We start from the raw sequence: 72,089 nt of genomic DNA on the forward strand, positions 1-72,089 counted from the left end.
TTATTTTAAATCATGTGATACCATTAAAAATATGTAGGATATTTTTATGATAAAATTGTATACTACGGTTTGACATATTATCAAACACAAACACTAATGCACAGCCCTATTTCGTATTTAAAAGTAGTAACATTTTCACCAGTTCCTATACAAATTGGTGAAAGGCCATATCTTCTTACATCACCTGACCCGTAAATGAAGCTATGCATTTGGGCAAAGCTTTTTGTGTATATTAACCAGGTGGTAGGGGGTGCAGAGCGCCCAGAAATTAATTGTGCTATTGCACAAAACATGAACAATAGAAAATGGACCTCATAGTATCAGGTATTCAATGAATACTTACCCTTTTTTTAAAGTGAGGAGCATTGTAAGTGTTGGTATCATTAGATCAAATGTAACATATGCCATAATTATCAATTAAATTAAACCGTTACTTTTAGAGGCACTTCGTTGAACCATTTGGAATAAGCCCATTTTGTTTCAAAAGCTTATTTTCAGTTCTTTCTGGCTTGCATTAGTTAAGAGTTTCTTTTCCTCACCCTGAGGTCGAGAACATGAATAAAGACAAATAGATTTAATATAATCGTGTGGTAAAGAAGGCATTCGTGGTGAGAAAGGACTCCAAGCAGAGTGACACTGACATATCATACTTTTTAACACAGTACCACTTGCTAAGAAGGAACTATCTTCATGTAATTCCTCTGAAATTCTTTAGGCAATGTGCAAAAGTGGTATGACCACGACATCTTCTTTTCAATGAGCACATTTTAAAAGGAATTCATATTATAAGAAAATACTAAAAATTTTAAAAAACACTTTTTCTTTATTATTAATAAGCTTAAGAGTCCTGCAAAGTTTTAGTTAATGATCTTAAATAGTTACCATAGCTTTGTGCATAGATGAATACATAGCTGAAGCATTTCAATTTATCTTTTGCCCAAATATGCCGTCTTCAGTTACTTTCAGTAAAGATTTTACTCTCAAATATTTTACGCATATCTGTCTAAGCAGAATCAGATTGAAATAGCTAATATCTCACCTTTGCTGAAACTGCTGTCATTCAAATTTTGGATTTTGAGTGCAAGTACCTAGGCCTAGCTAATGTAAACATAATTCTAGTAAAATATCTCTCTTGTTTAGATAATCCCAACAGGATATTGTAACATTAAATATATTAAAATACCACTTTGTAAATAAGAAAGAATCATTAAAAACAGTGTGTGTCTCCACAAGTTGGATCTTATTACCAAATCTCAAGAATAGATGTTAAAACTCCTCTTATCGGTTTCTAAGGTTTGAAAACATTCCTGCTGTTGGCATCCATAGTTGTATCATCTTATTCCTATCACAACAGATAGGGGTCTATAACTGTTGATTTACAATGGATGTTGGCTCCGTTGCTGTGCTGAGTAGATAGTTTACAGTGGGAATTTCAAAATTTGTCCAGGTGTTTTAATTCCTTAACGTTTTCCCAAAATTGTCAAACAGAATGAATGAGGCAGATTTCAAAAACTCCCTTTGCTCTCCGTATCCTGTGCCTTAGCCACAGGTAATCTCACCCTTTTCTTCTTCAAGGAAGCGTTGTGGTGGGGCACCAAGGGCGATCGGAAGGTCACAAGGTGCGGCCCAGCCAGGCATGACAGGCCCTGCCAGCCCTGCTGAGCGCCACCGTAGCGGGCTGTGAGCTGCGTCCCCGCCTTTCCACACAGCCCGGGCCGCAGGCTCGCAGCCGGTCCGTGCTGGGCATGAGGGCACGGCGTCGCATAAGCTCTTCATTACACCTCTGGGAGAGCAGTGAGGGCCCAGACATGCCTTTAGAAAGCATGTAGATATCGTTCCACATCAGTATGTAGAAATACACAGTGCATGGATTGAACAGTCTCCATTTTGCAGGGAGAAATATGCAGGTAGAATCGGGGTTTCTGCAAAAGTCTTACCTCGTGGACAGAATTTCTTAACCTCAGAGACGGACGTCCTGAATGTAATTGTCAATGAATTTGAAGCAGGATTCTTCCCAGCTTTCCAAGCAAATGGCTGGTTTCTTGACACTCTCCCTCCCCTACTTCCCACTACGTAGAATTTCTGAATCACAGAGAATCTCTGGGGATGACCCATTTTACCTTATTTTTCCAAAGAAGTTATAAAAATATCTAGGGAGTCAGGAGTTATTTCTAAAACCAGTTATGGAAATCAGTCCTTTGAAACCTCTGTCACTCAAATACTGGTCACTCTGTAATGCCATCTGCACAGTGCAGATTGTGAGAAAGAGAGTGGTGTGGGCAGACTCACAAGGGGATGTCTCCCTGCTCCCCTTTTCCTTTTTAAAGCACTGCCGATGACTTGTCAAAACGTTCAGACAATCTGTGAGTTTGTCTCTAACATACTGAAAATACCCCTGTATGCTATATGATTAAACATTTTTGTTGTTGTTTAGAAATAAAATGAAAACTTCTTTCTAGTAACTTGGAGATGTCTAAGGTATCAGGCAAGTATATATATTGTCCTGTGGGAGGTCAGAGTCGGGGGAGGGGAGCGGTGAGTGGTGGATATATTTCAGACGACAGCCAGGAGGGGACAGAGAACCCACCGTCAATTCCTACGCCCTGGCCAACTCCAGCTGGTCTCAATAGACACTGATGTAGAGACAGAAGGAAAATAGCTCACTCTCTAGCGATTCTTTTTTCCTTCCATTTTTACTTTGCAAAGGAAGGTATTGAAACAATTAGTTGGCAGTGTGGTGTTAACTTTCTCGTGGTAAATTTGGAAAATGGAGCAAATATAGCCTCGGTCAGCAGAATTTGGGCTTGTGTAACTCAACGTCTCCCAAGACGTGTTGGTAACATTTTCATATTGTTCCCTTTCGTAACATGCAGCCAGCCTCAAAGTCCTCTTAGAGTCTCTGTTTATTCAAAGACTTCAAGTTTACTGGAGTTTATGTTTCTAGTGTCGTATTCAGAGGTGTAGCACCTCCGCGTGCTGGCTATGACGTCACGGAGCTTGGCAGAGAGAGTGAGCCCCATTGTAACTGTCTTAATTCTTTGTATTAATTTTCCTAAACTGACTCGAATGGTAGGGTATATTTTTACATAATTATGGCACAAGTGAAAGTCTTGGGGGGAAAGTCCAACCACTACGGTATCAAAGCAGAATAAATATTTGCAGAAAAATTCTGCCATAACTTAATATTTTGCATATGAGCCCCTGTACAAAATCAGAGTTATTCTCGGGGCTCAGTCCAAAACAATGTATCTGTGGCCCGGCCCGGGAAGGCCAGAGATGATGATGGATCAGAAAAAGGTCAGCGTGGGTTGCAGTGCCAAGAATAATGACAGAAGGGACCCAAAAGGCACAAGGACAGGGCGACCTGAGTTCTGAAAGCGAGTGTCCCGCATGGCTGCGAGGTCCTGCCCCATGTGGCTTCCTTCTGACTCCCAACTGCAGAGCTGGGGTTCTATTCACCAGCTGCACGTGTTGGCCATTTTCCCCAGCCATCCACTTGAGCATTTTCTAACCCAGCCCCGTGAGCACTTAGGTCTGTGAGCGGAGGGGCTGACGTCACTGAAGCTTGCCGATTTTCTTTCTTTTGCTCCTCTGTGAAGCACAGGCCATGGGACGTAAGAGTGGCCAGGTGAGGGGAACTCAGGCTGTTTGGTGTGTGGTGTTTATGGGAAAGGTGGTGTGGGAGCCTGTCGTGTAGGGCGGAGGTGTGCAGGGAACACTGGGAGCTGCACCCCTGCACGTCACCAGCTGTCCTCACTCATCTCCTCTGCCGGGACTGTGGGCATGCCCTTTGTTCCTGAGCCTCTGACCTCCTACTCGGGACACACTGTGTCCAGATCAGGTTCTCACCTGCGCTCCCACCAGGTACAGTTACGCTCTGCACCCTCCAGCCCTGGCAAAGACCTAGTTACCTCAATGGCTCTCCGTCCAGAGGGTTTGCCTGTGAATTGCCAATCATGTAAAGTCCTGGTGGTGAGGTGAAGGGCTGGGGCCTGTACTGGAGGATGGGGGGGCTCAGGTCCAGGCTGGGAGGGGGCTGGGATCACCCACACTGGGCATGAGGGGGGGGGGAGGACAGAAAAGGGGAGGGCACGTGTCGGAGCCAGAGTCCTCTAAGCTGAAAACAACTGAAAAGCCACAGAGGACCTCGGTCACAGCCACCACATGGGGCTGGCCGTTGTCTACATCGTGGGAATTTAGGGGAGTCTGGGAAGAAATAGTGAGCTGGGCTCAGAGACCCAGTGTCTTAGCGCTTAACTTTCATTCTTTAACTTTGCTGAATCTTCGTTTTTCATCCATAAAATGGGTTATAACATTAAATACCATTTTGTTTTCATAACAAATAAGTAACATGATTTAACTCAACAAAAAATAGGCATCTGTCTGAGTGGGAGACCCCGTGTTCCTGCCTCTGCGGGGACTCCACGGACGTGTGAGAAAGGACTCTTGCTGACATCATTTGCCATCTCTTAGGGGAAGGCGGGGACACAGTGTCAGCAGAGGACAGTTTAGTGACGGAGTGCCAATGTGCGGTGTGTATCTAGTGCTTTCAGACACCCAGACGGGGAGGGCCCAACGTCAGGGTGGGAACAGTGGGCCAAATGCCGTATCTAAGTTAGTAATTAATTGTACATTTGTCCAAGTGAGGGGTCATCACAGCATATTGCTGGCCACTGGCCCCAACTCCTCCTCAGGTCTCCGTTTGGAAGGCTGGTAATAAAAGAGAACTCTTTTTCCTGCCTCTGGTCCCTGTCCAGCACCCAGACCAGCTCTCGCATCTGTAATTTCAAGAGCCTTCTCTCTCATCTCTCTGGGACCTGCTCACTAATTCCAGGGTTGCCTTGACTCTCCAAGTCTGGGCTATTTCCTAGCGAGAAGGACGGCTTGCCCCAAAAAGTGCCACCTTCCCCCACCCACAGCCATCAAAAGTAGAGGTCTGGCATTGACAGTCTGGGATGAAAACGCTCCATTTTGTTTCTGTTACCATGGCTTCAGCGATTGTGAACCATCTCCAACAGTCCACAATTTCTCTCTCTATTGCTTTCATCACAGAAGCAACAAGGCTAAATGGTGGGCCGTGCTGTCCCTCCCTGATGTAGCAAATATAATTTCAGGCTTTCAGACCCCCGCCACCCTCTTGGACTAAACAGAACTCAGCCATTCGGCAGGAGGGTGCTCCTTTGAGTTCCTGGGCGGTTCTGCAGCACTTGCCACAACTGTAATTTATCATCTATGCATTTAGTTAATTAACTTCCATCTTTCCTACTAAGCTGTAAATGCCTTCAGGGAAGGGACTCATAACGTGATGTGACTTTCAGAGCCAGCTCCTTGCTGTCACCTGCTCCCCCAATAACGCTTCCCCTTCTGACTCTCCCCCTGGCTCTGCCTTCCTGCCTCACCCTCCAGCACGGGAGGCTTTCCTGCCTCAGGGCCTTTGCACTTGCTCTTGCCTTGGCCTGCAAGGCTCTTTCCCCAGACGCCCACATGACAGTGCCTATTTCCCTTCCCTTTAGCACTTATCGCTATCTGATGTACTGTATTTTTTGCATATTTTCTTGTTTGGGTGTCTGCCCCACTAAAATGTTAGTTCAAAAATGGGAAGGATTTTTGTCTGTTAAACAGTATGTCCTTAGCATCTTGAAAAGCATGTAGAACATAGTAGAACATCCCTTCCTAAATAATCGGATACACGAATGAGTCAATGACCGCCTTTCTAAGCTAAGACACCCATTAGCCAGCTCGGATGGGTGCTGAGTGCAGAATCTACCAGCCACTCCAGGGAACCACTACTTCTGCCCCAACTGGGGCCCCAGGCCAGACACCCAGACACATTAGGGGTCCCTTGGGCATCTCTAGCCTCAAGAGGACAGATTAATGCATAAAATATGCTTCAGTGACTAAGCTGGCAGTGGCAACCCCGAGACATGTGAAGGCTACCCTAAGATTTGGAATCAGTAATGACTCGAACTCTTAAAACCCTATCATGAAACTTGGGGAAGTTTATTTCAAAAGGACATTTTCTGTACATTCAGTCTTTTTGGAAGAGAAACACATTTTCCCATGGAATTCTGTATGTTCCGCACTCCGTGTCTTAAGCACCAAAGTACGGTTTTTAGGACTGTCTTTGGCTCCTAGAAATAGGGGAAGCTTCCATCCTTTTGTGTCTGTGGATTCTTCATGTGGGGCTTTAAACTTCCTTGTTGTTCCAATGGGTCAAGCCCCTTCGACTCCTGTCCCTCATGTATCTAATTGGCTAGGTTTAAAACCAATGTGGCAACTAAAAAACACCAGAAAACAGAAATGGAAACCTAAAATTAGGCTCTCAAGACAAACAGCAAGATGCCTTCTGCAAAGTGGGAGGAGGAGAGTTATCCCCGTGGAGTAGAGACGATGCCCAGCTATCAGAACGCAGGGACCTGCAGTTTGTAATTTGAGAGTAAATACACCTCCTCAGCTCTGCTGAGAGAGATTTCGGTATCTTCATATTCTCCATTTTTGAGGAATTAAAATTTTCAGAAGGTAAACATCAGTTTTCTCATTAAGATTTTTTTAAAACACAGCTTATTTCCCAAAACATTTATACCATTATTCGTGAACTCATACGAAGACTTATAGGTAATGACTCTTCAGCATGTGTGTCATCGATTCAAAATGTGTGCAATGTGGTAGTTTTTTATTAAGTGAAATGGGCAACAATTCCCAGAACACATTTTACACTGACATTTCAATGGCTTTTTAAAATTCCTGAGGTGCTAATTAGACCCTTCCAAAATGCTCTTGATTTTGGCATCTATCATCATTGAAATCATTCTAACAAAACTTCTCCTGATAAAGATGGAGGATCTCCTTGTTGCTACCACACCACACTGGACGTTAATCAAATCTCTGGGAGGTGAGTTCTGTATCTGCAGGTAAAACCTTGAAGCCTTTGACAGTTAGAGCTGACCAAGCTACTGAACAATTCTCCAAGTGAGGGCCTCAGCCCCGGGGCCAGAAAGCCTCAAACCAGGCTCTCAGGAGAAAGCAAACACAAGCCATGGGAAACCAGCCACATGGACTCGCTAACCATCCCTGTTAGATAACTGGCTTCTGTTAGTAATGGTGCTTTACAACTGCACCCCCTTCTCCCCGCTCATGGAGTCAGCCCAGTAACTTTAGGTCAATTTGGAGTCCTTGGATTAAATTCTTTTTAACATACCTTTTCCCCTTCTAATTCTTCAGCTTCTTCCTCCTCTCTGTTCTTTCTCCCAAGAGAGAAAATCGCTATGGCTTTTTGGTTTTGTTTGTTTGTTTGTTTGGGGGAGCTTTTCTGAGATTCACTTAAAAAAAAAAAAAAAAACTAACCAGGCACGCTACAGGAGTCATTTACGAACAACATAAAAAAATGTGTTTCTGACTTGATAAATGGCAGCAATTCTTACTCATAGTTTAGTAACTTTGTAAACCCAGAATAAGTACATTGTCAAAACAACACAACTAGCGTTTGTCTTCTGAACCACGACCAGATGAAAAACGCTGAGAAGTTCCCAAACATGTTTTCCAGGAATGACCTGTTCTTAAAATGTGAAATTCACCGTCCACACATGAGGCCTCCTGGACTTGCTTTGCCTTTTTTCTTATCTGAGGTTACGGACCTCAGCAGAGCAGGGGTGGGTTACAAGGTCAAAGTCTTTTCCTCCTTGGAACTTGCTGCTTGCTGGGAGAGGGCTGCCTGGAAAATAGATGCTTTAGAGAAGAGGTTGGGGGTCAGGGTTTTAATTCTGTTAGGCAACAGCTGGTTTGAGTTTCTTTCCACTTCTATCTCCTGCTCCCTTCCTCACAAATCCATGGAGAGAAAAGAATTTGTTCAGAAGGAACCAGCAACATAAAAAATACACCTTCTGTTACGGCGGTGCTTTACGTATGTCATCTTTGTTCCAAATTGACGTTCAGCGCTATCAGCATAGGTTAGATTTTATAAAACGAACTATGTAGGACATATGACCAGAGCTTTAGCCAGAAGGACCTTTGTAAAATATAGGATGCATGCCTGGAAATTTAGTTTACTAATGTTTTTTTTAACTAGAACTTTTCATGGAAATACATATAATAGAGGCTTCTAGGGTACCTGGAGCCTGACTGTGAAGAGAAGCATCATGACTAAAATATCCAAGCACGCCACGTGTGTGTTACTTGTTTCTAGATTGGAGACTGTGGCCGTCTCCAAATGAATGTGCTTTCATTTGTGCAACAAATATTTGTTGAGTTCTTGCTTTATTGAGTTCTGTGAGATCTCTTCTCACAATGATGCTAGGGGCTGGGGACATAGAGGTAGGAAACAGGATGCTCAGGTGCTAACAGGTGCAAAAGCATGAACTTGGTCCAACCTAGCGTCAGCCCACAGTACGGCTTCCTCTTCTAAAGTTTACACATGGCTTGCGATTTCCAAATCAGGTCTGTTCAAATAACAGTGTTCTATAATCAACTCATAAACCCAGTACTTAAAACGAAAATGTAACAATAATGAAACGAACAGACAAACAGAGTAAAAAAAAAATTTAAAACATTGCATGGTTTGATTGTTTCTATTTAAATTTTGAGGTCTCCCATGCTTTTTTCCTCAGAGAGAGAGAGAGAGAGAGAGAGAGAGAGAGAGAGAGAGAGAGAGAGAGATTGAGAGAGAGAGAGAGAGAGAGAGAGAATGAGAGAGAATAAAACTCACATCTCTCAAATCAATGGCAAACCAGTAACAGATTTTTTGTCTGGGCTCGTCGGCACACTGGCCTCAGGCTGTGTTGGTGTGTGGCTCGACAGCAATCAGAGGTCATAATTTCATTGGCAGTTAGCATCAGGTTTAATTTTTCTAGCATGTTACATTTACTGAAATGTCTGGTTTCAGTTATGCGGAGGCCTTGACTGAATCAGCTTGGAGCAGCATGATGTCTTCAGGTACCTGAGGTTTATGGAACACATATGCTAATTGTTTTCAATCACTTTCCTTTCTAAACACAAAAATGTGTTTTCTGAAGCTGAATAACAGTAGTCCTTAATGACACCGCTTGTTTCTTATATTAAAAGAGGACCTGAAGTAGGTAAAAATGTCATTTTAACAAGACTGCCACCTACTGATTGACATAGTTGGAAACCAGTCCAATTAGGAAACCAGTCCAATTAAAGTTGGGGGTGGGGTGGGGATTTAAATAGCCATGTGTGGTTTTTCAAAAAGAAACAAACAAACAAAAAAACGGAAATGATTTTTGAAAATTGACATGTATCATTTTAATTGCATTTCAGGAATGTGACCAAGTTCATATAGATGATGTCTCCTCAGATGATAACGGCCAGGACCTGAGGTGAGTCCATAGGGACGTGGCGTGGTTGTCTCCATTTTATAGTTTAACAGCTCCGCTAATTAAGATGAACTTTGGTTAACTTTGGGCTTCTCTTGTATCTAAATAGCACATATAACTTTGGAACAGATGGCTTTCCTGCTGCGGCCACCAGTGCTAATTTATGCTTGGCAACCGGCGTGCGGGGCGGTGTAGACTGGATGAGGAAGTTGGCTTTCCGCTACAGACGCGTAAAAGAGATCTACAACACTTACAAGAATAATGTCGGAGGCGAGTGGCTGTCCCCAATATCTTGCTGGGGTAGTTAAGACCGTCTACGTGAAATTCTCAAAGTACCGCACACTCGTCTGTCTGTCTCACTTTTTTGGGCTATAATAGCTTTTTTTAGGACAGTGTCATTGAACCAGTAATTATTCTACTGTGATTTAGTGACAAAAATGTTAGCCTAGACGCAGCTGAGTCTAGTCTTGGCCCCGTTACGTACCAGTCGAGGTGTGACCTTGACTTCTCTGACATACACTGTTCTTCCAGGGCAGTGGGATAAATAACCCTCGCCCAAACGAATTGAGATGGCTTCCGCGAGAAAGGGAATATATTGGCTTAAGAATGAAAAGTTTGGGGGTGGTGTTGGTTTCCAGCATAGCTGCATCAGAGGCTCAAATCATGGCATCAGGAATCTCTTGCCTCACCTTTCCTTTGGATAGGAGTCATTCTAGGTCACTGCCTCCCAGAAGGTGGCGAAAAGGACCACTGGTAGGTTCAGGTTTATATTCTACCAGTTTAGTACCTCCGTTGGGTGGGAAAATATCTTTCCCAATAGATTCAGCAAAAGTTCCAAGATGGACTTGCACTGGCCAAGCCATGGTCCTATGCCTGCCCTGGGAGCCAGAGGGGAGGGTTAGCTTTGCCCACACTAGATGGTTCAAGGAATGGGTGCAAGGAGGCTCCCCAAGAAGAAGAGATGCCTTCTAACCAGAAAGAGGGATGCTAGGAATGCAAACTCAATAGGTGTTTCCTGCAGTACTAAATATTTATCAAATGAATGCGAATATGGAGAAAGTTACCTGGTGCACTATAAAGCTTGTGGGTGGTAGTAGAGTATCACTGAATGTTAATTATTTATAAAGTTGAACAGTCACATTGGTGAGGAAGTAGTTCATGCTTTTAAATCCACAGGTCTGCTAGGTCCGGCCAAGCGGGAAGCGTGGCTGCAGCTGAGGGCCGAGATCGAAGCCCTGACGGATTCCTGGTTGACACTGGCCTTGAAAGCACTCACGCTCATTCACTCCCGGTAAGCTCCCCCCAAGTCCCTCTTGGTGCCTTTGCTGGAAAATTAGCTGTGCTTGTGTTTCTTCATTTTGGAGATTTGTCAACGGTCTTTTTTTCTTCTTCTTCTTCTTTCTGTTGTCATAGGACGAATTGTGTGAATATTTTAGTAACAACTACTCAGCTTATCCCAGCATTGGCGAAAGTCCTGCTCTATGGATTAGGAATTGTATTTCCAATAGAAAATATTTACAGTGCAACTAAAATAGGTGAGCTGTTGTTTTGTTTTGGTTTGTTTTACAATCCACTCTTCTTTAGGCGGGTAAAAATGAAAGGCAGTAAAAAAGACAAACTTTTTTTCAGAATTCTGGATGTCAGAAACACTAGAATAATTTTATTGTATTGTCAAAATTGGCTCTAGACATGAAGAGAAATATAAAACATAATCCACATAGTTTTATTCAGAAAATTTCACTTTACTGGCTAACATTAAATCTGTGCATTTTTGTGACAGTCAATTTAGCATCAGTTCTGGATTAACTATTTTTTTGGTTTAATTCAAAATGCATACACAGTTGAGTTCCCATTTTTGTTATGGGGATACAAAAAAAATTAAGTTTTGCAAGAAGGAAACATAGGCATAGGTGGAGAAAGAACACTAATGTGAAATTTAGTTAGAATATGAACCAAGACAGAATAAAAGTGGATTAAATAAAAAAAGAAGGCATAGCTCTTCTTCTTAAGAGAATTCACTATCTAGCGGGGGAAGCAGGCATCTGAATAAATGTAATATGATAAAGATGTATATAAAGGAGTATTTAGCAAGTATTTATTAGATTCCCAGAACTATACAAAGCATTTTACATATTAAAATTGCTCTCACAACCTTTCCATATTACAAATGAGGAAAGTAAAGCTTAGAGGCTTAATTGTTCCAGTTAATAGCTAATAAGGATAAGGAACAAACTAGGTATCTCTGATTCCAAGGTCCTGGCATCTTTCCACACCCTTGGGGGCTCTACCACTAAGTGCCTGAATGGGCACACCAGTGAGAAGGTGGAAAGCATTCACTCCCACCCGGAAGGAGGCTGAGGTCAAGTGTAGGTGAAAGTCAAAGGGGAGAAATGACATCCTAGCTGGGTATGGAAGGTAAATACGAGTTTCCTTTTAACTAGGCTGATGGGCTGATGAGAACGAAGGGACAGAGAAATTAAAACATGCTCCTTTCTGAGGGACTTTTGAGTGGCGCTGGGTTACTGATGTGCAGTGCTCATGGGAAGCTGAAGAGGTAGACCTGGGTCTCCTCATGCATGGCTTGTATGTCATCCTAATGAGATGTCAGTGAGTCCTGAGGAAGCGGGAGGAGTATCCCGGTAGGTGGGGAAAAGGTGGTTTTTGGCTGCTCAACTCTAAAGAAAAGGGGGCAAAAATGGAATCCCTGTAGGTCTAAGTCTCCACTTTTATACGTTTCCTTCAAAGCACTCACTAAATCATCACCAGCAAATTGCTTATACAATGATTTGCTCATAGTCTGACTTCCTATCAGACTATAATATTCTCGATAGTCAAGTCTGTCTTCTCACTCATCACTGTAGCTATAGTGCCCAGTACATTGTAGGGGCTCGGTGATTATTGAATGAAATGTATGAATAAAATGGCTGCCACTGAGGTTTCTTTAGGCATCTGGTCAGTGGTGACACTGTTAACTGATGGGGTAATCAGGTTTGATTGGAAAGACAAAGGTTTGATCTTATCAATGTTGAGTTTAAAGAACTATTGGGATATTCCAATAGCCCTGTGAAGCTGGAAATAGTTGGCGTTTGAGAACAGAATGCGGGGAAATTCTTATTAAAATAAAGGAAGCTACCAAATAGAATAGAACTCCGGGTAGCCTGATAAAACCAGAATTTTCATATGTTCTCATGTTCCATAAAAATAGCAGTCAGTTTACATTAAGTCAGGTGTTTACCCTCTCTGTATCAGTAAAGAGGATTCATAGTGTGTTTTGTAAACAGGGACCCAAGGTAAAGGTTTATCAGCACAAATTCAGAAAGTCAGAACAAATTCCAAAGAAGCATATAAGACAGAAGGGGTAGTGCTTAACTTCCCAGAAAGAAAGAACAGTGTATTACATGTCATGCACAATGACCTTTAATCCCAAATCATTTGAAAATGTTAGGATGACAGGAAATTACAATGACAGTCACATGTTTTTAAATGGGATTTTGTTTGTAATTTTGGACTTTTGTTTTTGTCAGCACAGAATAAAAATTAGAATTAAAAATATGTGGTGGTATAGAAATAATCCCAAAACCAGCAGTAGGATACCGTTGTATGATATTTTTAATAAGAAAAATTAAGATTAAAACTCCTATAGTGCTAATTTTGCCATAAAATGAGATATAATTTGGGGGTCCATGCAGAAAACCCAGGAATTTTTCTTGTAGACAACATGGCAGAGTCACAGGAAAAGGTGACTGGTACCTCATGTAGCTCAGCTAGGATGTCCTTTCAACACAACGGGTTTATCAAAAAGAAAACTTCAGATAAGACCTTCAGTTAGCTTCTCAAACTCAGCTTCCATGTTTTTTAGTCTTTATTGTGCGAACTGTCTACATGACCCCAAATTCACATTGAAGCCTATGGGAGATGGTATACGGGTTGGAATTGTTTTGTTCACCACTGCTTCACCTTTACAAAACATTGAGTTTGCCTTCCCATTTTCCAAGAAAAGGAAACTTTGCAAAAAACACGTTAACATGTTCCTCTAAGGAGGGAAAATGTTTCATGACATCCAAGTTTTGGGTTGTATATTTTTGCAGTGCACACTATACTTCGTATTTGTTTCTTAAAATGATTTAATATTTCACAGTTTAGTGGGCACCTAAAGAAGCATTGAAATTACATCCTTTGAATACGGCTGGCCCTATTTCGTTCAGTCAGATGCAAAGTAGAGATTTTAGTGCAAAATACAAATATAAAGCAGACATTTGTTTAAGCAAACAAGCAATTTGTCCGCATGTATATCTGATCCTTATTTGAAAGAGATGCAGTCCTCGCTCAGCCATTCACATTTGAAAGCTATAAACTGCCCCATTGTCCATTAAAATGACCCTGTTGGCAGCCCAGGACCTGGAACACCAGTTTCTTCTCTAAGAAGCAACAATGGCTGCATTAACTGCAGGGATGTGCTGACAGTGTAGCCAAATCATGCACATGAGAAAGAATAGATAGATAAAGGTATTCTGTTACCTGTACCCGCTCTTCCTCTAGGAAGGAGCTTTATTGAACATCAGATGCCTGGGTACGGCAAGCATGACCTCCCTGTAGGGCCACCAATTACCTGACATTTATTTCAGAAACAGGTTTACGAGAATATTTCAGGTAAACATTAGGCTTCGAAGAGGTCTTTAATCCCAATATTGGGTTGTTGGGAAAGTCATGACAGATTTTTGCATTGAAAAACATAGAGAAATATGTCATGACTTTCCCGACGACCCAAAGACTCCCAACCTGAAAATGAAGGGGGAAACTCATTCCAGTGTGTGGTGCCCCATTGTTCTCCATCCTTCTCAATATTGCCTTTGAATCAGCATCATTTTCAGAGTTTGATAGAGCAGGGAACATTTTGAAACTATGTTGCCGAATTGCATGCCTGTTTAATCTCAGCTTGTAGGTACGACTGCAAAGCAGTCCTTTTTCCCTCCAACACTACTGTGAGTGACTAGAACCTGCTATTTAATAAGCGAATCCTTGGGCAAAGAGTACTAAAACGGTCAATTTCCAAGAAATGGGACACCTGAGTAACTAAGTTACAATTTTAATGTATTAAGCTCTTCCACATGTGACCCAGATGGCGTGCAAAAGCACCCTCCTAGTCACACAAGTAGGTGAGCGTTGAGTTACAAGTATGAGAAAAGCATTTCGTATAAGAAAAGTCAAGCTCTATAGCACTGGGGTTCCCAGGACTTGACATTTTTTATAATTTATTTTTGTTCCTTAGGAAAAGAAAGCTGTTTTGAGAGGATAATTCAAAGGTTTGGAAGAAAAGTGGTGTACGTCGTTATAGGCGATGGTGTGGAAGAGGAACAAGGAGCAAAAAAGGTGAGCACTCCAGGCGGCACGTCTGGTGCTGGTCAGGTCTTCCGAGGCCTCCACATTCTCAGAGCTGGGTCATTTCCACAAGTTCTGTGTCTCTGAAACACATTCTCGCGCATGTGTCCAGAACCGTAAGCACTGAAAAAGGGCAGTGCAGGCTTAACTACGAAGTGATCTTTTTGAAGAGGGGCATGCGTAAGCCCAGGGGGCATGGATGGCTGGATTCCATGGCGTGTAGACTTTGGTTTGCTGCTTGGCGACAGGAAGGCATGCTGCCATCCCCCAGAGCAGAGATAACACATGTGCTGTGCTCATGCCGCCGTCTGCACCCACAGCAGACATGTCCAGGTTAGTAAAACCGTGCTACCTGAGCCTGGACGCAACCTAAGAACCTTCCACACATCACTTCAGAAAGGCTCTGCGGGTTGGCCTGAGCTGGCCTGGGAACTCTTGGCTGCCCCAGAGCACAGAGCCTTGTTTTTATCAGGACTGGAGGTCGCCGCCTGGCCTCCCTTGAGACGCTCGGAAAGGAAGGAGGGAGCCACCCAACCAGAGGCCGCTTCACACATCCTTCCTCCTCTTATTCCTCTGCACCCCTTCAGGTGTAGCCCCGCCACTTCCCGTAGCAGACGCTTTCTCATTCATGTGCGTTATTGCATTGTTAAAAGGAGGAAAGATGAGGGGGCCACCTTCGTCGGCTGGCACTCGGGGTCTCCACAGCCTCGCCGTAACCTGCGTGTCCCGTCTTTCCCACTCGCACGCCTTACTCTGGGGTCATGTTAGCCTGCTGAACTTTCTCTGGCCACCCCCAGCACTTCATCCCTACTGTCATCTTACTGTTCAAACTCCAGTTCATGCACCACCTTTTCTATTTCCCCTGTTTGTAAGGGTTCAGTTACAGGAGCACTCACTGATACTTTAATTGGAGAAGTTGTTGTAAATAGCTTGGACTCTTGAGCCTGACCCGCCGCTTACCGGTTCTGTAGCTTTGAACAAGTTACTTACCTTTCTCTCGTTCCTTATCTGTAAGTGGGGATAATACTAGCACCTCGCTCATTGGGCTAGTTTAAGGATTAGATTTAGTTAGGATATGTAAAACCCATAAGACAGAGTGTGCAATACATTATTCATATATGTGTCTGTTTCAGCGGTAAAGTGTGAGCTGCAGACAGGTAGGGATCTTATTTTGCTTTGTGGTTTGACACTCTATCTTCAGAATATTTTACAACTCCCTAACTCTTGACATAGTCGTACTCTATAAATATTTCTTAAATTGAAGAGCATTAAATATTTTATGAGTTTAATTAATAGAACAATTTTCCCTTCCCTTCCCCACACTCTCATAGAAATTACTGTGTATTTCCATAAAAGATGCAACAACCTAGTTCTTCTGGACTGTTCTATAGGGTTGTCAGAAAAGTCATGATACATTTTTGCAATGAAAAACATAGAAAAAATACATCTTGACTTTTCCGACAACCCAATAGTATATACCAGAAGTGGCACAAGAAGTCACCAGGACATAAATGCAGCCTTAAGCATGACACATGGTCAGCCTTCTTAGAGTCTAAAGCTGATGTACTTCACTTTCACTGCCTCTGAATCCCCATAGAAACATAGAAGCTGACCCCAGTCCTTTAAAGAATAGATTATTTCCCTTATACCCATAGATCCACAGTGTGCCCAGGATTATATGCTCCCCACATGTGATTGGTACTGGTGGGCACCCACGCACACTTAGATCCAGGAGACCTTGATGCTCAGCAGTATTTGTCATTTAAGCAATAGTTGTGACATTCCAACTTCACCAATGGCCAGCCACCATTGTCATTAGGTAGATCTGCTAGCCCTCTGGGCTGTCTGCATAAAATGAAATCTTCCCCAGACGTCATTTAGAATACCCAAGGCTCAACCCTGGCGAGTTAAAGAGGATGCCTGATGGGAACCCAGACATCTGGGGAAGCCCCTGGAGTCCTCGTGCCATTCCTAGACAGACTCTCATAGTGGCTCGAGGGGCCTGCGATAGATTTGCACCTCGGAGCAACGCAGAACTCACTGAAGAGCAGCATTTCATGCCAGTGTGGCCCAGGTGGGGGTCTGCCTTCCAGGCTAGCCCTTCTCTCTCCAGTATTCACCAAAAAGTTTTAATTGCAGGAGAAGATTGCCAAAATGTGACCTTTAAGCTTGTGGTAGGCAGAAGGATGCTTAGCGAAGTGGTGACTTAAAATGCAGGGAACACATGGAATGCTTTGGGCCCCACCACGGTCTCTGCGGGTGAGTCCCTTTCAAGACCTTTCTGAGCGGTATGTTTCTTAGGTGCTTGGTTGGTGTGAGTGAACGCAACATGGTAAAAGTGAAGGAATTCTTGGTTTGAGGTGAGAACGAAAGTAGTAATAGAACTAAGAGTATTTGCGCTCTTTGAAGAACAGTTAAAATTATTTCCACTATTTATCTTTGTATGTTATTATTTTTATTTGGGACACACACACCCTAAACCAAAAAGAATTAGGCTGCTCCCTGCAAAGAACATCCTCTTTGAATTTTTGACTGTGCCTGAGTACTCCTAGCTGCAACTTTTTGTTTTGATTTCCTGTGATGTGTAAGTGATAAGAGTCCAACAGTATCTATTATGAACACACTCCTTGCCTCAACCGGTATGGGAATTCTGACAAAACTGTGACCAGTAATTAAATGACTGTGTATGTGTGAATGCAGAGTGTACAGATTTTTCCAAAGGTTCAGATTCCTGAACAGTCCCACAGAATATTCAAATGTCATCAATATATCATCCAGAGTGACAAGCTGGCCATTTCTTATGTTCTGTCTAGCCTTCTTTTTAGGTTAACAAGTATTTAAATAGCAGTACTTTGTGCATGAGTTTAGAGACAAAGTCCTAATAATTCACAATAGATAATAAATATCTTTAAAGTGCAGTTCTGCAAAAAGATGGAGAATATTTAGTATTTAACTTAGGGGAAATATTTAATTGGGGGGGAAGACTAAAATTCATCATCCCATTTTAAAAATTAATTATATATAAAAATTCAAGCTAAAGAAATAGAAATGGTTATGCGTGCTATAGTTGATTAGTATCAGAATGGTAAGGAACAAGAATTACTATCAATTAAAAAGCCCTGATTATGTCCCTGGCCCTCAGTCAGGTGCTTCCTACTATCTCATTTAATCCTCACAGTAAATTGATGAGAAAGCAGTCCTTAGACCCAATTTACAGATGAGAAAACAGAGACACAGGAAGGTAAATAATTTGGCCAAGTTCACACAGCTAGAAAGTGTGGTCAAACTAGTATTTAAGCCAATTGTGTCGGTAAGATTTAGCACAAAATTCCTTCCAATTATAAATGGTATTTACATATCTTAAATATAATCTGATTTACAAAAAGGTATTAAAGCGTGCAATATTCATGTCTTTCCTTTTAGGAAGTAGATATAACTATTTAGTATCCTCTTTCCCCTCATTTTATATTCATGATTAAAATTTTAAAAATAAATCATTCTGATACATAATTTATAGTTCAGGAGCATTTTAGATTATTAAATATAATTAATAGTGAACCAGTGAAGTTCTGCCAGCTTGAGCACTAAAACGTTTTGCAAAATCAAAACATTTTGCATTGTTTCTAAATTGACTTCAACCATTGAGCTTCTCTCTCTTAATTTCCTATGTTCTTGTAAAAAATCTAGTACAACACCCTCTTTTTCCTGTAAAGATGTCTTTCATCTCCCTAAATAACATTCTTTCGCTGGAAGTACGTAGTTACTGTTTTTAATCCCAGAAATGGAAACCAGTGAGTATTTTTCTGCCACTTGCCTGTTTTGTTCTGGACAATTGAAGTCTGGTCTGTCATCCAGGTTCTCTTTGCCAATATAGTTCCCAGGGCTTTCCTCAGCAATTTCATCCAATTCTATGATTTTTATCATGAAAAAGCACACCTTCAAAGAGAAAAGGTTAGAAACACCTTTGTTTATTTAAAAGAAGAACATTAGTCCATGATCTCTTGCAAGAGTCTTCTGTGAGCACCTCTGTTCCTAGAAAGACGAGATAGAGAATGTGGGAAGCCATCTGTCTATGGACGTCTTTCTTTGACATGTGTCTTTTGTTGTCAAAATCAGCCAGGCCTCCTTTTTTTAACCATAACAATCTTTGTTTCCGTAATACAGTATACCTCGAGTGAAAACAGTTAGGCATATGATTTTTTTTTAAATCTAAATGTAAGCAATAGACTCCTGCACACTGAAAGCAGTTTTCATTTCTAGAGTGCAACTGGCCTTGATTTTTATAACTCTACAACTAAACTTTATTTTTCAGGGAACTTCTTAAAGTAAATCTCTTGTGAATAATAACTGGGGGAAATGGCAAGCAGCCGTGATTCTAAATAATGACAAAGTCCTTACCGAAAAATGGCCATCTTAAATGTGCTACAAAACTTGCTGAAATCCAAGATGAGGCTGAGGACCTAATGCTTGATTCTAAGCTCATTCTAGAGACAAAGAAGCGGGTTTTGTAAAAAAGATAACGTTTTTAATGCAATATTTTGCTTTTAGTTTTACGTAAATGAGACGGGGATCACTAACACTGAGTATAGTGGGTTTTATTATTCTAAAGCCACTACTTTCATTTAGTACTTCAGGGGCACATACTGCAGTATACCTGGTCTTTTTTTAATGCAGTGACTTTATTTTTCCTTTTTGTTTTCTTCGGATACCCACCAGTGGAATTGCTGGATCATACGGTAGTTCTAGTTTAGATTTTTGAGGAGCCTCCATACTGTTTTTTTAAAAATATTTAATTACTTTCAGGTGTACAAAACAGCGTAACAGCCATTTTACACCCCTCACAAAGTGATAGCCCCCTCCCCCAATCTACTACCCCCCCCGACATCGTATATAGCTGTTATAATTCCATTGACTCTATTCCCTATGCTGTGCTCCACATCCTGTGACTATATACACAGAGGGTGCCAAAAAAATATATACACATTTTAAGAAAGGGAAAAATTGTATTACAATTTTAATACTCAATATATACCAATAACAAAAGATGAATACAAGCCACGTTTGACTTCTGCAATTACAAGAAGTGCTCGAAGTGGTTACCATCAGAGTAATTTTAATACAGATTTCTCCTTTCTTAAAATGTGTATACATTTTTTTGGCACCCTCTGTGTGTGTGTGTGTATGTGTAAATATATGTACATATATTTAACTATATTTTTATATATATTACGTTTAATTATTTAATTATAGTTGACATTCAATATTGTTCTGCCTCAGCATGAGGTGTATTGCACATTGGTCAGGCATCTAAGGAAAACAGTATGAAGATTCCTCAAAAAACTAAAAATGGAACTACCTTATAACCCAGCAATTCCACTCCTGAGTATTTATCTAACGAAATCCAAAACACTAATTTGAAAAAATATATGCACCCCTATGTTCACTGCAGTGCTATTCACAATAGCCAAGATATGGAAACAACAGAAATGCCCATTAATAGACAGTTGGATAAAGAAACTGTGATACATTTATACAATGGAGTATTACTCTGCTATAAAAAAGAATAAAACGTTACCATTTGCAACAACATGGATGGACTTAGAGAACCTTATGCTAAGTGAAATAAGTCATACTGAGAAAGACAAATACCATATGATCTCACTTACACGTGGAATCTAAAAAACTGAATAAACAAGCAATGTAAACAGAAATAGTCTCAGAGACAGAAAAAACTGATGTTCCTCCACACTGTTGTGCATAGTGGCTGCACCAGTTTGCAATCCTACCAACAGAGCAGAGCAGCACAGAGGTTCCCTTTTCTCCACAACCTCACCAACACTTATTTGGCTATTATCAAAAAGACAACAAGTAACTAATCTGACAGGTTTGAGGTGCATCTATTGAGATGATTGTGATTTTTATCCTTTATTTTGTTGATGCGATGTATCACATTGATTTGTGGATATTGAATCATCCTTGCATCCCTGTAATAAATCCCACCTGATAGTGGTGTATGTTCCTTTTAACATTTTAAATCTAGTTTTTCTAATATTTTGTAGAGAATTTTTGCATCTATGTTCATCATGGATATTGGCCTGTAATTTTCTTGTTTTGTAGTGTCTGTCTGGTTTTGGTATCAGGGTAATACTGGCCTCATAGAATGAATTCAGAAGAGTTCCTTCTTTAATTTCTTGGAATAGTTTGAGAAGGATAGGTATTAATGAACTCTTCTTTGTTTGGTAGAATTTTCCTTTGAAGCCATCTGGTCCTGGACTTTTGTTTGTTGGGAATTTTTTGACTACTGATAATAGGTTTGTTAAGATTTTCTATTTCTACATGATTCATCTTGGTAGGTTGTATGTTCCTAGTAATTTATCCATTTCTTCTACATTATCCACTTTGTTGGCATATAATTGTTTATAGTATTCTCTTATGAACCTCTATTTCTGTGGTGTCTGTTGTAACTTCTCTTTTATTTTTGAGCCCTCTTTTTTCCTTGATGCGTCTGGCTAACAGTTTATCAATTTTGTTTATTATTTCAAAGAACCAGCTCTTAGTTTAATATACTTACTGGGGTTTTTTTCTCTATTCCATTTATTTCCACTCTGATCTTTCTTTCCATCTACTAACGTTGGCTTTTGTTTGTTTTTCTTTTTCTAGTTCCATTAGGTATACGGCTTGTTTGAGATTTTTCTTCTTTCTTGAGGTAGGCCTGTATTGCTTTATAAACTTCCCTTAGAGCTGCTTCTGCTGTAGCCTATAGATTTTAGAACACTGTTTCCATTTTCATTTATCTTGAGGTAATTTTAAAATTTCTCTCTTTGATTTCTTCATTTAACATCGATTGCTTAGTAGTGTGTTTAGTCTCCCATGTTTGTGTTTTTCCAGTTTTCTTCTTGTCATTGATTTCTAGTTTCCTACTGTTGTGGTTGAAAAGATGCTTGATACGACTTCAGTCTTCTTAAATTTATTTATTGAGACTTGTTTTGTGGCCTGTCATGTGATTTATCCTGGAGAATGTTCCACATGCACTTGAAAAAAATGTGTATTCTGTTTTGGATGGAGTGTTTTGTATCTCTTAAGTCTATCTTATCTAATGTGTCATGTAAGACCAATGCTTCCTGTTGAGTTTCTGTGTGGATGATCTAGCCACTGATGAAAGTGGGATGTCACAGTCCCCTACGGTTACTGCAATACTGTAAATCTCACCCTTTATGTCAGTATTTGCTTGATGTTTTTAGGTGCTCCTGTGTTGGGTACACAGGTGTCTACAAGTGTTATATCATCTTCTTGGATTGATCACTTTATCATTCTGTAATGCCCTTCTTTGTCTCTTGTTACAGTGTTTAAGTTGTGTCTGATAGAAGTATCGCTATCCCAGCTTTTTTTTGTTTCCATTTGCATGGTACATATTTTTCCCACCCCTTTACTTTCAGCCTGTGCATGTCTTTTAATCTGAAGTGAGTCTCTTGTAGGCGGCATATGTACGGGTCTGTGTCTTCTGATTGGAGCATGTAGTCCATTTTTTAAATCCATTCATCCATCCTATGTCTTTTCATTGGAGCATTTAGTCCATTTACATTTAAAGTACTTATTGATAGGTATGTACTTACATCCATTTTCTTAATTTTTGTAGTTCTCGGTTCCTTTCTTGCTCTCTTCCCTTGTGATTTAATGTTTCTTTAATGTTGTGTTTGGATTCCTTTCTTTTTGTTTTTTGTGTATCTATTATAGGTTTTTGGTTTGTGGTCATATGAGACTTACAGATAACAACTATGTGTATAACAGTCCATTTTAAGTTGATGGTCACTTAAGCTTGAACACATTTTGAAAGCACTACATATTTACTCCCTTCCCTCCCGTTTTATGTTTTTAATGTCATATTTTACATCTGGGTGTGTATATATCCCATAACAATTATTGTTGCTGCATATGATTTTACTACTTTTGTCTTTTAACCTTCATACTAGCTTTATAAGTGCTTGATCTAGTACTATGTTTGCCTTTCCTAGTGAGATTTATTTTCTGATTTCTAGTTTTGGCCTTTGGTTTTCTGATTAAAGAAGTTCCTTTAACATTTCCTGAAATGCCAGTTCAGTGGTGAAGATCCCTTTTAGTTCTGAGAAATTACCTCTCCTTCAATTCTGAATCATAGCCTTGCCAGGTAGAGTATTCTTTTATGTAGGTTTTCCCCCTCATCACTTTGAATAAATCATGCCATTCCCTTTGAGCCTACAGTTTCTGCTGAAAATCAGCTCATCGTCTATGGGTATTCCCTTAACATCTCTCTTGCTGCTTCTAAGATTTTGCTTTTAGTTTTCTTTGAGAAATTACTATCACTGATTATAGTGAATTTTATTATTCTAAAGCCATTATATTCATTTAGTACTTAATGAACATATACATACTATACTATATGTGCCAGATCTTAAATCAGATTTCCTTCCATGCTTAAAAAAACTCACTTAGGTCTAGAGATGAAGCAGATACACAAATAAAAGAGCAATGTTGTGTAAAAGTTTCATATTGAGTTCTTAGAACAATCCATCTTCCGAGATCTCTTTATTTACAATTTGAGAAGTATTTGTACTTCCATATGCAGATTTTCTAGAGAGTGTATGCATAGGAAAGCACAGATATGTTCTTTTTTTTTTTCCCAAATGGTAACTATACACTTTTTTCACTTAACAGGACATCCTGGCAGTTATTCCCTATCAGTACATGTGTCTCTAGCTCTTTTAAATGGCTGCATCAGTAATCCAATATGTGGATGTGCTGTAATTTAACGAGTCCCCTCGGGCTGAACGTTTAGGTGGTTCCCAGCATTTACTATTATTATAAACATTCTGCAGTAAATGGTCTGTATGTGGTTTGTTCATGGGCAAGTGTATCTAAATTCCTAGAAATGCAATACGGGGGCCAAAGGTTATGTGCTCTTAACATTTTACTAATAGATTTTTAATAATTCAGCAAAATTCCATTTACATGCAAGTGTCCATGCACCCAGCCTTCGGTGGTGTTGGTTTTATGTGTAACCAAAAGGGATAAATACCAAATACCAGATGAGGAGGAAAGGTAACATAAGGGAAATTGGAAAGTTGCATGTATGGACAGGAGGAGAAGGAAGAATGTGTTTTTTCCCATTATTCAGGGAACATTTTTGTTCTAATGACCACAAAACATGTGCTCCTTCCTAAGGTATAGGCCTTGTACCAACTTCTCTCACTACATACCTCATCTTAATGAGCGATTCCTACACATCAGTTGCGCCGGTCATTTCTGTTAATATGTGTGCTTAGCTCTGATTTTAGTCCCATGGCTCTAGCTGCCTGATGGAAGATCCCAGGTCATCCCATCTGAATACCGGCAAGTGCTTTCAGCTTTCCCAAACCAGTTCATCCCTTCAAACTTGCTTTGGTGTTCTCTACCTCCCACCCATCACCGAGTCACATGACTTCTTTCTCCACAAAGTCTCCTAGCCATTGCACCAAGTCATTTCCACTGTCCTGCCTGGCTTCTCTGCTGCCACCTCCAATCCATCCTTCCCTAAGTGCTGCTCCAAATTGCTTAACCTTCCTCCTTCCTAGCTAGATATTCCAAAAGCATCTACCTGGGACAATCTCCTTTCCTATTCATCTTTATCAGAAACACACCCTTCGAGTCCCATCCGTTTCTCATGTACCTAACCAGCTTTTTCCAATCTTCAAATTCAGTGCAGACCCACCTTAGCCTTTCTGGCTTACACCTGAGCTCTCTTCTCTCTGAATTTATCATTTTGATTCCTTTTTGTTTTGTTGAGATGTAACTGACATATAGTACTCTATAAATTTAAGGCATATGGCATAAGGACTTACTGACTTACATATATTGTGAAATGATTACCACATAAATTTAGTTCACATCCATCACCTCATATAGGTATTTTAAAAAAAGAAAAAAGATTTTTCCTTGTGATGAGAACTCTTAGGATCAACTTTCAAATGTACCATCTAGCAGTGTTAACTAGTCATCATGTTATACATTACAGCCCCGGTGTGTGTGTGTGTGTGTGTGTGTGTGTGTGTGTGTGTGTGTGTATATATATATATATATATATATATATATGTATATATATATATATATATATATATATGTATGTCTTGTAACTGGAAGTTGGTATTTTTTTTCCACCTTGGTCCAATTCCCCTCCCCTTCACCTCTGGTAACAACAAACTTGATCTTTTTTCCTATGAGTTTGGGGGTGGGGAGGTTGTTGGGTTTCGTTTTCTTAGATCTTGTATGTAAGTAAGATACAAAATTTGTCCTTCTCTGTCTGACTTATTTAATTTAGCATAATGTCCTCAAGGCCTGTGTTGTCACAAACGGCAGGATTTCCTTCATTCTTATGGCTGAGTAATATTCTAATGTATTCCACTTCTTTATCTGTTCATTCATTGGCTATTTTAAATAATGCTGCTAAGAACGTAAGGGGGCAGATATCTCTTCCACATGGTATTTACATTTTTTGGATAAATACCCAGAAGTGGAATTGCTGGATCATATGCTAGTTCTAATTTTTTGAGGAACCTCCAGTGGCTGCACCAATTTACCAATTTATATTCCCACCAGGAGTACACAAGAGTTCCTTTTCTCCACATCCTCAGCAGCATTTCTCTCTTATCTTTTTGATGACAGCCATGCTAACAGGCACCAGGTGACAGACAGCTCATTGTGGTTTTGATTTGCATTGCCCTGATGAATAGTGACGTTGAGCACCTTTTCACGTACCTGTTAACCATCAGTATGTCTTAGAAAATATGCCTATTCAGGTCCTCTGCCCATTTTGTAATTGGATTATTGTTTTGCTACTGAGTTTTATGAGTTCATTATATATTTTGGATATTAACACCTTATCAAATATGGGTTGCCAATATTTTTTCCCATTCCATAGGTTTTCATTTTATTGATCATTTCTTTTGCAATGCAGAAGCTTGTTTAGCTTAATGTTGCCCACTTGTTTATTTTGTTGCTTGTGCTTTAGGTGTCACATCCAAAGACCCATATCAAGGAGCTTTTTTTCTTGTGTTTCTTCTAGAAGACTTGTGGTTTCTGGTCTTTAAGTCTTTAATCCATTTCAAGTTAATTTTTGTGAGTGGTGCAAGAGAGAGACCTAGTTTCACTCTTTTACATGTGAAATGCCCATTTTCCCAGCACCATTTAAGATATTTTCTCCATTGAGTATTCTTGGCTCCCTTGTCAAATATTAGTTGAACATATATGGGTTTATTTCTGGGCTCTCAATTCTATGCCATTGGTCATTGTGTTTGTTTTTATGCCAAAATCACACTGTTTGATTATCATAGCTTTACAATGTAGTTTGAAATCAGGAAGTGTGACACCTCCCACTTTGCGCTTTCTCAGGATTACTTTGGCCATTCGGGTCTTTTGTGGTTCCTTAGAAACTTTAGGATTTATTTTTCCGCTTCTGTAAAAAAATGCCATTGGAATCTTGACAGGGATTGCATTGACACTATAGCTGGATTTGGATAGTGTCAACATTTTAACAATATTAATTCTAATCCATGAACACAGGATACCTTTCCATTTATTTGTGTCTTCTTTGATTTATCAATGTCTTGTAATTTTCAGTGTAGAGATCTTTTACCTTCTTGGTTAAATTTATTCCTAAGTATTGTTTTTGATGCTGCTGTAAATGGGATATTTTAATTTTTCAGATAATTTGTAGAAATGCTTCTGATTTTTCTATGTTAATTTTATCCTGCAACTTTACTGAATTTATTGAGGATTCTCTCTATATAAAATCATGTCACCAAAAATAGTTTTACTTCTTTTCCAGTTCTGATGCATTTTATTTCTTGCCTGATTGCTCTGGCTAGATCATTTTGATTCTTAATCCCACACTGCCTTACATTATAATGAAATAGTTTTAGCAGGTATGTCTTGCCTGCTGGTTCTTGTCAGTGAGGGCATATATCATGAATGTATTATATATTAAACATCTTAGCTTCAGTGCTTATATAGGTATAGGTAACAGAGTATAGACTATGCTATTTTATAATAAAGTCATAGACTTTATTAAACCTAGAGGCAACCCCGAGTCATTTCCCCTAAACCCTCATTTTACAAATCAATAAACTAGAGCTCCAAGGAGACTATGTCATAATTTAACTTAAAGTCACATAACATCAGATTTAAAAGTATAACAGTATCTCCTCATTCGGGCATCTGCTTTTCCTCTTTTGCTACCCTATCTCTGATTTCATATAAGCAATATTTGTTCCAGGCTAACCACTAATGCAGAAAATAAGTATTTACCTTGTACCCACTTATCCTAGCAAGCTCTTGTAGATCCATAACATCTTCCCATCAATGTGTGCCTATTGGGGAAAATATTCTCTTGCAATATTAATTCTAATTATTGGTCAACATGAGATTGAGTCCTGTATACGCTCTCCTAAACTCAGTCATCTTCTAATCAGTCACTTAATAGTAAATGTACATTTTTTAGAGAAGCAGACACTAATTTTTGTGAGAATGGGACTGCTGATTATAACAGAGGTCATTAATTACCCTTCATGTTATGAAGTAATGCTGAGGACGGAGTGGCCGTCCTTGTGCGGGAGTGTCCCCAGAGACAGCCTGCTCCCTTTCACATGCACCTAAGCTTTGCCAGTTATCACTGTACAGCCTTTTACACTTTTGCTCAAATGAATGACCCCATCATCACTGCGTGGTGATGAGTTGTCTGTAATATACCACAGGCATATTTCATCCTTTGAACTCGCCTCAGAGGCTGTGTGGCCATGTGGTTCTTATTAATACTGGATTTAGGAAGACTAAAGCCATCCATATTTCAGTGGCAGTAAACAAGGCAACTCGGTGATCTCTGTGGATAATCTCACCTTCCATTACGTGTTTTGAGTGTGGGCTAAACCAGTGTAAGTGAAATGCGCTGTAGGCTGCCATCAGCTCCTACACCTGTAAAGGTAAGACACGCCATGGCACAGGTCCTTAATTTACTATGGAGTTAAATGCTGACTTTATACATTCATCGTGTACCAAAGAATTAGCTGGACATTCTTCAGTTCCCTTTTCAATTTCTCTGCCACTTGCTGCATTCTACAATACAAGCTGCTGAGTGTTGTAGTGTTGCCTGTGGGACACACATTTAACTTCAGATAATCAGCATGCAAAAGAGTTTGACTTAGCCTGCTCTGAAGAAAAGCATTCCACTTCTCCCAAGCACTTTTTTATGTATTTATGAAGCTGTCCTGAAAGTTTCTGGATGGCTTTCTGAAACACCTTTAGCATCCTCTGTTCCATCCTGAAATAACAGTACAGAAAAATAGAAATGCTCTCTACAACCCTTTATTCAGCTGTACGTGAGAAGCAGTCATTGGGGCAATGACTGTCTGGTAAATTAGAGAAAATAAATACAAAAATTAAAAACTGAATTTGATTATATATAAAAGAACACTGTGTACAGTTGAAAATGTGGGCTTGTGATTAAGTATTAAAATGAACAGGGTGCTGAATGGCACATACCGACATACCACCGAGATGGTGTGGGTACGGTTCCAGACCACCACAGTAAAGCATTGCAATCTTTTTGCTGGTGGAGAGTCTTGCCTTCAATTTGTAAAAAATGCAACATCTGTGAAGTGTAATAAAATGAAGCACAATAAAACAAGGTATGCCTGTACTACATAGCCACTATTTCAAAGATGAGTGTGTACATGTATGAATGTGGAAAAATATTTATGGAGGTTATCTGGGTAGCAGGATTTGCAGTGATTTGCATTTCTTTATACAGTTCTATGTTTTACAATACACATGGATTTCTATTCTAAAAAGAAGGAAAGCTCTCTGTACTGTAATTGATCAAACATTTTTCAGTGTCCCTTACCAAACAGAGCATGGACAGGAGCTGTGCGTACTTTAAGCTGTACTGGTCATTTACACTGCTCAACAAAAAGGCCAGTTAGGAGATATTACAGCATATGGGTTTCAGCTACAGACCAGATCTGGCGTGAGTCTTGTGTTTACTCCTTACCAGCTATTATTTTAACCTCTCTGTTCCTTCCCAAACCTTCAGTTTTTTCTCTAGTGAACTAGTGAGAATAATGCCTATTCTATCTCTTAGGAGACAGTGCCTGACAATACTCCATAAATCATAACTCTCATTGACAAACTTTTTATATGTTTTACCAGACCTTGCATCGTTTGGCTCCTGCAGCCTATCATGTCCGTGACCATGTATTTCTCTCACACACGGCCAGCATCCTAACAATGAATTTCTTCTTTATCCCCTGCCCCCCAACACAAACAGCCACTCAAATGCCCTTCTGGTCAGCCTTTCGTACCTAGCTCAGCTATTACCTCCCTTATTAGGCGTTTCTCCAGGAATGGGACTTAGGCCCTGCGAGTATAACACACAGGTGAATGCTCATGATTACTGTATACTTCTACCCACCTGTAGGCTGTGGCTGACAGGGTGAGCCAGGGACGTTTGCTACACCATCTGCAAAGTCAAAACCTTCATTCCTGAATGGATGAATATTCGAATGCAAAATAGTACAGTCTGTGTTTACAGTCTAAGGCTGCCAAGTGATCATCCTAAAAATTTGAAAATAGATTTCTAGTCCTCGGTTCTGGACTATTCAGTTATCAAAGGCTAACAAAAATACAGTCCAGAAAGGTGTACATTTGATATTAGACCAATGTATGTGCTTTAGCAGATTACTTAACAGTTTGCATTCCCAGAATTATAACAGATAAGTGATCGACATCAGAACAGTGAGACGCTGCCACTGTTACAGATAATCCCCCCCAAACTTCTCACCTCCACTGTTTGCTTCCATGCCAAATTCTATTCTGAATTTTTAAACAACTCCTTAGAACTATAATTGCAAATTACACTCAGGCCTTTACATTATTTTGGGGCAATCAAAACCCAACTGTTTTTCTGTGGGCTAAATAGAATTTTGTCCTCTGAAAGATGATGATTATCTTTCTCTTAAAGATTTGGCCAATGTATAAGCACTTACTACAGTGCTTTTGACCAGTTCAAGTTTATAATCATATTTCGATCCTAAATGGATGAAGCAACCTCTGGTTAATTCAGGTGTTTCACAAACATTCCATCATTGAAACTAAATTTTTAGATTGATGAAGCAATTACAAAAAATAAACAATAAAACACCTTAGAGATTCACTTAAAATTTTCCCAGATGGTAAAGCCACGCTAAAGTCAATGCAAAAAATGCCTGATGAAAATAAATGAAAACCATTTACTCATGCAAGAAGCAGCTTAATTTCTGAAAAATGTAAAAATACTACAAACTGAGGAAAACTGTTTAGACTTCCAGCATTAAAACTCCACCGGCTACACACTTTGAAAAGCAACTGTTTTTGACAAACATGCTGTCATGGCTACTGTGCTTTATTTCAAGTTTGGAATTGGCATCCAGGTCACACTATAGATCTACTTAAAAAATACCCATCACCTTCGTAAAAGAAACAGACTCCAGATTACATTGTAAAATGCAGCCGGGTTCTCTTAGGGGATGATTAGGTTTGAGTTTTTGTTTTAAACAGACGTGATGGGAAGCCCTTACCTGGCAGTCTTCACAGCCTGAGGGGGTTTCAGAGGCGGGGCGTGGCATGTGCCCGGGCCTCCGTCCTCACCCGTGTCTCCCCTTTCACAGCACGCCATGCCCTTCTGGAGGGTCTCCAGTCACTCGGACCTCATGGCCCTGCACCACGCTTTGGAACTGGAGTACCTGTGACCGCCCCATAGCACTTTGAAACCGCACAGCTGCCCTGTGACCAGGGACACGTCCCGCAGGCCTGAGTCTCGTGTCCTCGCCCGACTCGTGACTTCCCGATCTCTACCTACGGACGCTCAGCTGCCATCTGCCCTTGTGGTAAATGAAGGACCACGTTTATTTCTTCAGAACAGCTGTTGCCACAAGTACTGTGAATCCCATGAAAACAAGCCATGAGAATGTTCTAGCACAGTGTAATGTGTCTCCGCCACATTAACTACATGGTTCAAACCTGTGAAGAAAGGACCTGCGAACGCTTAAGGGTTTTAGCATCTTCAATGTGACGACACAAACAGCTTCTTCGGTACAGCTAACTTGATTGCACAACCAAGACTGAAGTGTGTTTCCTGAACATCAGTGGGGGAATTTGCTTGTAAAGAAAGTTTACTTTTCGGCGTCTCCTACCCAGGGTAATCAGTACTTATTTATGAACAGACTTTTCAAAGAAACAGCTTTATGGAGGTATATAACCCCAGTGCACCGTCCCATTCACTCCGACAGACTTTCTGGCGTCAAACAATTGAAGGGAGAAGAGCGTATGAAAGAAGCGAGTAAAGGCCTTCGCCTCATGACACAGCAAGTACTTTGAATTTTAGCACATTGCAAAGTAGTTTAACGTATGTCTAATTTAAACGTGTAATATGTACATCGCTGAGACAATCATGTACAGAAAGAATTTTGGGTGTAAATTTGTAATAATGGATGATTCTTTTACATATTGTTTAGAAAATATTGAAAGGTAGCAATGCCTGGATAGTGAAATATGAGGCAGTCTGTGCACGAACTCACGTGCAGTGCCTTATCCAAGTATACTGGGTATAAATATGTAGATAATGGGGTGTTTTTTAGTTAATGTTGTCAAGACCAAAAGCATGGATGTCAAGTGTCAATAGGATTTTTCCCCCCATCAGTTCTTTTTTTTCCTTTTTCTTTCTTTTTTTTTTTTTTATGCTGTTAGGAGGGCTTTGGGGAAAGAACATAGCAGTTGTCTTGAGTCATTTGGAAAAAAACCTTCCTCTTACCACCTCACTTTTTCGTCTTCAACACTAATGTGTGGGGCTGTCAGAAAAGTCATGATGCATTTTTGCAATGAAAAACATAGAAAAAATACGTCATGACTTTTCTGACAACCCTATATGTTACTACTTGGGGAAAAAAATGATTATTCAAATGCTTCTTTTTCCAGAAAGAATGCAGAGGATAGCTATATTTTTTAATAAAATGGTTCATGAATTGGAAACGAACAAAGCGAAGTTTTCGTGTGCTCAGATTTGAGTGTCTGCATTTTCTTGTTGCGATAAAGGAGGACATTACCCCATAGCTGGAAATTAGCAAACCTTTGCATTCCTCCCTACAGTTGCATTCCCTGTTTTCCTCCACTCTCCCCCACCATCCCAAGGAAGTTCATTGCTGGCAGTGGACACGGAGCCCGGTCATCATTTCCAAGGAAACAATGTTCCTCTTCACCTTATTATGTATTACACAGCAAGCATAAATATGGGAAATAAAAGTTGTCACTTTTGTTGTACCATAAAAAGTTTCTCCAGAAGTGGTCAGTTTTGGTACTAGTTTCTTTCTCTCATCTAGAAAGCCTTCCATTGTCATGAAATTACTTTTTGAATGAATTTTCTTGAATATTATATTGGGGGGAAAAAAGAAACACCAGCTTTGACCCAAAGTAGCTCAAGAGCTACCCTATCCTTTTCTGAAGTTTCATGTTGCTGCTAGAATTAGTCAGTTTTGAATTCTCCAAATTGTTTAACAATGGATTTTCTTTCTTTTTTTTTTTTTTTTTGCTTGAAGCAAACCGAAGTTGACAGTTTTTTAGCCTTTTCATTTTACGTTTTTGTACTCTGCAAATTGAAAAGACAAAGTTTTATCTTGGCCTTAACTGTATAAAAGTGTGTTGTGTCCACAACTGTGTACAGAATTTTTCTTCATTCATTTTGTGTTTAAATTAATAAAATTGATTTGTGAAGTACTGTAAGCTCCTGGAATGTCAGTATTTTCTTCTTGATCTCTTGGTGATAAGACACAGCAGGAACCTGGCGTGAAGCATGCATAGTGATGGCTTTATCTGTCCTTGACTAGAGGGAACTAATTAATGTGGAGGCGTAACTGCTGTCTCTTTGATCACTGTAAGAACAGATGACTGCAAAAGCTTTCCTTCCTCCAAAACGACATCAACTAGACCCTCACTCAAATTTATCTACTATTCAACAGAATTCAGCACTAAGTATCTTGGATGGCAAAGCATAGATTTGCCACTTAAGTACGCAAGGGACAGCAACATAAAGCAGTTTTATCTATAAAGAATGCCCATGGCCTATACACCTCTGAAGTTCAGCCAGATTAACCGCTGACAGCGAGCTATAAAACAGCCCAACTAGCTTCCTCCTGGGATTTTGTCCTAGACACACAAGATTCATGCCCACAAACACGTGACAATCTAACATGCAGTTGTCTGACCCATGCATCAGGCCCACCATGTCTGTTTTTCACATGCACACAGTAGGCCTAGCAGCTGGGGGGTCATGGTGTCTGAGCATGCTCAGACCCTCTGAGAATGAAAAAAAGTTTGGGGAAACACTTTAGAGAGAGGCAGGGGAGAGGACTGGAGGGACTTTTAGGTCTCAGATGAAGAAAGTATGGCAGATAGGCAAAATGGAGGGCATACCCTCAAAAGATGAATTTTCTAAAGCACCCTGATGCCCTTCGGCCAAAATGCTTAGGTTCCCCTTGATCATAGGTTAGAGCCCAGATTTCTCTCCCTGGCATTCTAGAGTTTCTAAATATTATAGTCTACTTTCTTTCCAACATTCTCGCTCACTACCGTCGTGAACAACCTTCAGTACACAGTAACTGGGTCCTCTAATGGACCACTCAGCCTGTAAGCATCCCTAGCTCAGAGCTTTTCCCTTTCCCACCTACAACCCTCCACCCCCAGTCCTCCCACCCCGGGCCCAGCGCCATGCCCTCTGCCTCACACAGCAGCCCTCCCCGCCGTGGTCAGCGTCCTCCCCTTCCCGCCATGGCGCACAGTGAGAGCCCCTCGTCTTCAGCTTCTCCACCCAGGGTCTATAGTCCGATGGGCAATTCCTATTATTCCCTTCAATAAACTCACTGGGTCCCTGCCATGGGGGACATTGTCCTAGGTGCTGAGGACAGCCGGTCCCTGCTCCTGAGGATGGTGTTGACATGGGAGCAGGTGAGAACCAACAAGAAATGAATGAATGAATGAAAATGAATGAATGAATGAAAATAGGATACATTGTCAGAAACATTCCCTATACAATTAAAACAGGGCATGTGGGTAACCGACAAAGCATGAGCTCCCCTGGAAAAGGGTGGACAGATGTGGAACCTGAGCCCAACTGCTAAGAAGTAGGCAGCATGTGAAGGTCAGGGCCAGAGCAGAGAGCCAAAGGTACTCAGGGCAAAACGCTTTTCCTTACTGTTCTAGGAGTGGAAAGCACTTGGTAAAGGAGAGAGACTGGGAAAATTTGAGATCACGGTAAGGCCTTGGGCGCTCTTCTAAATGGAATGGGGGAGCCCTAGAGGGGTTTCCGTGGGGCTGGGACCCAATCTGACAGACCCTCAGAGATGATCACTCTGGCTGCCGGGGGAGCAATGGCCAGACAAGGCGCAGGGCAGCAAGTGATGCGTCCAGGTGAGCCGCGGCCAGCTTCAGGTTGCGGGGGAGGAGGGCGAGCAGAGCTTATTTTTAATGCTAGCGACGACAGGACTTACGGATGGTCAGATGGGGGGCGTGGTGAGACATGAGGGATGTGGCCACCTCCAAAAGAAGGGCTCTCGCCGCCACTGGTGGCTAACAGCCCAGCCTCGGCAGGCAGACTGCCGGGGTTCTAATCTTAGCACCCCTGTCTTAGCTAACCCACATTTAACTTCTCTGTGCCTTCATTTCCTCACCTGTGAAAAGAGGGTCACAATACCTACATCAGATAGTAACGAGGACAAAGTCAGTTTTATGTGTAAAGTGCATGGGACACTGTTGGGCATATTACTTAATGTGGCCTATTATGTTGGCTAAGTATTCACATTTTTTTTTCTCCCCAACTCAAGAACCAGCGCCTTGGCTGCACAGACTGTTTGTAAGGACACTGCATTATTCTGGCCTAGTCTAGGAAACAAGGTGAAAAAGTCTGGTTCTGAATTCAAATATGGGGACAGTGGCTACTAAAGAAGAATCAATTGCAATGACAAAACAGGCTTCAGTGAGCATTTCTGATGGGGTGAGAGGGGGGCCAGTCTGGGCAGGCTGGAGGCGCTTCCCTGAAGAGCTGATGGCTGAGCTGAGACCGGAAGGCTGAAGGTGGCCTGAGAAGCAGGGAGGAGGGGAGAACAGGAGAGGCCTGGCATGGGAGGAAGGCAAGGAAACACGCAAGGGAAGCCAAGCCATGGGACTGTGGGACTGTGGGACTGTGGGACAGGCACGCGAAGTGTGTTGGTCAGAGTGGCCAGGAGAAAGGGGTGAGGGCTTTCGCTGCCCTTCACCTCACAGCGCAACTTCAGGTTTGGGGCTTTCATTGTGTGAGAAGGCTCCTCCCCTTCATAGAGAAAGAAAGAGGGTGGTGGGGACAGAAATTTCACTCTGGCCCCTTCATTAGCACGCATAGCCTGAAGCCCCTGAGCATGGCGAGGGTCCTATACTACACACGACTCCAAATGCTAGGTCTACATACTGTCTAGTACAGATTACAAAACTCAGGTTAAATGCTCTGCCCAAGGGGTCACAGCCAAATAAGGCAGAGTCACGACCCCAGCCAACTCTTGAGCACAGCACAGAATCATGAAACGCTCCTGAGCTCTCAGGCCAATGGAAGCTGCCTGGGCCTCCCTGCTCTATCACTACCCACCAGGGTGAGCGTGGCAGCACTTTCCATTTGCAACGCCTGTGTGTCTTCCTGCCCACAGGTAGCACCGTTGTCCAGGGATGCCTCAGTGCTTTTCCTTTTAAACCTTAGCACCTCAATTCTATGGCATCCTTCCAGACGCTGGTTTCACATTTGCCTTCCAATCAGCATTTACAAATGTCAAGTACACACACATTTTGCAATAACTTTTTAAATTTGCTTTTCAAAACACCTGAGTATGACATGGATGTTTCCCAATTCAAATGAATATAAAGGAGGCCATTTGCTTAACAGAATGTAGACAGCGATGCCACGGACACTGTGTGTTCCTTTAAGGCCAGGAAGAAATTTCTTTCCAGACTCAAGAATTTACCCACCCATCCACAGCTACACAAGCTTCGGCTGGACGAGTCCTGTCCGTCCCCCTCCCGGTGGCGTTTTGACAATGCAAAGGGAGAAAAGTCAGTAAAAAGCACTTCTTTCTTTCAGTGTCTCTCAGGCTGTTTCCATTCCTCTCGATTCTGTGCAATTATACAAACTGACAGGATAACTTGTGGCAGAAGAAATGAAAGGGTTTGTAATTTAGGAAACCTTTGGCCCCACTGACTGAAAGCAGGTTGTTTGTAAAAAGGAAATCCTGACCTCAGCTAACTGGCAAACTCTGTCAGAAGCAATAGAAGGAAGAGAAGGAGAAAGAACAGCACTGGGGCTTTTTATTGGCAACAGAAGAAAAACGGATGCTTTGCCAGGGGAAAGCCTTTCCAAGAGAACTCTGCAGTGGGGGGACAACACGCCCCGAGTCACCGAGTGTGTCACTACACAATTGCACGGTGGCTTTCCTCTGGGTTCGTGGGTTGCTTTGACCGGGGGAGTTTGCTCTTTGGGACAATAGCTAGACTGACAACCCTGAAAATGAATTTCCTCCCGTTAGCTGCAACTGAAGTCCCTCTTCTACCAGCGAGCACTCCGTGGCCTGCCCCATCTTCTGTCCAGGCTTGACATAAAGCTCCAAGGCCCCCTGATGACAGGGTGTGCAGCTGGTGTGACAGGAGACAAGCTACCTAACGTTTTTCGTGTTGGTGCTATCCGCAGCTCACCCTCGCTTCCTCCCTCCCTCCGTCTGCTGTCTGTTTGGCAGGGCTCTGTGCTGACCTCTGGGTAACTCCGTGAAAGAACAGAGGCCCCTGCAAGCTCTCATTTCCTTATGCCGGTGGCTCTCAATTGGATGCCCTTTGAAATCACCTGGATGCTTTGAAAAATACCCCTGCTCGGGCCCCACTCTGGAAATTCTAATTTAATTTGTCTGGGTTGGTCTTGAGCAGCAGCCAAGATAAAGAGCCCTTGCTTTGTGGCAACCAGGTGTGAAAAAGAACGGGAAACACCATTTACAGGGGAGTCAGGAAGCCCCAAAGAGGGAGCCCTCACTCACTACCACTCGCTGCACCTTGCAGACGCCCCAACAGGAAGAGGCATTCCCTTACATTTCTTGACAGGAAGAAACTTACTTTACTACTCCAGCAGAAGGAAGGTTTTTCTTCTTGCCTAGCAACAGACCCAGCCAATGAGAAACCGCCATGGCTCAGCCAATGAGATCTTCAGGTTTCATCCAATGGTCATTTTGTTTACAAGATCGCTGGCCAACTACCCTCTTCCTCTGTACAAGAATGCTCCTCTCTTTTGTTCTCTGGACTTGCCCATGATTTTGCCATAGCTTGCTGGTCCTGAATTACTGTAGTTCTCTGCTATTTTTGAATAAACTCATTTTGCTGGTAAACTGGCTATTTCATTTCTTAAGGATGACACAGTCTGGGCAATTTGTGAAGCATGCTTTCCAGCTTTTGGCCTCTCCTTTCCAATCTATTTGGATTCCCAGTTGGCCATGCCTATGCTGCTGAAGTCCTTATGACCCAACTCAATTCCATTCAATTGTCTAGACTCTAGGGAGTTACTACTGTGAATGAAAAGTGCTTCCCAGTGTCAGGGGTGTCCCCCAGGGCTGGCCATCTAGTGGGCAAACAGCAGTGTAAAAAGCAGACTGTAATGAGGGCCTCACTACATCGCAAGGACATCTGCAATCTATGGGACAAAATCTGCAAAGAATATTGATGGAGCTTATGCTGGAATCCCAGAAGGTATGGCAATCAATGCTGGCTAGGGCAACTGAAGTCTCATTGAAGGAGTGACATTAGCCTAAAGGAAATAAAATCAGATGCTGGTAGGCTCCTAAGCCTCGTCCTCCCTCAGATTAAGGAGAAATGTTGAGTAACTGGAGGCTGGGAAACGTGGGAGGTAGCTGCAGTAATAATCCAAGCAAGATGTAATGAGGGTCGGTCCTCGAGCAGCCCTGGGGAGAGAAACGTGGAACGAACATGGCAGAGCTAGTGATGAGCGGGTGGGCCCCCAAGGTCCCCTTGCTCCCCCTCCCCCAGCCGTGGAAAGGACCTGACTAGATCCAGGTCCAGTCACGTATCAAGTTGTGTACAGAGGATTACAGCTCCGGGGCAAAGGCGTCGTTCGGTCTAAATCTTCTTTCTAATCCAGAAGTAGAAGGGCTAGCTGTCTTGGGAGCGAATTTTCTACATCAGTGAGAGTGTGTGTCTGTTGCAGTGAACTGTCGCGAGGCACAAGAAGAGCCGTCTGGTTTCCCTGATGGTTCCAGAAAGGACAGCAAGCAGGCTGACGCCCTTGACACATAATTGAGGAGATGTCACTTTCCCGTTTCAAATAGGGGATGAGGGGCCGGCTTAAGGAGATGAAGAAGCTAAACCCGCCCTATGAAGGCTCTACTCTCAACCTCCAAAAGCATAGCGTGGGCCCAGCCTCATTTCCAGGGTCCCTGGGCAGGGCTTTCCAGCACCTCCAGGGAGCCACAGGTCCCCAAAGGCACTCACTCCTCTCACCTCCCTCTACGGGACTCTGCGTCCTTTGAGATGACCATGCACCCAGAGGCTGCTCCAAGGTCCTTCACACAAGACCCCCTGCCTGTGTCCCTTGCACTCCCTAGTTTTAAAAGTACGGCGCCCACCTTCAGACAAACAAGCCAAGTGTTGAAGAGGAAGAAAAGAGAAGAAAAAAAACAAGACAGAGTGTGGGCAAGGATTTGGGCATAAAAAGAGCCAAACCATTGAATGGGATCCCCCTCTACTTGCTCTATCCGTGCTGTGCAAGAGGCCTGGACAGACTCCGCCCACAGTTGCAGGGATCAAAGGCATGGTAAGCACAAGTCCGAACAGCCCCTCAGGGAGGAGAAGCAGCAAGGAGGGGGCCTGAGCTGGAGGAGGCCCTGCCCGCTCTGCTGGCACTTCAGGAAGGACGTCTTTCACAGCCTCCCTGTGTTCCTGTCCGTTGGAACCTCTCACCGAGAAATCACCGCAGGCCCTATCACCTCATCCACTTAGCGGTTCAAAGACAGCAAAGGTTTTGCACAATTTCCATTCTTCCCAAAGTAGTTAAAATGCAGGCAGGCAAAGGAAGGAGTTGATGGAGGGAGCATACGCCCTTATTGGAACAGCCTTGTTTTGAAAAACTTCTGCCCTCTGGGGTTGAAAGCATTTCTTGGCCCAGTGGAATCCAGAGGTGCCGTGATAGCTCCAGAAACGCTTCCAGCCCCTGACCTTGATATTTATTTGCAAAGCTTTACAGGAAATCAGTGCTATGTGTTCCATGAAAAACAAAGGAAAATGCAGGAATCAGGAAAAACAACAGACTGCTCCAAACAGCCTTACATCAACAGACTTTAAAGAAAATTAGATGCTGAAAAAATAGTTCCTATTGACATGTCATCTTTCAACATGTACTGAAGACCCACTAGGTGCCCCAGCCCTGTTCCAGGTGCCGACAGGTCTGTGCCCTGAGACGCTCATATTTCTCAGGGTGGGGTAAGGGGTGCCGCTGAAATAAAGGCGGGTGACTTGGACTTCACCAGTAAGGAGCAAAATGAGCTGAAGGCTTCAAGCACAAAGGGATCGAGAGGCTGCTTTGGGAAGACTTAGGAGAATGTAACATTTAATTTGAATGGTTAAAACACAGGTGGGCTTTTCACAGATTAAAAAGAGAAAGACGCATATAGCTGGAGGAAAAGTGGATAATGTCTAAAACAGTTTCAGAGAGTGAGGCTTAAAACTGCTATAAAAATTAAACATGACATTGCACGTCCATTTATGGAGTGCTTTCTACATATTGTGAGAAATTCATAGAATAGCAAGAGAGATGTGCCATGAACATAAAGGCCCAGGATTAAGTTCACTGAGGGTTGCAAACTCAAATGACAATATGGGGTCAAGTAAGTAATATAAAGGAATGAATGATACAAGGCCTATGATAGAAATCCCGGGGCCCTCTCATTAAAAAATAATTCCTTCTTTCGATAGAGACGAAAGCACAGAAAAGTATTTATACAGTATAAGAAAAACATGAGAAAACATATACTGTAATCAGCACTAGGCATTTGTCCTCAGAGGGAAGGAGGCAGCAGAAAGTGGTAAGGACTATGTCAGACAGAAAAGAGTGTGGCCCCACAATGTAGACAGCTGTTTCCCAATGCTAACCAGTTGTTTCAATGTAGGAATGCTGGCTTATGGTGTCAGGTTATCCAGTTTTCAAGAGAAGCCAGAGATCCTGATACTGGGAAAACTTTGTTGTAGGAATCTTAAATTGTGTAAATTATGGATCAAAATTTAAAAATATATAGACGGATTAAAATATGGTGGTGGGCACATTTTAAAACATTCAGATAATGGGAAATATTTCTATCTGAAATGTCTAGGAAAACTTCATGGAGGGATTGATGTCTAAATTGGGCCTTTGATGGGGCTATTGGCAGAACTAATGGCCTCATGTAGCAGCCTAAAGGGCAAAAGGGGTCAAATGACAGCATCATTCATACTTTTAAAAGTCCTGTAATTCAGTGGTCCCAAGCTTGGCTATATATGAAGTTTTGGTCATTTCTTCCCCAAACTTACATTTTAAATATTAATTTCCAAAATGTGTACCTCCAGAGACTTCTGGTCAAGATGGCAGAGTAGGTAGATGCTGTGCTCGCCTCCTCCCATGACCACATCAAAATTACAACTAAATTGGGCCGGCCGAGTGGCGCGTTGGTTAAGAGCTGGCTTGGGACGCCAGAGGGCCCCAGTTCGGATCCCACATATGAGGGCCAGTGACACTGCCCTCTACAGCTAAGATGCTGAACAACAGCTCAACCTGGGGCTGGGCTGCCGTGAGTCGCAGGCGATGGTGTAGGCTGCAGCCCCTGCTGCAGTGGGTTGCCATGGGCTACCGTGTGTAGCCAGCAGCCAGCATGAGTGGCCAGCAGCCAGCGTGAGTGGCCATCCAGAAGCCGGCGACTGATCTGCCTCGCCCGGGAAGAGCACAATGATGGTGCCACCTTGGGCCAGTGAAGCAACATCCTCCACAACTAGACTGAAGAACAAAAGGACAGAAACTTGTCTGTTCCCCTTCCCCAATTCCCCAGCACTGTTCCCATCCCCCCCAATTCCCCAATAAAAATTAAAAAAAAAAGTATTTTAAAAAAAATTACAACTAAATTATAGAACAGTCATCATTGAAAATCACCTGAAGACTCACCGAACAGAAACCCTATAAGGATATTAAGAAGCCGCCACTAGGACTGGTAGGAGGGGTGGAGACACAGATTGGTCTAGTCCCACACCCATGGTGGAGCGGTTAAGAATTAGGAGGGATATCTGGCTGCAGAGGTCTCCCTGGAGGAGCGAGGCATCTGAGCCCCACACTGGGCTCCCCAGCCCAGGTCACCAGTGCGGGAAGAGAAGTCCCTATAACATCTGGCTGTGAAAACAAGTGGGATTTGTGTCGAGAAAGACAACAGGCTTCTAATGACCTAGGTACTGCAGGTGTTAGAGGACCCACGCATAAACTCACTTGCTCACAGACTCACTCAATCAGAGCTCCAGTACAGGCACAGCAGCTCAAAAAAGTGCCAGGGACACCCAGGGAGGAACTGAATTGACTACGTTTGGGGTGAGGGCTGGAGGGACAGGGATCAGGGTAGCACCATCCGGGACAGAAGTCCTGGTAGGAACCACTGTTCCTTTGTTGAGCAATTCCCTCAACCAGCCTGCAGTGGCAGGTAGGCACCGAATCTGAGCTCACCATTAACATGACTAACACCCTCCACCCACCCTGGTAATTCCAAGACCCTGCCCCACCCAACTGGAGCAACCAATCCAAACCTCTTTCAGTGGCTTTTCCACATAAATAGCCTGCCTCAGCTCACTTTTCAGACTTTTCTAAAATCTCTCAAAGGCTCACAATCCCCAAATAAGCAGGGCTGGCCTTGGCGTGTCCCATATGTCTTGCTAAGTGGCCCCAAGCCCAGCACTACTGAAGCCGGCCTTGGTTCAGAGCATAGCCTGTCCCAGGCAACTCTAAGCCCAGCACAGGCAACAACCAACCACAGACCACTTTCTGGCTCCTACCAGGGGGCCCCAGGCTGGGCACAGGCAGCAGCTGAACTTGGCCTGAAGAAGAACCCCTCCAAAAAGACACCAGAACCAACACACCTGGTGGCTGGCTTCAGCTCACACTAGATAACCACCCAACCACCTCCACAACAACAAAAGGTCTCAGCAGGCACTATAGCTCAGCTAACATGAATCCCACTCCATGGGATCAGCCCCACACACAGCAGAGCAGCTCATCCACTGTAGTCATGGCCAGTCCTCACAGCCAGTAGACCTGAGGGTCAAGCCCACCCATTGATGTGCCAACAGCAATAAAGGATCAACTATTATACAACAGAAGGGCACATACAACCAACATGAGGGACACCCCTGGAGCATTTGGCCCAGGTGACCGTGGAGACTTCGCCACTGGGCCCCGCAGGACACCTACTACACAAGACCACCCTGCCAAGACTGGAAAACATAGCAGATCTATGTAATACATAAAAGCAAACACGGGGGGGGGGGGCAGCTAAAATTGAGGAGACAAAGAAACATGTCCCAAATAAAACAACAGGACAAAACTCCAGGAAAAGAACTAAACAAAAAGAAGGCAAGCAATCTACCAGATACAGAATTCAAAATACTGGTTATCAGAATGTTCAATGAACTTAAGGGTAGATGAACTGAGTTAGCACTTTAACAAAGAGAAAGAAACCATAAAAAAAGAACCAAGTAGAAATGAAGAATACATTAGAGTCAACAACATACAAGATGAAGCAGAGGATCGAATCAGCAATCTAGAAAACAAGTTAGCAGAAAATACCCAATCAGAATAGCAAAAAGAATTTTTTAAAATGAGGCTTGTTTCAGAGACCTCTGGACAACAACAAGAGTACCAACATTCACATCACAGGGATACCAGAAGGAGGAGAGTAAGGGATTGAGAACCTACTTGAAGAAATAATGGCTGTAAACTTTCCTAACCTGGTGAAGGAAATGGTTATATAAGTCCAGAAAGTGCAGAGGGTGTCAAACAAAACGAACCCAAAGAGGCCCACACCAAGACACATCATAATTAAAATGCCAAAGGCTAGGGGCCGGCTGAGTGGCTCAGTTGGTTAAGAGCTCGCTCAAGAGTTTGAGCTCTGAGCAATAGCGGTTCGAGTCCAGCCCGAGCTGAGTTGCTGCTGAGCTGCCAACAGGTAGCAGGATGGCTCAGCTTAAAAAAAAAAAAAAAATAGCCAAAGGCTAAGGACAAAGAGAAATTCTGCAAAGTACAAATAGAAAAGCAGTTATGTACAAGGGAGCTCCCCTAAGACTGTAAACTGATTTCTCAACTGAAACTTTATAGGCTAGAAGGGATTAGAAGGAAACATTCCAAACAATAAAAAGCAAAAACCTACAACCAAGATTACTCTACCCAGCCCAGCTATCATTTAGTCCAAGGAGAAACAGTTTTCCAGAAAAGAAAAAGCTGAAGGAGTACATCACCACTAAACTTGTATTATGAGAAATGTTAAAGGGACTTAAGTAAAAAAGAAATGATCAGATATGAATAAAAAAATATAGGAAACCAAACAAATCTCACTAACAAAGAAAACCAGTAAAAGCAGTGGATAAACCAACTGTAAAGGTTAAAAGGCAAAAGTAGGAAGACTGTGTGTAATTACAACAATAAATTAAGGGATACACACACACACACACACAAAGTAAAAAATAATGACAAAAACATAAACGTGGTTTAGTGAGTAAAAATTGTAGTGATTTTACAATGTGTTTGAACTTAAGCAATCATCAGCTTAAAATAGACTGCTGTAAACATAACTTGCTATATTGAAGCACATGGTAACCAGAAACCAAAAATCTACAAGAATGATACAAGAAACAAAGGAAAAGAAATCCAAACACAACTACAGAAAGTCATCAAAATATGGGAAAACAGCAAGAGAATTAGAGAAGAACAGAGAAAAACTACAAAAAGCAAGCAGAAAACAATAAAATGGCAATAACTACATACCTATCAATAATTACTTTAAATGTAAATGGACAAAATGCTCCAGTCAGAAGACAAAGACCCATTTATATGCTGCCAACAGGAGACCCACTTAATATTGAAAGACACACACAGACTGAAAGTACAGGGATGGAAAAAGATATTTCATGCAAATGGAAATTAAATTAAAAACTGGGATAGCAATACTGATATAAAAGACTTTAAAGCCAAGGCTGTACCAAGAAGTGAAGAACAGCATTACATAATGATCAAGGGATCAATCCAATAAGATGATATAACTTTTGTAAACATCTATGCACCCAACATAGATGCCCCTAAATATATAAAGGAAATATTGACAAACATAAAGGGAGAGATAGGTAGTAATACAGTAATAGGAGATGTTAACACCCCATTCACATCAATGGATAAATCATCCAGACAGAAAATCAAGAATGAAATAGTGACCTTAAATGACACAATAAACCAGATGGATTTAATTGATATTTTTAGGACACTTTACCCCAAAGCAGTTTTTCTTCTTAAAAACTCTTAGCAAAGTGGGGATACAGGGAACATACCGCATCATAATAAAAGGCATATATGACAAACCCATAACTAACATCATACTCAATGGTGAAAAGCTTTACGATCAGGAACAAGATCAGGACTAAGACGAGCATGTCCGCTTTCACCACTTTTATTCAACATAGCATTGGAAGGTCTAGCCATAGCAATCACACAGGAAAAGAAAAGGCATCCAAATTGGAAAGGAAGAAGTAAAATTATTTGCAGATGACATGATATTATATATAGAACCCTAAACAGCCTACCAAAAAAACTATTAGAAATAACAAATGAATTCAATAAAGTATTAGAATACAAAATTAATACTCAGAAATTGGTTAAATTGTTTTACACCAATAATAAACTATCAGAAAGAAAAATTTTTTTAAATCCCACAAAAAAACAAAAAGATACAAATAAATGAAAAAACAAAAACAAAACAACAAAAAACTAAGAAAAACAAAACAAAGAAAATCCCATTTATAATTGCATCAAAAATAATAAAATACCAAGGAATAAATTTAACCAAGGAGGTAAAAGATCTGTACTCAGAAAACTATAAGACATGAAAGAAAGAAATTGAAGAAGATACAAATAAATGGAAGCATATACTGTGCTCATGGATAGGAAGAATTAACATTGTTAAAATGTCCATACTGCCCAAAGCAATCTACAGATTCAATGCAATCCCTATCAAAATACCAATGGCAGTTTTCACAGAACTAGAACAAATCATCCTAAAATTTATATGGAACCACAAAAAACCCCAAGTAGCCAAAGCAATCCTGAGAAAGAAGAACAAAGTTAGAGGCATCACGCTACCTGACATCAAACTATACTATAAGTCTACAGTAGTCAAAACAGCGTGGTACTGGCATAAAAACAGACACACAGATCAATGGAACAGAATAGAACTCAAAAATAGAACTACCATATGGCCAAGCGATTTCACTTCTGGATATTTACCCGAAGAAACCCAAAACATCAACTTGAAAAGATATATGCACCCCTATGCTCACTGCTGCATTGTTTACAATAGTCAAGATATGGAAGTAACCTAAGTGCCCATCAATAGATGAATGGGTAAAGAAGTGGTACATTTATACAATGGACTATTACTCAGCCATAAAAAGAATGAAATCTTGTCACTCGGCACAACAGCAATGGACCTTGAGGCCATTACGCTAAGTGAAATAAATCAAACAGAGCAAGACAAATTCCATATGATCTCACTTATATGTGGAATCATATATAAGATGCAGAGAGGTTGCCCTGGAGGTTGCCAGAGGCAGGGGATGCAGAGATGGCAAAATGGGTGAAGGAGGTCAAAAGGTACAAACTTCCAGTTAAAAATAAATAAATCATGAGGATGTAATATACATAATATACATTAGTCATTAACTAATGACTACAGTTAATAATACCATATTGCTTATTTGAAAGTTTCTAAGAAAGTAGTAATTTATAAAGTTCTCATCACAAGCAAAAAAAAACACATTTGTAACTATGTATGGTGTTAGATGTTAACTAGACTTATTGTGGTGATCATTTTGCAATAGATACAAATATCCAATCATTATGTTGTACACCTGAAACTAATATAATGTTATATGTCAATTATACCTCAATAAAAACATGAATGCTTGATGACCAATATGGAGGCCCTACGAATTATACTTAAATGAGTTTATAAGCTGGGGATTTCTGCCTCTGTGCTGCAGGAGAATGATCTGCGTCACCCCCCTCCCCCACCATCACACTTAGCATACTTTAGTTCTGCTGGTTTATTTACCTAAAGTCCTTGCTAGCCTCTTAGCTTTATGAGAGCAAGTACCATGTCTGTTTTATCCATTGCATCTCCAACACATAACCCACGTTAAAAATGATTTTAGAAAACTAAGGTACGTCTGTGCAATGAAATGCTATGCAACCATTAAACACATGATGTACTCTATCGCCATAGAAAGCTGTTCACAATATAGTGTTTAGTTAAGAAAAAAAAGTCGAGGTACAGTCTATGTATATACATGCATTGTGAAATATTTAGATGAATATATACTAACATGTACAGCGATAATGTGGTAGAATTTTTAAGCATTTTAATGTCTTGATTATGTCTTTATTTTCTGAAGTTTCCAAAGAGCAAATTTTATATCTGAAATAATTTAAAAGCTACTTTAATTCTCAATAAAATTTCCCCTATGTTCTAATCACTACCTTTAGCAAGATTCAGCTCAAATACCATAACTTCTGCAAAGAGGTCCTATCTTCATTTGAGGGTTAAGCCCTCTGATTTTCTATGGTCTCTGCTTGCTTTTCCACCTGCCCAGTGTGTGGTGTGGAAGAGCACTGGGTCACCCAGGCAGGCCGGGCCCGTGTCTCAGCAGCCTTGGCTGGAACCTGTCTTTCCATCACCAATAAATAGCATATACGCTTTTAGCACATACTCAGCGAATGTCTATGTGCGTAAACCTGAACATCTCTGCTAGATCCTCCATTAGACAGAAGGAGAGCTTGGGGAGTTGGCTGGCAGAGTCCATGCCCTCAAGGTGACCTCACACCACCCTCTGGAAGGCAAGGTGCACACACGGGACACAGGACAGGTAAGAGCAGGATTATCTACACCTCCTCAAGGTCATGGTCTCTGCACTGCTCCAGTGAAGCGAGCTACTCCTAGAAGCCAGAGTGCCAAGGGACAGTACACAGCACGGACCGTTGTCCCTCTCTCCAGCGTACTTAACTACATTTTAATACTTTCCAATGATAAAGAAGTACATGTTCATGGTAGAAGTTTTGAAAAATACACAAAAAATGAAGAATAAACCAATGCATAATTTTTCCACCTAAGACATGACCATTGCGAATACTTCGAGTTTCTTTTTAACCCTGTTTTCCTTACACAGTTGTGACCAAACAGCAAATTCAACATTTTATCGTTTTTCCTGGTAGTTTAGTATTTACCCGTGTCCTTATGCACACTCCCTAAATGGCGGCATTTAGGATAGCATATTTCGTCATACAAAAGGCTACTAGGGGTTAGATAGGTGCTCAAGTTGGACGGGCTGATGGATGTGAGCCCCCGGTCCAAGAATCTGTTTACAATTCAGACTTTCCATGGTGCCAAATAAAACCTGTCCATGATGTGGAAGAAAGGAATGAAGGAAGGGAGGGAGGGAGGAAGGGAGGGCAAGCATTTGCCCAAAGTCACCAAGATGGTCAAGGTAGAACTAGGATCTGAACCTAGGAAATAGGACTCAGAAACCTACCTACGTACATCGTCTATTATACCGCCCGCTGTCCCCTTCCCCAACGTGGACAGTGATGACTGACAGTGAGCCATATGCCAGACGGCAGGCTAATCCTTTTACATGCATTGATTTATCCTACTCCCACTGTCATTCTATGACTGTCAACTCTTGACAGATGAGAAAGCTGAGAGCTAGAGAGGAAAGATCACATGCTTAAGATCACACAGGTGGGGGGGGGGGTCTTGAGTTTAAACCCAGGTCCCTGACTCCAGACCCCCACTTGACTGTTCTTCTCTACTAGAACATAAAGCAGTCTCCTTACCACATCCAAGGTCATGAAGCCTTTCCTCTGTTTTCTTCTACAAGTTTTATAGTTTTAGCTTTAACATTTAAGCCTTGGGTTCACGGAGTTCATTTTTGTATATGGTGTAAGGTAAGAGTCCAACTTCGTTCTTTGGCACATGGATATCCAGTTTCTCCAGCAACATTTGTTGAAAAGACTGTTCTTTCTCCATTGAATGGTTTTGGCTCCCTTCTTGAAAATCATTTGACCATTTATGCAAAGGTTTATTTCTGGGCTCTCCGTGCTATTTCATTGGCTTATGCCTTTGTCTTTATGCCAATACCACACTGTTTTGATTACTTTAGCTTTGCATTAAGTTTTGAAATCAGGAAGTGTAAAACCTCCAACTTTGTTCTTCTATTTCAAGATATAGTTGGCTATCTGGGGTCCCTTGAGATGCCATATGAAATTTTCTATTTTTTGCGCAAAAAAAAAGTCATTGGGATTTTGAAAGAGTCCACAATAAAGACATTCAAATTGCTTAATTGTAATAAAATGCTGTGCGTGTTGGGAGCCATTAGTCTTCCCCACTAAATGGCAAGCATTTCAATGGTAATCATTTCATATTTGTATGTCCCCTCAGAAGCTAGGATGGACTCATGGGCTGGGTAGAACTCAATTAATGCCTCTGAATGAATCAGGACTACAGAGCATCAAATACTTGTTCCCTTGTCTGATAAGTATCAAGATGTTTTAAGAACTGAACAAAATGAACTGAAAATAAACAGACTTCTTTATAATCAGACTTCAAATTTCTCAGTAAAGTAAAACAAAGTTGAGTCTTGGCTGGCATAAACATCATAATTTCCATGATTATATAAGAGCTTTGATAAATGCAAAATAAAGTGTGGGTTTTGGGGGTTTTTTTGTTTGTTTGTTTTGTTTTTTGCCTACAGTTTAAATCAAGTAGAAATTTCCCCTCATCCCCCACCCCCCCCAGCCAGCTTGTCACTTGATAAAATCTAAAGGTGATACACACACACACACACACACACACACACACACACTCTGATCATCAGGGTAAATGGTTTATTATTTCAGAGGCTACATTACTGACTGTATGCTTATTGTAAATGCTCAGGATTGGACACGTTTTGTTCTATTTATAGCATTAGTGCTATTTTTTAAGTTTAAATAAACTACGCAGATTGAAGAATTGAAGTTCGCATAGTAATGTTGTTATGTAGTATAAAAGGTATGAAACAGAAACCTCTTCCTTCCTTCTGTGGAGCCTAATGAAACTGCCAGTTGTTTATTTTAGCACAAGAAACTCTTGGCCTGCAGAGCACAGGAAAGACAGAAGAAACGCTTGCTTTGATGCTTCTAGAATTAACCCAAGAGGCCTTGGAAACCAAGATAGCAAAACTGCCTTGATGCCGGCAGCCCAGGCAATGCCGCCTCTGTGCCCCGTTCTCTTAGCAAACAACACTTCTCGAGCCCATGAAGGAATAGTCCAGCAGTGGTGAAGTGCAGAAAGAGAATTCGCTTTTATCTAGGCCGGGGGGGGGGGGTGAGGGGGTGGCCAACCTTTTATGAGATACAGACCTCTTTGAAATCTGATGAAATACATCAACTCTGATCCCACCCCTAAACCCAAAGCCAAACATACTTGCAAATTTTTGATGTGATTTCAGGGGTTCACAGGCTAGAACTTTGGGTCTATTGAGTGTCAACATCATATTATATACTATGCTAGGTGAATGACTACGAGGTGATATACTACTTTAATATGGCGAGTGATGATGTTTGAGGCCAAGGATGAAAGAGAGGTGTTGTCGAGTGACAAGTTTGCTGGCTTATTTTAATGGATTTGCCGGGAAAAGAGCCCCAGAGGTGGAAGACGTAGGAACAGTCCAGAGACTTGCTAAGCCACTGATAAAGAACTTGGCCTTGCCCAGGGAGAGTTCTGGCTGTTGCCCTCAGCTTCCGGGAGGTAACCGATGTCACACCTGATAGGAGGGTTTTTGTTTAGGGAGGAGGCTGGCCACACCAGATTTTAGGTTGCTGTCTGAGGTGGGGGGTGGTCACTTACAAGAAACCAAGCATGTGCCTTCGAGTGAAGGTTCTGGATCAATCCTGGAGGCTGAGAACAAACCACAGGAACAAGCAATCAATCTTACCTGTGTAAAATGAAGGCCCAGTAAAAACCCAGGACTCTGAAGCTCAGGTGAGCCTCCTGGTTGGCAATACTCCATGTATACTGTCACACATCCATACCCAGAGGGTACCATGTCCCTGAGGACAACAGACCTGCCCAGACTCTGCCATATATATCCTTTGACTCATTTTTATCTGTATCCTCTGCCTGTAATAAACCACAGCTCTGAGTATAAAGCTTTCAATGAGTTCTTCTAGTGAATTATCAAACCTGAGGGTGGTTTGGGGAACTGTCCCCCAAACTTTCAGTTGTTGTCAGAAGTAAGGCAGTCCCGGGATAATGCCCTCTAACTTTGCTGTTGGGCCCTAACTCTTTGCAGAGTCTTAAACAGACCTCACAGTCTAGTGGACTGCACTCTAACCTCACAGTCTGGCCGACACCATGTAGCCACTTTGAAGCAGAGCTCAGTAGCACCCAGGCCCTTGGCCATCAGCTCCCTCTGGGTTGGCTGGTAGGTTGTCAGAGGATTTCTAGACCGTCTGCCCTTGGGCAATCCTAGCTATAGGAAGCCAGCTGACTCCTGGCGTGGAGCAATGGGGTGGACTCAAATCAAGGTAAGTCAATACCTTAGTTATTAACCTTTCCCATTGTAGAGCCACTCAACGTAGCCTCTCACATCCACGTTCACTCGGCAAGAGTGCAAAGAAACTTAGCAAAAACGGAAGCTCAGGTGCAACAGAGACCTTACACTGGCTCTCTAGAATATGTTTACAACATCCCCACAATTTCTAGGACAAAGGAAATGCCTTCCTAGGAAGACATCAACAACTGATACATACTGAGACCCTCTCAAATATTTGGAGCATGTGGCATCTACTACTAAGAGGAGTTGGTTTTCTATAACTACATCCATTTTTATGACCTATTGCTGAAGATACCCAGGCAAGCAAATGAAGTAAGCTAGTGAGGTGCCTTAAAATGGTGAAGAGGTAGGCAACTGGCCAACTACAGCCAACCCTTGTCTTTCATGCCTTCTCCCAACTAGCATTAGAGTTGAAGTGAGCAATGAAGTGGAAACCAATACTATTCTATTCCTCAAGTGCTCTTGGGGATTCACACATTCATTAATAAATGTGTACTGAACACTCTGCATGCTTAAAAGACTTATGCTAGTTACTATGAGGTGGGTGGGAGCTTTGCTTCAAGGTTAAGATAGGACCCTGCTCTGAAGAATGCATGGTCCAGTCAGAGAAACAGGATACACACACCTGGGAATATAAGAAAAGCAGGATGTAGTGGAGAGCAGACAAAATAGACCAAAAACAAACAACTTATGGAAATTCAAAGAAGGGGGATGGCTATCATCAATAAATCAACAAACAACAAGTGGATGTGGAGAAAAGGGAACCCTCATTCACCATTGGTAGGATTGCAAATTGGTGCAGTCACTGTGGAAAACAGTATGGAGGTTTCTCAAAAATTAAGAATAGAACTACCATATGATCCAGCAATTCCACTCCTGAGTATTTATCAGAAGAAAACCAAAACAACCAACTTGAAAAGATATATGCACCCCTAAGCTCATTGCAGTGTTATTTACCATAGCTAAGATATGGGAGCAACCTGGGTGTCCATCAATAGACGGTTGGATAAAGACGAGATGGTACCTATGCATATATACAATGGAATATTACTTGGCCTCCTGGTTGGCAATACCCCATGTATACTGCCACACATCCATACCCAGAGGGTACCATGTCCCTAAGGACAATAGACCTGCCCAGACTCTGCCATATATACGAATGAAATCTTGCCATTTGCAACAACATAGATGGACCTAGAAGGTATTATGCTAAGTGAAATAAATCAGACAGAGAAAGACAAATACCATACGATCTCACTTATATGTAGAACCTGAAAAACAAAATAAATGTACAAAACAGAAACAAACTCATAGATACAGAGAACAAATTGACTGTCTCCAGATGGGAGGGAGTGAGGAGGATGGGTAAAAAAAGGTGAAAGGAATTGAGAACTACAAATTGGCAGTTATAAAAATAGTCATGGAAGGGGTGTGACCGGTTAGCTCAGTTGGTTAGAGCCTGGTGCTGATAACACCAAGGTTGCCGGTTCGATCCCCGCATGGGCCACTGTGAGCTGTGCCCTCCCTAAAAGAGTCAGCTATGCCATTGTAGCATGAAAGCAATGTGTAACCAATGACCATGGCTGTTCCCCAATAAAAAATAGCTTAAAAAAAAATAGTCATGGGGATGTAAAGTACAGCATAGGAAATATAGTCAAAATATTGTATTAACAATGTATGGTGTCAGATGGGCACTAGACTTATCGGGGCGATCACTTCATAAGTTAAATAAATGTCTAATCACCATGCTACATGCCTAAACTAATATTCTAAGTCAACTGTAATTTAAAAATAAATAAAAACATAGAAGGGTAAATAACATTACCTAGATAAGAATAGACAGGATTTTAGTACTTAGAGAAAAAATGGAAAAAAAAAAAAAAGAAAAAAGTAAATTTATACCACAGTTTCCCTAAGGTAATTGAGACCAAAAATCAGAAAAGCTGCTCTAACCCAAGAGGCTAGATCTTATCACCCTGGTTTTGTCATCAGAAAGCAGGCACAGCATGGCTGGAGTGGGCGAGTGGCTTGTGCAAGATGCTACAGGGAGTAAGTGGCCGACTAACGGTTCCGATTCGGGCCTGATGTGAAAGCCCACAGTGAGTCCGAAGGGCAGCGCGCCCAGCACTCAGAGGTCTCAGGTGTGGCTCAGAATCCAGGACAGAAAGGCTTGTACCTGGGAGGGGAGGGGAGTGCCTCAGTGCAGCAAAGCCACCAGTAGGCCAGGTAGACATTGGCCTCTGGGGTTCAAACAAACTGCCCTTTCCTGGCAGGATGTGAGGGCACCGCCGCAAGTGGGGCTGGGACAGGATTCCCTCTGGGAGAGGTGGAATGCTGGGCCAGAGGAACAGAGGTAAAGCGTAGGTTTTTATGGATGTGTGAAATTTTCCTGTTTGTCTTTGATCCCACCACTCCACCAAGGCCAGGGGACAATTAGGGGACTCCCCTGACTGCTACCTGAAAGAAAGCTCTATTTTCTGGACTTATACTAGTGAAACCACAATTTAAAAATTCTGTCCCTGATATGCACCTAGCCCAGCTACTGGCTCGTATACTGAAGCCTTCTAACTGTTGAAAAGAACAGAAATAAACGTGTCCTATTTTTCTACTGATCAGCAGCTCTCCTGTCTCCCCCCAAGAACTGACTAGAAAGCCCAGTAAAATTCTGGAAACTACCAAGGAAAACAGCAGGACCTCACTCCCAGGCTTTGGGGCTCACTGCACGGCTTCTGTGATTCTGCCGCTCTTCACCCTGAAATAATTCAGGAAAAAGCTACAAACACATGGAACATGAACGCAATACGAGCCAAACTCTGATCTTCTGAAATTCTGCTGCGGTACGATTAGGATCAAATAGTAAGGTGGGAAGGAAGACACCCAGGGGAAATACAGCCAACCTCAACAGAAAGGAAGAATCGGCGAGGAAAAAGATGGAGGCGGGGCAGGAACACACTCGGACACCGCGAGACCACTGTTCTCCCTTTACTCCCTAAGGTAGTTCTCCTGTCTGTAAATGGAGATCCAAGTGCGTACCTGTGGGGAGACCATTCTGGATTGAGAGATTTAAGAACCGAATCACAATGTGTGACCTTTGTTTGGATGCTGGCATGAGCAAGAGATGACATGAAAAGGTATGAAATGAAGAAGGTATTTCCGAGAAAATCCAGAAAAAATCCGAAGATGAACTGGCTTTCAGATGATCCCAAAGAATGAGTACGTTTATGCTTTGAAGAACATGTCCATATATTTTAGAGCTACATGGACGTAGCGGTAACATGATCGGGGTTCTGGGATTTGCTTTAACACACTTACCAACAAGGAAGGAATGGACGGAGGGAGGGAAGGCGCCAACAGGAGTTATAAGTTTCAAAGGCTTCTTTTTTGGGCTCCACCCAGCTATCAGCAGCCAAAGCATCCAGTCCCTCCCTCTCTAAAACACATTGCCACGTGAAAAAACCCAAACCTTCCTAAAACATTCTCAACTATGAGCCACACAAGATGCAGGCTCCTGGTGGGGGGCTACCTATAGGTATTACATATTCTCAAATCAATCGCTTGACGTTTTTACGGCATCACAAAATCTACACCTTTGCTCCAGCCTAAATCAACAACAAAAGCATCAGCCAAGGCTGCGTATATTACAGGGGCCTTGTAAATCAGCAGTTGCCTTGAGGCTCCAGGGGCCTCCAAATTTGACCAGCTGTTCAAAACAGTAAAATCTCATTAGCTCAGTGTCCAACCACTCACCAGTGGGGCGGACTTCAAAGTCACCAGCGCCACACCCAGGAGCGAGGAACCAGGAAACTTCTGTATTTGTAAGTTAACGAACAAGCTGGGAAGCCAATTGCTCGTCAATAGGAAAAAAAGGACAGTGTGCTATTTAAGAGTTTGTTTGTTTTTTCCTTTTAATTATTCCTTCCTTTCTCTTTCATGAGGAGACCGATTTTTTTCCGGACGGAAAAGAATTGATAGGATTCTCCTTCCCTATGATGAAGGTGGGAAAATAGATGTTCAAAGCCATTGCTGACACAAGCTTGATGTTGGCTGTTTTGCTTCCCAGAAAAATTCCAATTAGTGATCATGTTGGCTTGGGCACCAGGACAGAAAAAGATGACATCAACTTTCATCTGTTGAATAATGTGGTGGCATTTCGGTTAAATCCATTATAGACCAGCACTGAAACTGTGGGTCGGCAAGTATATTGGGCAACAAATCTGTCCCAATGTCTATCAAATGGTGAAAAATAAAGAGGAAAAAATGTGAGCTCGTGTGGGTTTATTGATGCATTTTTATTTCACTCGTTTGGGGCAGGGAGATGGGATGCTGAGAAAAGCTGTTTACAAAGCCCCCAGGCACTCTCTGATCCGCGGCTCCCCCGGGCAAAATACGCCACTCATGCTGTTGTTTAGCACCAGATGTTTTCATCGCTTTGTGAATGGTCTACATGCACCCACAGAGTTTGATAAATACACATGTCTGTGTTTGATGTGGGGTTTATGGGGGGGGGGCGGTGCTCAAAAGCACAGAGAAGGCAGGAGCTAAAAGGTGGTGAACTTGACGGTTCAATGATGCACTTTTGCCCGGAGCACCTCTGACAGACAGTACAAAGAGCAAAGCCTACTGATTGGAAACAAACTCTTGGGGCCAAGATTTGGCAAGAAGGGTCCAGCTGGCACGTTAAGGAATGGGGCCCACACCTGGCTGGACCGTCCCCCTAAGTCATGCTGGCACCTGCACAACCTGTTCTCTCTTGTCTCTATTTTTTTGTTTTTTTAACTTTTATTGGGGAACAGCCATGGTCATTGGTTACACATTGCTTTCATGCTACAGTGGCATAGCTGACTCTTTTAAGGAGGGTGCAGCTCACAGTGGCCCATGCGGGGATCGAACCGGCAACCTTGGTGTTATCAGCACCACGCTCTAACCAACTGAGCTAACAGGTCACCCTGTGTCTTGTCTCTTTAACACTTTGCTTTCATCATCGTAATGCATTTCTCCTCTTCCAGAAGCTATTCTGGATGATCTCAGCTTTAGAAATTGAAGGGAATAAAACGGATACTGATAATCATGTCACTGTCACAATCATTTTTTTTTTTTCAAAGAGCCCTATCAACTCTCAGGTTAATTTCATAGCTGTTTTGAAAAGGAAGCTTAGCGACAATATTTTTCTATTCAAATGGAACATTGCTTCACTATTATGTGATTTCCCTAGACAAAGCTTCATGACAGCAGTGGTTTGTTTTGCTAACTTCTTCTATATCATTAGTGTAAGAATGGTGCTTTCACGTAGTGGGTGCTTAGTAGATATTTGTTAGATGACTGAATAAATGAAATCAGAATGTTTTACCTGTCATTTGGTAGCAAAGGAAAAGCCATCTCCCATTCAATTCACAAGGTTATGTCTTTATGTCTGAGAATGAATTTCACTCCTTAAGACTTTTCCTCATTTCTTTGCATCACGTTTCTCTCGTATCATAAAAATCTTGTGTTTTCTAAAGATACTGCTAATTTGTCCCAAGGATGCCAAACTCACTTGCCAAAAAAGAAGGAAGCACAAGTCCTGCTGTACATGTTTTATATCCTTTAAGAACACCACCACACCCACCACAGAAAGAAACTGTCTAAGAATGAAGCTGACAAGTCCTGTTGAACAACCGACTCTTTGCTGGCAAATCTTCCAAATTACCAGAATGGTTTTAGAAACCAGACCAGGGACAACATGGGAGTACAAAACCTCTGCCAGGTTCTCACACAAGTTTTTGCCATCACCCTCCATGTTTTGGTACAGATGAAAGGATAATTGGAGGCTTGTGGAAAATATGAGTAGTGGGGTCACAGACTTTTCTTTGCTTCTCGTATATCCCTCCACATTCTAAAAGGGAAGGAACTGAATTATGTAATGTTATGATAGCATTAAATGACTATTGTTTTGATGTCTGTGCTAACCACCTCAGGCAGGTCGAGCCATGGGTTCTGGCTTTCCAGTGGAGAGAACCACAGAAGTTCTGAGCGAGTTTCAGCTCTCTACCCCTCCAATCTCCAATATGAATTGAGCAGCAGCACAAAACACAAAGATTTCCACAATGCCAAGGTCCTTCCCTTCTAGACCAATGATGCCCTTAAACAGGAAAAACGAAATGATACTAAACCAAAACAGGTTTCCAAAAAACATTGCAGTTACCCACCAAATCCAAGTCCAAAAAATGTTATAGCCCATGATTATATCCTTGGTAAAGGATGACCCAAAACATAGTCCATCAAGAAAAAGACCATTTAGTCCAAGATATTCCTTGAAAGGGAATCCCAGTAGTATATGAAGTAGCTCCATCCATCCTCACAGCAGGAGAGAGCACACACCCCCTTCCCCAATCTGGTACATGAGTCCGCCATGCCAAAAACCTATTATGAAGCCAAGATCCCCAACCTAGTAAGATGAGAAGGGCCCAGCAGAGTTGGCGGTGGCAGCGCTATGCTCCAAATGTACCCTGCATCCATCGAAGGAAAATTAAACATTTGGTTACTAAGCTTCATGCAAGCCTGCTTCCAGGCTGGCAAGGAGCTCCCGAAAATGAACTGACACTTTTACGAGCATGCTTACTCCACTGTGGATAATATTATGTCATCACCCATACGATTAGGCTCTGGCATTTGTTTATTCACCTGGTTTCTGCTCGTTGCCTCCCAGCAAGTAGCGTCTTTCTTTGTTTATGCCTATTTTTCATACGCACGTCTCGGCTTTTCTGCTTCATAGATACGATTTTGTGACTTCTATTCCTCCTCGTATCTTTTCATCTATTCCTTACCAGTTATCCTCCAGTATTACAGAGATCCAGAGGGACACAGGTAGCACCAAAGATTTACCATTAGAATGTTAAAGTAGGCCCAGCCTACCCTCCAGACACTAATTGGGAACGGGAGAGTGTATAAGGAATAAGGTTTTCTTTTTCAAGTTTGTCATATTAACGAAAGAACAATCAATACGAATCACATGCACACACAAGATGGGTTTTTGTGTGAGTTTTGAATGACGTAGCAATCCCAACATTCGTTCAGTTTACCTGCTGAAATGAATTATAAAAACAAAAACCCACTTTAACCATTGTACTGACTTATGTAAACTTCTCATTAATACAGTTGAGAACTCCCTTCAGATGTTCACATCTTACGTATTTAGACTTCCTTCCTCCCTCACCAACCCTTGATCAGCTACTAGTCATAGTTATTGAACAAAGATTTATAATTGCTCAGTTAAAGCATATAATCTCTTACATGATAGCCAAGTTTTGACTTGTTTGATCTTTTTTATAAAATGTATTTTTTTAATAAAATAAAATGTTAGAGTTGACATAAAATACGACACTAGCTTCAGGTGTACAACACATCTATATAACCTATGAAGTGATCACCCCAATAAGTCCGGCTCCCACCTGGCACCATTCATGCCCACCACTGTGTCACTCACCCGATCCTCTTTGCTGTATTTTAACATCCCCATGGCTGTTTTTATAACTGACAATGTGTACATCTTAATGAGACAAGGAAAATAAATAAAAGGCATCCAAACTGGAAAGGAGGAAAGAAAAATGTCATTGCAGATGATATGCTACTGTACAGAGAGAACCCTAAAACTATTAGAACTGATAAATGAACTCAGTAAAGTAGCAGGGCACAAAAATAACATTCAGAAATTGATTGCATTTTTATACAACAGAAAGAGAAATTAAGAAAACAGTCCCATTTACATTGCATCAAAAATATAAAATACCTAGGAATAAATTTAACCAAGGAGATAAAAGACCTGTACTCAGAAAACTATAAGACATTGGAGAAAGAAATTGAAGAAAATACAAACAAATGGAAGCATATACCGTGTTCATGGATAGGAAGAATTAACATCGTTAAAATGTCCATACTACCCAAAGCAATCTAAAGACTCAGTGTCACCCCTATGAAAATATTATACCAATGGAATTTTTCACAGAACTAGAATAATCCTACAGTTTATATGTAACCACAAAAGATCCCAAGTAGCCACAGCAACCTTGAGAAAGAAGAACAAAGTTGGAAGTATCATGCTACCTGATATCAAACTATACTACAAAACAATAGTAATCAAAACAGTAATAAAAGCAGACACATAGATGGAACAGAATAGAGAACCCAGAAATAAACCCATGCTTATATGGTCAATTAATTGATGACAAAGGAGGCAAGAATATGCAATAGGGTAAAGACAGTCTCTTCAATAAATGGTATTGGGAAAACAGGACAGATACATGTAAAATTATGTAACTGGATCACTTTCTTACACTATGTACAAGAATAAACTCAAACTGGATTAAATACTTAAATGTAAGAAACAAAACCATAAAACTCCTATAAGAAAACATAGGTAGTAAACTCACACTGCAGTTAGTAATTGTGTGTGTGTGTGTGTGTGTGTGCACACGCGCACGCACGCACGCGCACTTCCTTGGGCAAGGGAAACAAAAGAAAAAATAAGCAAATGAGACTACTTCAAACTAAAGAGTTTTTGCACAGCAAGGAAACCATCAACAAAATGAAAATACAACCTGCTGAATGGGAGAAGATATTCGCCAATAATAGATCCAATAAGGGGTTAGTATCCAAAATATACAACTTAACACGCAAAAAACAATCTGATTAAAAAATGGGCAGAGGACCAGAATGGACATTTCTCCAAAGAAGACATACAGATGGCCAACAGACACATGAAACATCACTAATTATCAGAGAAACGCAAATTGAAACCACAATGAGAGACCACCTCACACTGTCAGGATGGCCGTCCTCAAAAAATTAACAAGTGCTGGCGAGGACGTGGAGAAAAGGGACCCCTTGTGCACGGCTGGTGGGATTGTAGATTGGTGCAGCCACTGTGGAAAACAGACTTGTTCATTCTTCATTCATCCAGCTAATATTAAGTGCCTATCCGTGCTGGATCCTCAGAATATAAACATTAATCTGAAATTTTATACTTGAGACTCGGAGATTACTAAGGAAAACAATGCATGGGCATAAACGTAGTGCAGGATAAGAGAAGTCCCGCCTCGGTACAGATGTAATAATAGGGCAATTAGGAGGAATAATCAATCGTAGGTAGAAGTTGTTCAGGGGAGGCTCCCTGAAAGAAGCCATTTTTCAAGGTTGACAAATGAGCTCACAAACTTATATATGTGACATATATACTATGGTTACATTACAGAATGTCAATAACTTGCCTGTCTTTCTTATTACACAGCAAGTTCCTTGAGGACAAGGGCACTTGTTTTGTCCACATTTGTGGGTTTTTTTCTAACACCTAGGATAGTACCTGGAATATGCTCAGTAAATGTTTATTGACTGAATAACCTTATTAATAATTAATTTGGTCATGGGGTGCATTCCAGACAGGGGCCAGAGAGAGCAGCTGATTAGCGGCAGATTCTTTTGATTGGCCATTGTTTGGCCAACAGAAAATCTTTCAGCTGTGAAAAATAAAGCAGGATGCTTCATGTTCCATTTGAACGTTTGTTGTGACTTGAAACACAGTTCCCCTCCTTCTCCCAGGGTCCTGCTCCACAAGGGTCCTGCCAGCTGGTGTTAAGAGACAGTACCAGTCAGGGTGGACACGCCCTTTTCTCACCCAGGTTCCTGAGCAGCGAGCATCCTGGCTGAGTGGGGGCTTCATTCACAACTCTTCCAAAATGTGGGAACATTTCACCATGGCTACACTGAGGCTTCGCCAAACTCGGGCAAACAGTTGGGGAGGTTTAGATGAAGGTCCCCACAGGCCCACAAGGTATTAACACGATGGAATGCTGAGAAAATCATGCAGCTTGGACTCCATTCTCCCAATCTGTGAGGTTCTGTGCTGAAGTTGCTGCTATGTTCCCATCCTCAGCAGATCACAGCCTCTTACCATCACAGCATGGGGGAAGGCTTAGGGGAAGAGGAAGGAGAAAAAATCTGAAGCCTATGTATGTCCCTTCAATATCTGTGTGTGTGGTGGGGAGTCTGCTGAGGAGAGATTGGGGGAACAGCACAGTACATAACTAGATGAAACGCGTGATCCAAAATGGTTCCGGGAGGATAGAAGAAAACGTGGTGGGGACTGAATTTTCACGTCTCCTATACTCTCAGCATTATTTACATGTTAAATAATAAGTTACCATTTTTAAAATAAAAGGGCCTTCTCAAATGGCAACTTCATTTGATTATGTTTGAGAGGTGATTTAAGACAGAGCAAGCCTTGCGATCACAAAGTCACTTAACTTAAAGATCATCACTTTGCTTAGAACAAGGGAAGTGGCTGGGAAGGGTGTTTGCTTGACAACCCATAACAAAGGACCATGGTAACAGCACTTTACACTCGATGACATCTGCATCTTAGTATGCTCACCTCTATGATATACTGGATCCTCATAAATGCCCTAGGAGAGTCCTACACCAGAGGTTTGATGCCCCATTTCACAAATGAAGCAACAGACTCCAGTCAAATACCTTCATTCCACAGAATGCTAATTAGGGATCCAGCCACTTTATAAATATCTTTTCATTTCATTCTTACACCAGCCCTGCATCTCTCATTACAGATGAGGATTTCTTTGAATTGGAGAAATCAGGTACTCTCCAAAATATCACAAAATTTGTAAAATGGTGACCACCCTATGCTCGTATGACCATTCGAGCATCAATACTAATCTTTAATCATACGCCTTTCTTTATTCAACAACCAGTGTCCTGAGCACCTACTCTGGGTCAAGTACTGTTCTGAGCACTTTAGATATATCAGCAAAACGGAGATAAATTAATGACCTCACTATTGTGTGTGTGTGTGTGTGTGTGTGTGTGTGTGTGTGTGCACATGCACGCGCGCACATACCTACTGAAGCTCTATGGGAACAACATTTTGAGCTATTTGAAGTCAATTTACCGGAACTTAATGTCACTAATGGAAATAGCTTCTATGTTTCCAGTACATCAAGTATTGTGGTGGCAATAGCCGCTGCCAAGAGTTTCCTGCACTGTTTAGCCAGGAGCCAATGACTACATCGTGAAAGAACCATGCTCACTCAGGCCCTTAATGGCTAAATGTAAACTCTCAACCCACAATCTTAGTCTCAGGCCCCACTGTCAGAGGATACATCAGTGGAAAAGCTACAGGTAGTCACATAAATGGTGTCTCTTTATGTTTTGTGGGAGAGTCGAACAACCGGATGACCTTGATCTGAATTGGAATTCAGTGTTGAAGGGTTAAGTTGTGTCTACAGAAATAATTAGTTACAAGGATTCGTACAATTCAGCCATCAACTGTCTCTCAGGGAACTTGGAGAGTGCTACGCTACCATTCAAATATTTTCTCTTGGCCCCAACTTTTTTTAATGTTAATTGATTTGCTCCATGAAATGTCCTGTAAAGTGGCCAGATGTTGTAAGGGAATCTTGATAGTATGGGAATTCAGCAGGAGACTCGAGCTGCATAAAATGATTCTCAAATTTCCCCAGCTCTCAAACTTAGCAGAAACAAAGGCTCCCACTTTAAGTGGGCTCGTGAAGACTCCCCTGGATTTCATTGGCAATGCCCACTATCCACACCATCAAACACACCAAGCAGGATCTTGTAAACACAGACAAAAATTACCCTGGACTAGTAGCCAGGAGACCTCGGTGTACTTTTTGACTCTGCTGTTTGTCTCGCTGCACAAACCACATGTTCTCTGGGTCTCACATTCTCATTTATCAAAATAGATGGTGAACATAAGTGTGCTTCCGTCAGGAATGAACAAAGGGCTGTGGAAAACTAAAGAAGCAAGGAACTCTCCCAGGAGAAGTCAGAGAAGGCTTCGCAGAGGAGGTGGCTTTTGGTCTAGTTTTTGAAGGGTAAAGAGAGTTTTGCCATCTGAAAGAGACAGGGATAGGAATGTGGGGATAGGAGAGGGTGGGGTGATTGTATAGTCACAATCAAGAGCTATTTGCAAGGACAGTCACAAAAGGGAATGGTGTGATGTTGCATTCAGGGATTAGGGAAAAGCAGTGAATAACAGCACCAAGTTTGTATAGGCAAGGCTGTGAGATTGGTCCAATTCCGATTTCAGGGCCTTACGTGCCGATCTCAGGTTAGATTTATCCAGAAGGTGACAAGGAGCCAGCAGGAATTTTTGTTTGGCTGGTTGGTTTGGTTTTGCAGTAGGACAAGATTTTCAACCTAGGAAGATAACAGCTGGCCATAGTAAGAGTGAATTGGACGGGGAAGTAAATGATGACTCAGAGACCAATTAGGAAGGTACATTGGGCGAAACTCAAGGGTGCACATCTGAAACCTGGCAGATTTTAATGGCAGAAGAGATTTCTGAAGGAGCATTAACAGAACTCTGGGGAAGAAAAAGGGAGATTGAAAAATCAAGGGAGCTATGGAATGTCTAATTTGAGAGGCGATATAGCGATTCTCAAACCTGAGCGGGCATCCAAATCACCCAGAGGGCTTGTTCAAACAGAGATTTCTGGGCTCCAAACCCCCAAATTTTCAATTCCGTAGATCTTAGTGGGGCCTGAGAAACTGCATTTCCAACAAGTTCTCAGGAGATCCTGCTGCTACTGATCATCACCCCAATAGATGTGAACCCCAAGGACACAAGGGTGTTGTTTGGTTCACATCTGTACCACCACAGCCTAGCATAGTGCCTGGAACACATTGGCTATCCAATAAAGATTTTTCTAAGTGAGTTTAAAAAAATGTTAAATTAATCCAGGTAGAGATGACCAGGAGGCAACGGGAAATATGGGCCCATGAATTCTGGAGAGAAGTCACGTCTGTTCAAATGGATTGGGGCATACAGATTAAGGAAGGATGATTGTAAATGAGACAGTTAAAATCATCAGAGCTAATGTTTCTCAAGTCCCTAAGCCTAGCAAAATTTGGTGTATGAAATTCCACTGAGTTCATAAACATCATAGGTTAAGTCCCAAAAGAAGAGTGAAGATGCACCTCTTATTCAGTCGCTCACAGTTTGAGCATTGAGTATGAACCTGCAAAGCTGAAAACCACTCGTTCCTAAAATTATGGAAACAAGTATGGAAGGAACGTCGTGTAAGATGTCGGAAGGAGAATTTCTGTACTGAGGGGCAGCAGGACTCGGTGACCTGTCAGTTCCCTTCCGACTCTAATGGAGATTACGATGGCATGACTTAAGGAAGGAGTACGGATTCGTGTAACATGAAGATTAAGGACCGAGTAGTTGGATGCAGCCATAGAACCAATAAAAATGGATTTAAGAGTGAGAAAGACACGCATGATAATAACACAAAAAAGGGGGCTGCCGGGTGGCTCAGTTGGTTAGAGTGCGTGCTCTTAACAGCAAGGTTGCCTGTTCGATTCCCACATGGGATGGTGAGCTGTGTCCCCTGCAACTAGATTGAAAACGGCGACTAGGCTTGGAGCTGAGCTGCACCCTCCACAACTAAAATTGAAGGACAATAACCTGACTTAGAGTTGATGGGTCCTGGAAAAAATACATTGTTCCCCAATAAAGTTAAAAAAAAACCCACAAGAAAGAGCTAAGATACTCCAAGTAAAAGGTACATGGGAGTCCAGGCACTGGTGAAGTGCCAGCTGTGAGTCTGCCCTAACCTGCTAGAAAAAATGGATGGACCATCTCAGCTCCTAGCCATTCTCAGCATAACAAGCCTATGCACTAGTCAACTACTCTTCTATCTTCTCTGCCCCGTGATTCAGAAGTTAATAGATTATTATGAGAAAATAAAGCTCTTGTTTATCAGGTTATCAGAAAACATCTTTGTGCTGAAAACACAATTCCAGTATCAGAAGCATCAAGAAAAGACACATATATTCCAACTCCGGCATTCTTATCTCACAGAGGATTATATTTTTTTTTAGAAAGAAAGCATATAAATCAGGCAACATTTTGCTGAGAAGTGAATTCTTTTTATCAAGAAAGGAAATTTGTGGCCTGGTAGTGATAGAACATGGGCCTCTCAAGTTAGAATATGCTTTTTACCTCTGCTACTGGTTTAGAAATGCTTCAGAAATACACAAAGGATTTAAAAAAAAAAATAGGAGCGCAGTGCCTCGGGGAGTACCGCTAGTTTAAATAACACATGAAAAGTATTTATGAGCCCTTTTTTATGAGGTGGTCAAAGAAAAGACCATCCAGCATGTAACATAAGACTGGCTGAAGAAGAAAGCGTTTCCAAACCACATTGGAGAGTTAAGCATGAATGGAATTTTATTTCAGTCTCTATTGCTTATTTAAATGAATGGTGTTTTCAGATGGGGCCTAAATGATAATGCAGATCAAGGTATGGCTTGCCAGGGAGAACATATACGAGTCTATTATTCCAAGAATGTTACTAGGTAATGCTGGGATAATCTGAAATGTATGGGTTTAGCCAAAGGGGGTCTCTGGGAGAGGTGAGTGGCTGTAATCGGCCCAAGTCCATTTTGAATTCTGTGGCTTGAGCATTTCGCTCAAGTCATGGCCTTGGGACTCTCCCAAGTTCACCAAATGTGGCCAGGCTGTCTACAGCCACCCATGCCAGGGCGTAACACACACATGACACATTGCTACAACACTCGGTCCAGTCGGCTATAAACTATGCTGCTCTTCATTTCATTGTTGCAAAGGACCTCTCTGAAGAGCTCCTGCCTTTGGCTTTATTTCTCCTCCGCGCTATTAGGTCTGAGCTCATCTACTCACAGCCTCCTTTCTGGGCCTCTGTGTGACAAAGAGCACGCCCTGGCGAGTGACAGCTGGCAAAGGTTACGGGTTGTGGATGCAGCCAAGGAACTGAGCAAAGATAACTGGCCCCGAGAGGCATTAAACTGAGATCCTTGGCCTGTGGATCCCCTGTCTTATAATGAGCATCTGCCCTGAGAGTTGTTTCAGTAACAGTGTAATGGTAAAGTGCTCCCTCAGGCCACTGGCTGACAGAGGTCCACAGCGCTGTCAAGAGAATTGATGGGCTCAGTCCTTAAATGAACGCTACATGCTTCTGGCCATTGTCTCCTTTATTCCACAAACGCTGACTGAGCATCAACTATATTCTAGGCACTGTGCTAGGCTAGGACCTAATTTATGTGATTTTTTTCCCACCAAACACCTTTTGGATACTACAAACATAACACGGTGTATTACATCTAAAGCCAGTGTTTCTGGATCAGAAAAGAAAGCCCATTGTTTGTTCAATAGTTTAAAATAGAATCCATCGGACCATTAATATAGCATCCCTCTTTTAAAAAGCCTACCTTTCAAGTTCAGAAGTATCAAGCAAGGTGCGTATTTTATAAATCTTACCGCTTAATCAAGGCATCTTTGACTTCAACTTAGAAAAAGAAATACTGGGTTTTCCGAAAGGTCATGACGCCTTTTTTTTTTGTATGTTTTTCAAGGCAAAAATGCCTCATGACTTTTACAACAACCCAATACAATCTTAGACAATTTGTCACTTGTGTATCCTTGCTTCAAGATATTACGAAGGTGAGGAAAAAGGAAATTAGGTGATAGGAAATTCAGGTTTCAGTAAAATCGTCAAGTCATTTTTCAATCCCTTTTCACAGAGCCAATTCAGTTTTGTTATACATGTCCCTTTAAACGTTCACGTGTCTCATTCCTTGCTCCATCTACCTTCCTTCCCCCCCCCAATCTTTTGATTTGTGGTGCACTGGATGGTGACGGAAACGATGGATGCAAACCAGAGACCTTGACGCTGCCCATTGAAAAGGGACGTCAGCCAGTGCACGGTACAGCTTGGCACACACATAACCCCACCTCCTTGGTGCCCATCCTCCACGTCCCTTTCTTTCATTCTAACCTCCGTGCCAGATGGAATAGTAGTTTCCCAGCAGGAGGGAACTCCATACTGCGGCTGTCTCTATGCGAGACCACTAGCTACAGAAGCAAACAGTGTCTACCCTTCAGCAGCTGTCAAGCCCGACCCAAGGTGAATGATCATGTCTTCATCTCCAGGAAATAAAGGGAAAAGTTTCATTAGCTTCTAGGAAGAGTTAAATCCACGATTCCCTACTTTCGCTTTAGCATAGGGATTTTTTTTTTAATATATCCCGTCATACCAAATACAAAGCAAGTAAAAACAGGATGCCGCCTTCGTGTGTGTTTATTTTCTCTCTGTCTCTGCTGTACCTGGCGGAGGCTGGGCTCTCAGCCTTTTGGGCAGCAAACTCTCTCCAAAGTTTGCCAGCACAATGCCATGGGATGCAAAAGGTTTTCCATCTGCTTATGGACGTTCAGCCATACTTGAAAGCCAAAAACTGATGTTTTTTTGTCTCCAATAATCTATCTTACAGTTCAGCAGAGACAACTGCTGCCAGCCCCCATTGTCTAATTTTTCCCCCCTCTAAAATAAACAGTGCAGTGCCTCACGTATGTCTGATTAATTGGGGTCACTCCCTTGGACTTTCTGCTCAAATCCTTCCTCTTTTTCTACCCCAGAGGCAGGCATGCTTTTAGTCTTAAAATGAAAAGATGTAACAGCTGAGTCCAGATGCAGCCCCACTTTTCTCCAAGAATGTTTTGGATTATCTAATGGTAACTTGCTTTATTTAAATTGTTCCACAAGCTTAAAAGTCATGAGCATTAAATCCTACCAAAGTTTTCCCAAGAAGCCAGTTCAATGTGCTGTCCTAGGGAGGTAATAGGAAATCAGTCATGAAGCAAAGCTTCAAGAAATGTAAATTTGGTCATCACGGTCACTATCAAGAACACATATTATTAGTCTTGGCTCACAGAACAAAGAGGTCCAAAACACTGTTTTTTAATCAATAGGATTTTTTTTTCTATTTATGGATATCCCATCACCAAGAGCAGAATTCCAATTCATACTCTTAGCCAGTGATAAGCCACAATTCAGGTATCACATTATCACATGCCTGTTAATGGCAGGTGTGTGCTAGGTGCTGGGGTACTTGGGTTTCGCCGCAGCATATGGGGACCTCTGAAACTAGGACAACCTCTGACCACTCCCAACAAGGGATTAACCAAGATTCTTCTCTGCTTTGGGTGTCATCTCTGCCAGTTTAGGAGCTGTTGTAACAGTCTGTGGATTTTTCTGTAATCAGTCTTCAAAGAGAGCCAGTGAGTCCTGAATTCATTCATTTACTCAATATTTACTGGGCATCACGTATGGATCAGGCACTGTCCTAGGTCCTATAGCTGTTCCTCTTGCAGACACTGCAGATCACATCCTTATGTTAATAAGCATTTTACTGAGATCACTGTCCACAGACTGCACAGAAGTGGCCATATCTGAAAAGACTTTGGGTTCTCTGGAGCCAGCAACCGCCATTTGTACTGATTCTATTAGTGACTTCCATTTGTATATGTGGGGTAGGGAGATAATGGAGGAAGCTGTCCCTTGGTTTCTGGGACACATGGAAGTACAACTCCATTGACTAGGGCTTGGCTTTGTGACATTGGAAACACCAGAGTTGAAGACTGAAAGATTGAGTCCAGTCATACACAGCCATTGAGGGCACAGACTCCATAGGGAATCTCTCCACATGGCCTGGAAACATCCCTACCTACACATGTCCCCAAACATATGCAGTCTGACAATTAAGTTCATGAACTCATCCTAGAAAAAGTGCTACATACCTCATTGCTGAATGTCACTACAGTCGTCTTCGAAGTACTCCCCTTAGGAAGCTATGCACTGACGCCAGCGCCTAGTCCACCCTTCAAAGCAATTTTGGAACTCTTTTTCTGGAATGACCATCAGAGCTGTCATCATATTACCCTTGATGTCCTGTCATCAAAATGTCTTCCTTTCAATATTTCCTTTATCTTCGGGTAAAGAAAGAAGTCATTGGGGGCCAGAGCAGATGAGTAGGGAGGGTGTTCCAATACAGTTATTTGTTTACTGGCTAAAAACTCCCTCACAGACAATGCCGTACAATGAGCTGGTACATTGTCGTGATGCAAGAGCCATGAATTGTTGGCGAAAAGTTCAGGCCGTCTAACTTTTTCACGCAGCCTTTCCAGCACTTCCAAATAGTAAACTTGGTTAACTGTTTGTCCAGTTGGTACAAATTCATAATGAATAATCCCTCTGATATCAAAAAAGGTTAGCAACATCATTGCAACAAGTTCACGAACTTAATTGTCCGACCTCATATATACACCTGTCCCAGTGCTGAGGTATGAAGGCAGCAGTGTATTTATCAATTGTAAAATATTTTAACCAAATAATGGGGAGCTTGGGGCTAATGGAAAATGATTTCAGTTAAATTGCATCTATTAATATTATCATTCTGGGGGGGAAATGAAGAGTCATGTGAGAAACCCTATTGATAAACAGGCTTTGTAGTCACAGCAGCCTGAGCTCTTAATTCTAACTACACACTGCTTGCCACCTGAGTGTCCCTAGCAAGCAGCTCAGTCTAAGTCTCAATTCTCCCATCTGTGACATGAAAAGATTATGCTGTCTATGCCCCACTGCTCTTCTGAGGGTTAAATAAGATATGGGTTGTCGGAAAAGTCATGACGCATTTTTGCAGCGGAAAACATAGAAAAAATACGTCATGACTTTTCCGACAACCCAATCAAGTGCCCATCATGCTGCCCAATACAAAGGAGGAACCAAAGAGTGTTAGGAGTCTTCCCCTTTCTCACTTAATACAGCAAAAATTTCTGCCTTCATATATAATTGGAAAGAAGCACAGCACGTTCCAATCAAAGTTCTGTAGTTTATGATAATATGAAAGTCTCCATGTCAACATTCAACCTATTTGTTTCTTCTACTATCTGCTGGTCACGTTCCATGAGAAAGTCACCGTCTCAAGGACAACTGTCATCAAGGTCTCGGTTGTACATCGTCCTTTAATCCCAGATGGGCATAATTTTTAGATGAAGCCTCGAGCCAAGTGCTTATGAAGAACATTTGAAGAAGAGAAGAGTTTTTTGCACTTCCTAAGTATGTCCAATTTGTTTTTAGAAGGCAGGGTTCCAATCTCCCAGTCAGAAAATGTGGTGTTTAGGGTGGCAGTTATAATACTGTGACTGTATTTCGCAAACCATAAATTGACATGTGGTCTGACAAGCATAAAGTGTACTGCTGGAGACAGTGGGATAGAATATTTGAAATCAGAACTGGAAAATCTGGGACATATGAAGGCTATAAATAGTGGGCAGAACGGGGCTGCTTCCAGCCGAGACTCGATTCCTACTAAGAACCACATAATTAGCCAGCCCCCATTTGTTAGACATATAAATACTGGTACATAAGAGGCAATTGAAACCAGAATGATAAACAAGCCAGGCCTGTGCCAGAGGGCCGCCTGCCACCCACGGTCCCCATTCCCAGAGCTCTGCGAAGCCTTGGACAGGCTAAGGCGGCGCTGCAGAGGCCGCCAATACAGCTGGGAAACAAAACATTAAGACCCAAACACCCCCACCCAGAGCAGAGCATCCTCGGACACGACATGGTCGTCTTAGCTTCACTGACCCTTCGTCCCACAGGAGGGAGGTAGAATGATGTTTACAAGGGCGGTTTTAAGGTGTCCAGGCCTCTTCCTGATGGGAGAACCCACTTTCTGCTCAGACCCATCAGAAGTGCTTCCTCCAGCCTGGGCTGTCAAAGCGAGGCTGGGGTTAGAGCAAGACAGAGGAGGCCTGGGGCAAAGGCTCCAGGAGGCAGCGGCACTGCACATAGCATATGTCAGGAAGTTGTGCCTCTTTATTACGTTCACGTTGTGTATTAGGAAAAAGGTGGAGCACCTCTCTACAAGATATAAGGACCCCGATGAAACATTCAGGTGACTCTGGTACAGAATGGCAATAGACAGGATGCACACAGGGGCACACAGGTTATCAGGACAATGATGGGAATCGTCCATTTGATGAGCCTCCCTCGTGGCTGGACACTGCTAAGGGCCTTGCGCACATGCTCCCTTAACCTCCACAGCCCTGTGATCGTCTCACCTTTTACAGGTAAGGCCACTGGGGCTAAAAGACATTAGGGGAAACTTGCCAAGTTCACGCAATTTCTAATAAATTGTACTGTCCCAAGCTGGATCCAAGTCTTCAAACTCCATGATTCCCAACCTAATGCCAAGGCAGGAGGAAACATCTTTCAGGAAGAACCAGAACAGACACTATTCTCTCAGCCCAGTGGCTCATCACAGCCAAAGCATCAGGGTCGCTATTTTGAAAATAGAGATGCCTGAGGCCCACCCTGAAATTTCTGATTCAGAGGGGATGGATCTCTGTATTTTGAAGAAGTCCCCCCAACATACACACACACACACACACACACACACACACACACACACACACTGGTGATTCTTTTTTTTTTTTTTTAAAGATTTTTATTGGAGAATTGGGGGGATGGGAACAGTGCTGGGGAATTGGGGGAAGGGGAACAGACAAGTGCTGTCGTCTTGTTCTTCAGTCTAGTTGTGGAGGACACTGCCTCACTGGCCCAAGTTGGCACCATCATTGCGCTCTTCCCTGGCGAGGCAGATCAGTCGCCGGCTTCTGGACGGTCGCTCACTGCGGCTGCTGGCCGCTCACGCTGGCCGCTCACGCTGGCTGCTGGCTGCATACGGTACCCATGGCAACCCACTGCCACAGGGACTGCAGCCTACGCCGTCGCCAGCGACTCACGGCAGCACAGCTCCAGGTTGAGCTGTTGTTCAGCATCTTAGCTGTAGAGGGCAGTGTCACTGGCCCTCATTTGTGGGATCCGAACCGGGGCCCTCTGGCATCCCAAGCGAGTTCTTAACCATCGCACCACTCGGCCGGCCCCACACTGGTGATTCTTATGCACACTTCCTATTGAAACCTTCTTGACAAACCCAGCTGTATCTGGCTGAGGTTCCACTTATTTCTTCATGAGAAGGCATTTTTTAAAAATCAACATTTAATATTACTATTAAGCATGTGTCGTCCTCCCAATGTAAATCCACCTCTGATGAACAAGCCATAATGGCGAAAAACAGTCCTAGATTCATGCAGTGGTTCAGGCAATTCCATCACCCCTCGGGATTTTATATTCAGTTGATGTCTACTGTGGGTGACACATTCTTGATTATTGCAATAAGCCAACGTCAGGTTAAGCCAAACCCAGCTTAAAGAGGACTCCTTATGGAATGCTCCGAGGATGGCCAAGTTGTAAAAAACTGGAGGGGAGAGGCAGCTGTGGGTGGTGTTGGTGTACCGACGCAAACACAACTCGAGGGGCTTCTGGGTAAACGAAATATGCACATTTCAAAGTACGGAACACCACTTGGACTTAAAGCAAAAATTCCAGTAACACGAATCTCTACTCAGTACTCAAAACAGGAAGGCAGAAAGGATGAAGAAAATGAATGGGTCCCTTTCCAAAACCC

General features: G+C 42.1%; 1 protein-coding gene and 1 non-coding gene across 2 annotated transcripts; one reads left to right on the plus strand and one right to left on the minus strand.

Moving 5' to 3' along the window:
• Positions 1-9,273: 9,273 nt before the first annotated feature.
• Positions 9,274-32,516, plus strand: LOC109372618 (eyes absent homolog 1; the record flags this gene model as incomplete). Its single annotated transcript, XM_019625990.1, has 6 exons — positions 9,274-9,332; positions 9,439-9,599; positions 10,506-10,620; positions 10,743-10,864; positions 14,599-14,699; positions 30,416-32,516. Coding segments are annotated over 6 exons (639 nt in total), but the record flags the coding sequence as incomplete, so codon positions are not given.
• A 23,079-nt stretch (positions 32,517-55,595) lies between these two features.
• Positions 55,596-55,669, minus strand: TRNAI-GAU (transfer RNA isoleucine (anticodon GAU)). The gene has a single exon. It is a non-coding gene; the product is annotated as a tRNA-Ile (tRNA).
• Positions 55,670-72,089: the final 16,420 nt, after the last annotated feature.

The sequence above is a fragment of the Hipposideros armiger genome, unplaced genomic scaffold (genome assembly GCF_001890085.2).
Source record: "Hipposideros armiger isolate ML-2016 unplaced genomic scaffold, ASM189008v1 scaffold_650, whole genome shotgun sequence".
In the NCBI taxonomy this organism is placed as follows: domain Eukaryota; kingdom Metazoa; phylum Chordata; class Mammalia; order Chiroptera; family Hipposideridae; genus Hipposideros; species Hipposideros armiger.